This window comes from Haemorhous mexicanus, chromosome Z (genome assembly GCF_027477595.1).
Source record: "Haemorhous mexicanus isolate bHaeMex1 chromosome Z, bHaeMex1.pri, whole genome shotgun sequence".
NCBI lineage: Eukaryota > Metazoa > Chordata > Aves > Passeriformes > Fringillidae > Haemorhous > Haemorhous mexicanus.
The window spans coordinates 76,886,517-76,955,979 of NC_082381.1; the positions used below are offsets into that span (position 1 = coordinate 76,886,517).

The following is a 69,463-nucleotide window of genomic DNA, read 5'->3' on the forward strand; positions in this document are numbered from 1 at the left end:
ACCCATTTATGTAACATTAATAAGATCCTGTGGATTTAAATACATTTTTCTAGATTTTCTAAGATCTAAATTTTATATAATGCCTAATTTATGCAACTTTGCTTTACAAATCACAAGGGTTGAGAACAAGCTTTCACACTGACACATACAGACAGGGAATCATGCAGCACATCAAAGACAGGTTTCAATTAACTGAAAGGAGTAAGACTTGTTTTGTAAGAGTGGTTTTTAAAACTATCTAGATGATTTAAAATCAAGGCACTTTCACCAGAATTTGCAAACACAGCTAAGAAAGTCAACTGTCAAACTCCATTTAACAGGTTAGGAATAATGAGCCAGATCCCAGAAGAGGCTCCCATGTTTGGATGCTAAATATTATTAAGCCCAAAAGTCAAGCACCAGCTGTGGACTCAAAAAACAGCCAAAATATGTAATACAGAAAAACAGAAGGTGCTGCAGCCAGCCAACAGGAAACACTGCCAAGAAGAATGGTCTGAAATTCTCCCTCTCTCATGGACGTAACACCTCTTGAGAGAAAAAGCACACCATAGCCAAGATCCCTTCCTGAAACCAGGAATGTATACGCACATGTACTGTCAACCAGGCCACAGATTCTGGCTATGTTTCATCAAGAGAGAAAGAAGTCACCTCCCACTATTTAAAGAGTAGCCTCACAGTTGGAGAACATGGCTTAGGTATTGGCCCTTCTTGGTCCTGATGGCTGCCAAACAAAATACTCTGTTTATTTATCTAACCTGGGTCGGGGTAATGCGCTCTTTCAAATGAGATAATATTGCCTACCAATGCATTTTCTGCTTGGACAAATTCATGGTCCTGAGGGAAAACATGGCTGCAGATGAGAGGATATACAAAAAAACCACTGAACAACTCAATGAGCCTCTTGTTTTGGAAGAGCTGGAGGGCTGCAGCAGTGGCAAGGCATATGCTTCTAGTCCTAAAATTCACCATCTCCTCCTCAAGTATTCCTACCTGAAGCAAGTCAGACAGTAAATTACTGCTGGAAATTACCCACTCTCAGCCACACATTAGTAGTCATCAGCTGAGAGAGCTGTTAGCTTCACCTGTTAGCGAATACCACTGAAAGCAATCTGAAATAATTGGGCTTACCTCAGAGAGCAGTTTTACATCATTTGAGTCTCAACAGCTCTTACATTTCCCCAACTCAATCACTTCTGAATTGCTGAACATATTACCAATTTAAATCCCTGTGGCAGTCTGAGACTGAAACACACAGATTTGGGCCTCAAGAAGCAAACCCTCAATTAAATAATTAATTAATTATTCAAGTCTATCCTTGATTCCAGGATAAAAGACAAGTTTGAGGTCTTTTGATGGACCAGCATTTGGGTATTGAGGTTATCAATGTGCATTTCCCGGAGATATGACTAGAGCTGTACTAAAATTAGCTATAGATTGAAATTTCAGATTTTAAAACAGCAAGGAAGCTTTTTGCTTTGGATACTCTGTGGACTTTATCTTTAACTGAATTTATAAAAAGAAGTGGTCAGCAAGTCTAAGTCACATGAGAAACTTGGCTGAGAAGTCCAAAGGCTGAAGTACAAATTCTTCTTTCATGTTTCCTTTGTCATACTTCACCTTTTCCAGCTGTCAGCAGTGAAGCTTCACTGAAAATGTACTTTCTAGGGCAGTTCTCCATTATATTTTTCCCCCACCACATATTCCAAAGTGAGAATGCTCCAGTTCATTTCTGTCAGCCTTTTTTTAACAGTAAGACACAAGTTTCCAAGTTCTCTTACATTCAGTCATATATTGTGTGCCTGCAATGTCTGTAGCAGTGCAGGAAAGTGTATGGGAGCAGACAGTTTACCTTATGGCAAATTCCAAGGAAGTATTTAAAGTTCAAATGAAATTCCAGTATTCAAAGTGGGAGGTTAAGGAAAAAAAAAAATGTCCCATATCTGTCAGTGAAAAGTTTAATTATGGACAAGATGACACACACATAGTAAAGCACACAAAGGCAAAAACATCTCTGTGGAAGCGCATTCCAATAAAATCTTAAAAGATTACTTTAATAATAAACCATGCATTCCTGAGCAAGCCATCGCAAGATTAGCTACCAGATTGCTTTGCTGCAAGCAGATTTTTCACAAACTGTTATTGATACCACTTTCGAGGCATTCATGAAAGCCGATGTCTTCCGAAGGTCTCTGCACTTCAGTGGGGTTTTTCGTGCTGCTACCACAGTTCCCACCCAGACTGGAATCCTGGTGATCCTAATGACAGGCTGTGGTTTGGGTAGAGTTAACATCCGGAAAGCTATAGAAAAACTCACTGAGGTGAAGGGCTCCAGCTGCAACTTCAAGATAATTTTAGACCTGCTGAAAAATGGCTTGTGTTTGGGAAGTGCTGAGGCTGATACTGTTTTGTACAAAAAGCAGTTAACTTACACAAAAAAATCCTTATGTGGGGGCTGAGCCTATGCCAGCAGTAGTAAAATTGGACACAAAAAATACAAGAAAAAAGTCATAATCTTGGGAAACAGCACTCCCTCTCTACTACAGCCTCTAAATGGTCACTCCTAAAGTCATAACAGCCATTGTGCATTTTATTTTGGTTTTGCTGTAGAGAAATAATTTTACTTTTCATAAAGTATAAAACATGTCCTCATGTAGTGCAGTATAGACAAAATAACTGAATTCCTGTGGGGCTTTCTGCCTGGATTCCTCCTGCATTCAGAAGGCGAGGCAATTCTATTACATATGTTTAATGCAACATTTCTGAATTTTAGCATTCAGCACAACAATGTGGGACGTCAGGGGAGATGTTCTTAGCCAATTTACAAAAAAAAAACCACAAAAAAAACAGTGCATTCCTTCATTTTTTTTATTTTCCAAGAAAACCATAACTTTTCAAGTCAGTTATTAACCATTTTTCAGTTTTTAAAAAAAAAGTTTTCCTCTGAGGCTGTTAGTGATGTTCCAAGTGCTGGTGCATATTGAAGGACCTCTTGCCATTTCTGTACTAGATGTAATTTCATTGGCCCTCAAAAGGGCCCTTAAACTGCTCACTTCTGACAAATGAAAAGCATTTTCCTTTATTCCAAATTCAATAACAAATTGTATAAATCATATCTGTAATCATCAGTGGGACTAGTTAAGGTATTTTGGTGAAATGTGCCAGGAGTTTGCTTGGGCAAAACACAGCTGATAATCCTACTTATGCCAGCTCCAGGCTGGCCTGTTTCATAGGAGTTGCTTTGTTACTGCACCACGTTTAAAGCAAGCACAATGTCAACCTTCATGTCATCCTGCCTGTGTGTCTCATAAACGATGCTGAGCTAAGTATTATTCTCTAAAATACTTACTGCCCCAGCACCAAGAAGCTCCAGTCCTGCTGGTGGGTGTTTAGCACAAGCTGTTCAAAACAATGTACAGGGCAGCGCCAGCTGTACAAAACCAACATTGTTAAACATGAATCTAACTGTGTCCTGAGGAATTCAGATCTAATCCTGCAAATACCGACGGGTGTGTAGCCAGCAACCTGCTAATTGTAGCAAAATCCTCCCTGCTTCTGCGGCATGCACTTCCTTCTGTGAATACTAGGCCAGGGCGTAAAAAGACGTTTCTCGTGTCCTTTTTGGTTAAAATTAGCACTTCTGAGATGAAAGGCTGATACAGGCAAGTGAGACACAACTATCAGCTCGTACTCACCTCAGGCAATGGGAGGAATAGCACGGTCTCGCTGTTCAGGAAAAATAAGAATACGATGCCATATCTAGAAAAGTGTTGTATCATTTAGTAGCTTTGGATGAGGATGTTTCCCAAATGCATTTTGGGCCTTGACATTCCCAGCAGTAAAATAAGCTTGTGTTAAATATTTCCATCTTTTGAACACTTTGAAATATCTATCAAATGTATTTAACCAGCAGGGAAAAAAAAAAAAAAGTATTGCTCCCTTTTTTTTTCTCTTTTTTCTTTTTTTTTTTTTTAATTGGGTATTGGTGCACACCCAAATGCACAATTTTGAACAGAAAATTAAAAAAAAAAAAATTAAGCTAGGTTAACAGACTTGAAAAGAAAAAAAACCTCATTCTGTTACAAGGACAAAAATATCATTTTTTTATCAGAGGTTCTTTCACACAAGTTGTAAAACAGCTGTACTGCTCTGGGGGGAAAAAAACACCCTGATGGATGTTTGAATAAAGATGAGTGGGAAGTACAAAGGTCAGGTCTCGATGTGACCCAGAAACTGAATTGCACTGACCCAATATTTTGGTTCGGCCGGTCACAGATTAAGGGAGATGGAGGGTAGAGAAGGCGGGACAATCTGTGGGTGCCACTCGAGCCCGTGCCCCCGCAGGGTCCCCCGCGGGGCTCCGTGCCCCCGTGAGAGGCCGGCCGGGCCCCAGCTCCCTCCCGCCCCCGCAGCGGCGGCCGGAGCGGCGGCTCGCAAGGGGTTAAACTTGTGAGCACCGACACGTTGAGGGGGAGTAGCCAAGACCAAGCAGCAAAAACATCACAGCGCATTCCTGGGTAGTCGTCAGCTGCCAGCATCTGATTAAAACCATATCGCTCGCTGTGAGTGGCTAACTAATCTGAAGGCGAGAGTGCAACCGAATATTTAACCGGGGCCCCGGTCCCAGCCAGGCTACCGGCTGCGGTCATCGGATCATGCACGGAGCGGCACGGATCTAGCCTGTAAGGAGCTTTGAGCGCTGGGCTCGGCTCTCGCACAGCCGGGAAGGGGGTGAAGGAGCTGTCACCGGGGAAGGGAGTTTTTTGGGGGGTTTTTGTTTGTTTGTTTTATTTTGGTGGTTTTTTTGGTTTTGTTGTTTTTGTTTTTTTTTTTGCGACGACGTGACATTGGGCGCCTGCGGCGGGGCGCGGGGTACCCCTGTGGGGTGGGCGCTGGCACGGGCGGGCGCTGGAGGGGTGGCGGTGTGCGCCCGGCCGGGGCTCGGCTCCGCCGCTCCCGCAGCCGCGGTGAGGAGCCGCGGGGGCCGCGCTGCGCCGGGAGGCGGCGGCGCCGGGGAGCCCGTCCCGCTGGGCTCTCGGCCCGAGCCGGGCTGCGGGCAGCGTGTCCCGGCTGGGGTGGGGGAGAAGCCGCCCGCATCCTGCTCCCGGCTCCGGCGGGGCGGGCGGCCGGGGGAAACACAGGAGTGAAGCAATATAAACGCGCGGTGTTGGTTTTGTGTGTGGGGAGGATGGGGTTGAAACCATGAAGTAGATTAACTGTGTAAACTCTAAATTTCCTGGGTTTTATAGCCAATTAGTTATAATAAATAACTAATATGAAAGGATCTCTCTAATAGCAGAGATAATGAGAGCACAGGTTAGGATGCTGTGAAGCAGGAGTAGGGTTCTGGTTTTGGATGGAGTGTCCTTGCTGTTTTTGATGGAACACTCCTCTCTCTGCCGGTGAATTTCTGCATGATACTTCAGTCTGGGGTAAACTGGGATAGCTGTAGTTGTTGACATTTTTCTGGAATTAGTCTTCTACTGTGACAGAGAAACTGGCTTCTCAGGTGATGATGTATCAAGTCTAATGTCCATTATATGGTGACACTTGATGGTGGCAGTGCAGTGAGCCATGAGAGAAATGCAGGTGTGGCCAACATAGATCTCCTCAGGTGGACTTCTCTGTAAAGAGGTTTTACCCCTCAATAATGTTGAGACTGATTACTCAAATGCTTTCTTCAAATTCAGTGGTAAGGCTGATGATTTAATTATTTTGATAGTTGGGAATTTTAAAATCGTCTCCTAATTAAGCTAGTTTGCCTTAAAAGGGAACATTTGTTTCTTCAGAAGTCTTTTGTAAGTTTCATAAACAAGGCTGCCCAAAAGTAACCAAATCTGAGAGCATGAAGGCACGCTGAATGCTAAAGAATGGCCACAGGTATGCTCTAGGAAGGTAGCACTTTGTAAACAGACAAAAATTAAAGATGCAGATTCAATTAGAGAAAATTAATTATGAAGGTGTGTCTTCTAGTTTGCTGTGAAGATTTGACAGGCAATGTTAAACTGAAAGGATGACACTGTGTCTGATAGTGACCTCCTAGGCAATTATAATGCTTTGTGTCTGCTTCCATTAGGACCTTCCTGGAGGTGAGTGAGGCTGGATACATGAATTGTAATCCAAAGATAATCTTTCCAGCTGAGCACTCTCCAAGGGGGTCACCCACCACATCTGTTCAAAGAATCACTGCAATTGCATCCAGCACAATGCTTCTTGAGGCACAATCAAAATTCCCTGGCTGGTGTGAGGATGTGGTCACATCTGAAGCAGAAATTTTTATTAGTACTAGATTTGTTTTGGAAGAAGGACAACCAAATGGTAGCAAAGGTGAGGAGGATGAGAATGCTAAATCAATGTCAGGTGAACCATCAGAACAGAGACTTAACTAGCAAACACCATGATTTGGTGCATAGGAAAGCTCAGTATAAAATGGAGTGAATTTTTGTGAAGATAAAGGTGATTGTCTAATCTGCTATATGCCTTCTACAATGCCGCTAAGTATCTCTACACAATCTATTTTATCACTGAGAAGAGCATTACGTGTTAAACTACCTGCAGACTTGCAGACCAGTAGCTGCTATAGATGTACTTCTTATTGCTCAAAACCTCTATTTCTCAAGCAGATAAGCGAAGAAACACTGAGCAGGTGATTATAATGTATGGAAAGGGTAAATTTTTGTCTCTGGGGGAAAGCAAATAAATGTACTTAATGTCACAGAAGGGTGAATCCAATGTGGATGCTCAGAAATCAAAGTTGAAAAGGCACAGCTTGAGATATGATATAAAAGAGCACCAATATACTGCAGTTGTCGGATATTGTTGCCAAACCTGCTAATTTTTCTCTTATCGATGCTCTCCTTTCCTAGTAAACCTCACACTTATAGGAAATTTGTGTGACCAGCTGGGTTAACCCTGGGAATGCTTGTGGAATTTATTCTGCAAGGATAGCAATATGTGACCATTACAGAAGCATGAATTTGCCTGTACAAAGCAATAAATTCCACATCTAGAGAAAGCCAGCTTGATTGGAAACAGGGCTGGTGCAAATTCTGCTTGCTGGCTAGATTATCTCAAATGAAGTGTTGAAGCAGCATGAAGGTAACTTGTAACCTGCAAGGATTTTGGTGAAAAACTTCAGATCTTGCATGCAGACAAAAGGATTGTTTAGAATGAAGGTGATACCACTGGGATCAGGGACTGCTGAGAGATCTTAATGCGCTTCTGCTGTGAAACACAAACTGGAATAAGCCACTACTCGCTACCTCAGCATGGGCTCCACAGAAGAACGACTTGAGGTTGTGTTAAAGAGATCAAATCAAATAAACTATCTGAGGATTGTAACTGAGAAGAAAAACTGGCATTAGAAACCTGATTCTGAGGCTGTGCTTGGGTTCAAGGGTCTCAGGGTTGTAAAGAAGCTGGATGAAGCACAGTGTCAGGCCTAGTCAATAAACCAGAGGTACCAGTTTCAACAGGATTATCTTGTTTATACAAGCTGGGCAGTTGAGTGCTGAACAAGGCATCTTCTCCCTCCCAGGTCTTCTCAGCCCTGGCTGATGGAGACATAGACCATTCTAGTCTCTCCTCATCTGAAAGACTATGCCTTACATATGCTCTGGAGTGCTTGAGGATGAAGTGTCTCAGCTGAAATGCCCTGTAGATCTTTGCCCGTAATTATCTGTGTGATTTTAAAATTAATTTTAAAAGTTTTTAATATAGCTTCATAGCTGGTGCACGTCCCCTTAAATCTAAAAGCTCAGACATTACAGGGCCAGTTAAGGACAAATTATTGGCCTTGGAGCTGAATTTCCTGCTGTTCTGTCAGTTCATGTTGCATCCTTAAGCAATAAGATGAGGATTATCTCTTCAGCAGAAAAAGTAGGTCTAAGAGACAGGGTAATGGACCTTCACCTTGAAAGTCAGGAGGCTTCATGATAATGTCAGCTAGGAAGTTGTGCCTCTAGCAAAATCTATTCAAATCCTGATGCTGATATGCCACACATCTAATAATTTTAGCCCCATGGCTAAAATGCCTATGGATTACACTTTCCTCTTGGAGGGGCAGAAGAAGTTGGGAGCACTAAGGATGCCGTTTTAATATTACAACCTGTTTTTCTACCTTACAGATCTCTTCTGTGCCCTGTGAGAACACGGTCATTTGTGCTTTGAGGCAAGGGACAAAGGTCACTGTATGAGTAAGGACTAGTTTTCTAGTAGCTCAGATCACAGATGTGTCTGCAAACAATGGCTGATGGAAGGTAAACTCTAGATATGGCACTTCTTCTTGTACGCTTCTGAGAGATGGGAGCATCCCTATAATATGCTGTCAAGACTATCACAGAGATGGAAAATTAGAGAGACCCTGGTCAAGATTGCTTTATAGTCTGGATTTATGAATTGTAGTGTAAACTTCCTCTAATATGTGCAATTATAATTACTGGTATGGAAACTTACTGTAGAACAGTCATCTATGAAACTCTATCAGCTGTTCAATAGGATACCTACTGTAAGAACTGTAGTGGAACTCTAAAATTCCTGGTTAATCCTTTCTTACCTCTGGTACAGATCTTTCTGTATTACCTTTTTAGATTTGAGTCTTGTGTAGTTATTCATTGCCTTTCTTGCTGCGTGTAAAAGGGAGGGCTGGGGGCCTTGGTAATAACTAATCCTGAAGGCAAGTGTAACACTTTTATTAAGCAATATGCTTCATAATACTTAACAAGACTGGAACTGCTGTAAAAGAGCCTACAACAAGTAGGCTCTGCAAGCAGAATTTTCATCAGTCTTCTCAGAATACATAATGAACATAATTTGCATCTCCTACAAGAGGCAGTATGGAGTGACTCCTGTGGCAGTAACTGCTGCAACAATTTGTGTATTGAGAGGCACAGTATCTGGGGGGTAGGTGGAGTGCTCTTCAGTTGCTGCTGAGATGAATGTTTAATGATAGGCTTTTGGCTGCTATGGGCTAACTGGGCTGGGTAAGCAAACTGCCGTACTCAACAACATGGCCAGCATTACATGGGTTTAGGCTGTGTGAATGCAAGGATAGTACAGGAAAATCCTACTTATCATACAGATGAACTCGTGAACCACTAGAGAACACACTTAAGAGCAAGCTGTGCAAAACATATGCAATTTCTCTCAGTACAGCTTGCATATACCCAAACGGCAAAGAAGGATAACTGTGCCAGCAGCAGACAGTTAACTGTATGCAGCTGACATAACCTATGATAACAGCTTCAATATGTGTCAAGTTCCTGCTCTGAGAAGGAGGGGTGAAAAGCATGATTGTTGGCAAGAGTCCTTCACTATACTAGCAAGGAAGAAGATCAGAAACAGGCCTTCTAGGCAGGAGGGCTTTAGGAGTACAGTTGGAAATGAAGTGTTTGATTTGTTCAGTTCAAACCCAGTGGCGTCCGAGTAAACACTAGCTGCCTTGAATCACTGTTTTGAATCAATGTTGTTTGGTATAGCCAGTGAATCTCAACAAGGAATATTGGTAAAAGGTTAAGCTGTAGGCACTGCAGCCGTATTGCTTGAGACTCCTCATCCCATGGGCAGGTGATGCTTTCCTTAGCAATAACTACAGCAGCTAGCTGAGCTCTGGCTCAGGTGCTGCTAATTTGTGAGGTTTCAGAACTGGAAACCAGAGAGAGGTATAGAGGAGTGCTCCCATGGCAGGTTGCAAAATACGCTGTCTTTCTTGAAGGCTGATAGTAAGAAAATGGATAATTTAAATATTTAATCTAATTAGTCTCTGTTTCCAAAGTAATAGCTCTCTATCAAGAAAGGTATTCCAGTATGCCCTTTCAGTTTTTTCCTAGGAGAAGAGTTTGGAGTTCAGATGTTGGTATTTCTAGTACTAAAAATGAAGGATTTATTAATTCAGTAAATTAATGATTAGGTCACCATAGCTGATGAACAGAGATTGGAAAGGCTGCTATCAAGCCTTGTTGCAGCGTGCTCTCTTATTCCTGGAACAACTCATAATTTAAGGTGGACTAGCTAGATATCTGGGCCCTACCTTTGGTTACTGAAGTTCCTGGCTGGAAAATAGTTCTATCAAACACTATGACAGTGCTAGTTTCCTTCATATTGTGATTAAGTCTCCAGGGAACCAGATAGCATGAGCTCATTAAATGCTTTTCACTCGTGAATTGGTATTGTTCCATGTGTTCATCAGGTACAGCTAATTTAAACTGGTCATTACTTCTCTTGAGCCCTCTGCTTTAATCTTCCTGCAAAAGATATATTTATATCCATGACAACTGGAAGAAAAATCCAAAATAGAACCACGGCTGTAGCTGGGTTGACAAGTAACTAATTATCTGTTCAGAAAGCATAGTAGAATGATAAAAAAGTACCAATCCAATTGCACCACTTGAACAGTGTGGCCTGTTCCGTTTCAGCTGCTAACTTAGTGATATTCTCTTGGCTATGATTCAAGTGTGTATGAAACACTTTCAGGAACTTGAATTTCTATGTTCTTGCTGAAAACCAAGAGGTTCACAGGAGACTGATGTGATGAGAACAGACTGTTCTGTTCAACTGATGAAATAGCAGCTGGCAAGTTGGCTGAACGGTGAGCTCTCTGTGTGGTTTCACAGGCGTGATCCTGCACCAGCAATAGTACATGCCAACATCTGTAGCTGACACAGCTAATTAGTGCACTAAGATCTTTATCTGCTTTGTAGCTGGTACTAGGGAAGGGAGCAGCACGAGGGAAGTTTTCCCTGATGTGTCTAATGCTGCACTTCTATCCTACTAAGCAGATGAAGGTCACCCCTCCCTGTTTCTCATTACTGGTTGTATACGATGAACACAGCTGGACTATACTCCACACCCTGCAATATACTAAGTGATGTTGCAGTTTATTCCAAGCTGGAGTTGGTGTTGACAGAGGAAGCCCTTGGCATAAGTCTGCCTTTAATACCTCACCAAAGTACCAATCCACCCCTTGGGTAAGAAGGCAAAACATCAAACAGGGCTTGAAAATAAAGTTGCACATTGGAAGTTCCCTAAAGTAAAATCCTGTTATTCTAGAAATACTTGGTCCAACAGGTAAGGGCTTGGTTTAACTAAGTCACTATATCAAGCAAATGATCTCTTGAACACAAATCACATTTCTGCCAACCTACAGCCTAAGCAGGACAGTTCAATAGGATTTTTGAACTGAGTGATGGGTGCATTATTAATCTAAGCCTTACTGAATTGCGGGAATGACAATTAGCTGCACTTGCCAGGCAGTGTAGTTTAATATCCTTTTCATCTGTCTCTCTTACAAGACAAACCATGGGACCTTTGGTTATACTCAGAAGTATAAAAGTATTTAGTCATCTTTCTGACAAGTAATACTGCTCTTGCATTCCAGACATGGCTAAAACTGCAGGTGAATAGTTCCCAAGCTGTCTATGAACTTTCTTCTACTACTTGTCTTCAAGCAGGTATTAGTCACGTGTGTGAGTGCATCAGATATAACCTGCCTGTGGGTAAGACAATTACTTCTCATCAATATTAGCTGCTGTATATGCCAGTTCATAACAGAATAGTTTTATTGTTTTAATAGAGAAAACGGGCTAATGTTAATGCTTGCATCAGAACAAGCATCTGCAATGTTCCATCTAAATCATTGTAATCTCTTGTGTCGTGTTACAGAAAGTTTATTCAACTTGAACTCTTTAGACACTGTCAGATACCAGAGCAGTAGGTGTTCTAGCAATGAAAGAAAACATTTAAGATTATATTTTATTTGACTCCTCAGCATGAGTCATCCTGTTTAAAAAGCAAAAGTCTGATTAGTACTTTTACGGTTTTGATTTATTAATGCATGCCTAGGGCTTCTCAAGGCTACTACCATTGCAGCAGGAGCTAAGCAGAAAATGTGATAATCAGATGGGGAGTTGTTACATGTAAATGTCAGTCAGCCCTACAGGGGCTCACCCAAATGCACTACTGTACTCTGATGTGAGCAGAAGGCTGCCAGTCAAGATGATTTACTGATAACAGACTACTTGGCTTTACAACTTTGACTCTTGCTAGTCACCGTGTGAATTGCTGTTTAGCCATTAGTCTATTTTCTTAGCTTGAAAACAAAAATCTTGAATTCACTAGCACAGCCTTCTAACCAGAAGAACCTGAGTAATCCTTGAAGAACGGTGGGGAGGAAACAACCTGCCCCAGAAGCACGTTCAGCAGTTGAACTGTTGCTGTGCTTCCTGTTACTAGTTCCTCCTAACTATATTTCACTTGGCATTAAAAGCTCCTCTTGTCCTCTTCCAGCCTTACAGATTCTAATTCAAGGTTAATATTTACATGCAATACTTTTTAAGCTGAATCATGTACTTGTAGGGACAAAGAAGGAGCACAGGCTGTGAAGAGGACAAAGTATTGAGCTGCTGAGCAGATGTTTAGCTTATCTACCTCTGACTTTTTGGGTGTCCCTAACCTCTTCTCAGATAATCTCCCATCAACTTTGAGACATTTATATTTGTCTGCTGATGGGGGAAAAGCCTGTCTGTTGGTGAGGAATTCTTTTCGGCCCTTAATTCTATGACAAATTACAGCCATGATGAAGATTCTCAATTCACTTGTGCACAGGACAAAAACATAATCATTAAGGGTATCTACCATGTCGCCAGCCCTTTCTCAGATAAAAGATATCTACAAAAATATCTCTAAGGGAAACTAAATGTTTCTCGAGAAAATTGTTCGGCATGTTCTTCCAAGTCTTGCTAAAAAACAGGTATTTCAGGGATGACTTGTCATTACTGACAGCCCTCTCTGCAGAGAGTTCAGAGAAGACACCAACAGTGCAGTATACCAGAAGTTATGAGACTGACTTTCCTGAGGTAACTGTGTAGAAATGAAGTACAAGTTTTGAATGGAGAGTAGTCTGACTTGAGACAGTTGATAGCAGATTGTACATCAAGGATTGTGTGTTGAGAGCCTGACATGGTGTTTTTCTGAGGAGTCATCAGGATCCATCTGCTCTCCACAGGATAGTCCCTGAAGGAAAGGAGGAAGATACTGATAGTGGTCTCTTTACAAGCCCTGTCTGGAGTAAATTTAAAAGTGGGTGAGAAAAATGTGTATGATACGTATGTGGTGATACAGGCAGAGCTTGGTGCACTTCTGTCAAGGTGGCAGCATCTGTAAATCTGTACTCTTTGGCTTTTTGAAACAGCACATTCAGCACAGCAATGAAGATGGGCCATACAACTGATTAGTGAGTAGTTAAAAGGTGTGCTGATACCAATGGACTCATCTACATGGATGAGATTCAAACTGCTTTAAGCTAAGGGCTGACATAGTTGCTGGGGTAATGATCTTGTTCTTAACTATGCCAGCATATCTGAAGGCTCAGCTGTCCTTTCACCCTTGCACACAAGCACATGCATCTCTAACCTTGCCACACTTGCTGGCTGACTCTTTTGAGATGACCTCAAACTTAAAGTGTAAGAAAACAATTTGTCTTGTTGCCTTCCACTTGCAGCTGGAGTAAGGAAATTCTAAGGGGCTGAGTACTGTGAAGGGAAGCCCCCAAGAAAGAAATTGCAGATTTCAACTTTATTTAAGTTATTTGCATGTTAAGCACACCAACATTTTCCACTAGGATAACACTTAAGTGTGATGAAGTCCTTGCTGAGCTTTAGTTTGAGTGTAAAGCCCAGAAACTGTATTTACTTGTGGTTGAGGCTCTTTTATAGTGAGCAGAATAGATTACTGCTAGCTCAAGCTACATGTTTCTCCCCACCCCAGAAAAATTTTAAGGTGAAGATGGAGACAATTTAGTACTAGACATGTGGCTTAACTCAGGTATCAAGAAGTAGTTATTTAAAATATGAACATGTATTAAGGTTGCCTTTGTCTATCATTGGTTCTTAGTTTCACTGACTCAGTTGTTTCTGAGGTGATTTTCAAAGACACTAAGTTCTCTGAAGGCATGATAAATGACCATCATGTACTGCAAAATCTCACCAGGAAACATGAGTTTTGGTAGATCGCAGATATCAGAGTAGGTCCTGTAAATTAGCCAGAAGGCCCTCACTAACCTAAAATTGCATTGCTAACACTAACAATGAGCTTTCCCATAGTAAGTCAGGGTGTTTGCAAAGGTTCAGCCACACTTGGGTGTATCCCTGCCCATCTTCCTTCACTGTGGGTTTTTTTTGCTATCAAAAAAAATTTGTTCTATAAAAATTTGTGATCTGATTTCCATACAATGGAGGCAGATGGCAGCGATGATCAGAGATGCCTTGAATGCAAAGATGGTTACTGCACGTATAGATAGAGACCAATTTACAGTTGTCAAAGTGAGGTCTTGCTTGTGCATATTTGCTCCTTCCTAAGTTATTTCTTTTTTATTGCCTCTAAATTTTACTTCAACATGTGATGCAAGTTGTATAGCAACACAGCTGGGTGTAGCTCTGCTAATTAGAGGAAGAAGGATCACTGACAGCCAGGATTCAGTGCCTTGAGGTTCTTATTTTTTCTTTCCAAAATGGAGCTAGGCAGAAGTCCTAAAGCTATAACTCAGCTTCTTGAGAGCACATCTTATTTTTCTCTTCTGTGTGTTTTCCTTCTATTCTCTCAACAGTAATCTTCCATACAGGAGTGGGTGTTTAACTAAGGATCCAACCTTAACTCTCCTTTCTTATTTCTGAAGGACTTGATAAACCTAGGGAGGGATTCCTTATGCTTATGTCTAAAAGCTATCTCTACTCAAAACTATACTATCAGGCAAACTAGCTCAGTTACTCTGAAAGAAGAATTCACTTGACTTCATTTTATCTGATTAAAATGTGGATTTCAATAGGCACACACAATCTGTTTTAGCACTGTTGCAAGTATTCTGCAAAATCCCTGTGGGTTTAATAGTTGTCCCCTTGACCCTTTGTCAGAATGGACACACAAGCCACTCTTTCAGTGATAACATTTCCTAAATAACCATGGCTTGCTAAACAAATTCCTCCTCTAACATGTATTTCTACTCAGAACCACTTGAAACTTTCACAGCAACACCTTTCTTCCCTTGCATCAAATGTTCCCCAACTGTGGCCAGATAAGTTGCTTACAGAGGAGAGCAGGTATAGCTGACAGTTCTTTCCCATTTGAGCACCCTTATCTCTGTTGATTTACTTGACCAATGCTAAATGCAATTCACAAACCATCTGGTAAGAAGCTAGGTCTAATTTTGCTTAGATTAGCTAGTTCCCTAAAGGCCTTCCTCCTGGTTAAATGGAAATGGAGGCTTTCAGGGTGAAATTCTCTCTTTAGGACCTAGGAATTTGTGTTCTTCCTGGGTTAAGAGTCAGTTAAGAATTCATAGCCATTCCTCACTTAGTGGCAAGCTGGGTGAGTCAGTCTAGTTAGCAGTAAATTGGAGGAGGAAGGGAAGGCAGGAGTGAGAGCAAAACCCTGAAAGTACATTTCAAGTAATGGGTAAAGCATCAGCTGTTACTAAGGCAAATGAGGAATTGACTATTGAGACTTACAAACTTCTAATGCAAGGGGTTATGCAATGCTTCAGTAGCTCGTATCTACATACAAATTGTGTCTCAAATGCTAGATAAAAGGGATGGCTTGGTCTGGAGCAGCTTGCCTGGATGTAGGGTGAATTAAAAAGGACCCCAATTATTTAATCACTTAAACAATTTCTTGACTTCATTTGTTATCCTAAAATTCAGGGGACTAACTGCAGCCATTGCAAAATCCCAGACAGAAGACTGATAGAATGGTACCAGATATAGATATCCAATTCTTTCTGGCTTGGTTTAGATCTTCATAACTCCATAAAACTGCTCTGAGTACCTCTGTTGGGTAAGAGTGAATGCTTCAGCTGTGTTGGAACAAAACATGGTGACTGTAAATTATTTTTTAATTTGTGTCTCAGAGGCAAAAGGGTCATATGGCATAGAGGTAAGTCCTAAAAGTCCACAGTTTCTTTTCAGTTTGTAGGGTTTTTTAAAATCTTAAGTTTACATGATTACTGTTAAGACAAGCGTGTGGGGGGTTTGGCTTGAGGTGTTTTTACTGGAGCAGTCTGTCTGCAGTCTGAGGAAATTATTTGGTTTTACCTCTTGGGTGGTATAACCTCTGACTTTTGCTGGTTGTAAAAGCATGAACAATATCTACTGGTATCTTCTGGGTGTTTTGATGTCATCCTCATAGGTGCTTGGAACAGATCCTAGCAAATGTTTCTTGCATTCTCTCCTACACTACTTTAGAGATGCTGCTGACAGTGCTGAACAAGAATAGACCAAAATACCTGAGGTTCTTAAAACATAAAAAAAGCTAAAGATTGACAGATTAAAACATGGTGCAAGTACAGCCCATTGATGAAGATCAGTGTGCCCTACTGCTTAGGTATTACTGAGGTGAGAGTTCATCATCTCCTGGCCATGACTTCATGCTCTGTGTAGTCTGAGTCAGACTTGCCATATGATCACTCCTTACACTTTCAGGCTTTGTCAGGCATCAGTGTGCAGTGGAACTCAGTTCGACTAACAGCTCTAATATTTCTTCTTCAAGGTAAAATATTATTTCTGACTTCTAACTGTTGTTGGTTCTTAAGCCTACAGTGAACATAACTGGCCACAGTCCCATCATGTCTACTGAAGCTGAAACTACTGCTACCAACAGCCAGCCTGAACAACAGGCTCCACCAAAGGCACAACCTTCAAAGAAGGAAAAAAAGAAAGGTAAGAAATGCTTACCACATGAACATCTCCTCTATTCTGTGTCCTTAATCTTTTGCATTTGCCTATACAATATCACCCTCCCACTATTGCTGGATAACTCTGAGTTTACCACCTGACCAGAAGAGTGAGTAAATATGCCAGCATAATACACTTAAACAGAAGTTAGGGGTTTAGTTTTAAAAACTTTTTTCTAGCCTTAAGTTCTAAAGCTCTGTGTTCCACTGTTAAGTAATTTGCTGATACTGACAAGTAAGCAAGAGCCCAGAGAAGAGAGATTCTCCTGAGGAGGTGACCAGACCCTGGAGCATCATGGTAGCTGTTAGTCTGAACTTTAACCTGACTCCTCCCTACCCTCCAGAAGGCACATTACAAATACAAATTATGAATACAAATTCTATTGAATACAAATTCTACTGCAGAGAAGCTAGAAAATTCATTCCATGAGAATTATTGTATATCAGATAATAGATTTTTTGATAGATTAGATCCTGTAAATATAATTATATCATATAAAAATACATACCTAGGAACATACTTGAGCAATGTTGAGCATGCAGAGAAGAAAAGCAAGCAGTTCCTAGTAGCAGGAACAGCAGAAATAACAAATTAGCTAAAATCCCAAATGCTTAGAATGAAAGTACCAGGACTCATTGTATGATGGTGCTGATATCAGGTTCTAATATGTGAACTGGGAGGCTCTGTTTTTGTGCAGCAAGAAGAGATCTGCTTGCATCAGAACATGGGGGTAACACCTAAGGGCCTTACTGAACACCCTGTATGGCCATGGGAAGTACCATTTCTGCATGGTGTTTTTTCTTACTTGACTGTTGCTCTTCCACATTTCAGTCTTTTATGTGGTGAACAATTGTTCTGAAGCCCCCAGACATTAAACACTGGGCTCCACTCTTTGAACTGAGGCCACATTCTGAAAGAGTACTGTGACCTTAAAGGAGTACCTGTCTTGCAGTGCACATGGATTGTTAGTCAGCTGTGCTCAAGAGACAGTTCTAACCTGTACTTGGTGTATACTTACATGGTGTATAGTTTTTTTAAAGATGATGAATCTCAACATAGCTGTTTCTATCATAAAAAACAAACAAAAAACAAACAAAAACACAAACAAAAACAAAAAAAACCCCAACGCACCCAAATGTAAAAATAACCTCAAAAAACAAACAGACCTATCAAACCTTTTCTCTGTCTCCAGGGCCAGAAAAAACAGATGAATCTCTCTTGGCTAGATTCAAAGGTGATGGTGTAAAATACAAGGCTAAACTGATTGGCATAGATGATGTTCCTGAGGCAAGAGGAGACAAAATGAGTCAGGATTCAATGATGAAGCTGAAGGTAAGGGCTTGATCTGTCATGTAAGGAACAATCTCTGGTTAACCTTCAAAAATCAGATCAGTCACTTTGGCAAAATTTCAAATACAGTGTATTGGTCACATAGTTACTAATGGCACCATCTATGGATGCCCGTACTGAAACCTCTGGCTCAAAGGACTTTTCTCTGAAAGTCTGGGAACATTCTTTTGGGTCTGTAGGGATCCAGTATGAATGATGGCAGTATGGATCTCATGACAGATTATGAGCTCAGGTTTTGGAGGGGAAGGGGGGACTGCCATGGAATTTAACACTGACCTCAAAGCACAAGTTGGCATCCTGTGTCAATGGTGATACAGTCAAATTAAAAAATAAATTAATCCCTGCAGCAACAAGGACCATTGCTTCTGTAGTGCAGAACACTCACATAATCAGACTGGAAAAGCAGGTAAAGATGCTACTATACAGCAGTTTTGTGGACTAAAATCTGTTTTAAAGCTCCAAAATATTTACAGGGGAAACCATCTAGATCTGTGGTATCACTTTACACCTAAGCATTCAAATGTTACAAAGAGCAAGTTAAAGCTCAATCCAACAGAAGTCTTATCAATACTTTGGCATTCATTCTGTTTAGGGAATGGCAGCAGCAGCCCGTTCCCAGGGTCAACACAAACAGAAGATCTGGGTAAACATCTCCCTCTCTGGTATCAAGATAATAGATGAAAAAACTGGGGTAAGATAAAACTTATTTTCTTAATGTGATTCTCAAAGCTAGTGAGGCACCTAGAACTTAGACCAATATGAATAGATTCTTATTTGGGCACTATACCTCACTTCCACATATAAAAACTGGCTAGTGAAATGTTTGTAATGCTGAGGAGTCCTGTCAGAAAGACAGCTGCATCCTATTGTGATTAATCAAAGGCTGATGAATCTGAGGTTTGGACTGAAGATTTTTCAACAGTCATTCTATCTACAGAGAATAGCAGCTATTATATTTCCAGAGAATTAAACGAATACTTTTTGGTTTTTTCCCCTTTCCAGGTCATAGAGCATGAGCATCCAGTAAACAAAATCTCCTTTATTGCTCGGGATGTGACAGACAATCGTGCCTTTGGCTATATATGTGGTGGAGAAGGCCAGCACCAATTTTTTGCCATAAAAACAGCCCAACAGGTGTGAATCAGACATTTTCTTCCACGTGCTATGGATAATGCTGTTGTGTAAACATTAAACTTGTGATAAGGGTCTAGTGTTTTGCTGGTAATCCTACAAAATTCCTTTGGGGAATACCAGCATGCATGGATAGATTTTATCGAAAGAAAGACAATAGGAATTGACTGTGTCCCCACTGCCTTCTATCTTTTACTGTTTCTTTGTAGTCCAGAATAAAATCACTCAAGTAGTCTTGGTTACTATGATTAACAATGCTTAACTTGTCTATGAAAGTCATTAGTGAGATGAACAGAGCCATTAGCACAGGCTTCCCACTGTGAAAGTACTAATTCTTAAGTAAAATAGCCAGAGCTTCATTCTGAATTAACAGAAATATAGAACTATGTTTGTCTACTTCACATGATGCTTTGGCTTGTGCAGCAGGGAAACCACTTATTCAATTGCAACAATGATTCTGGGGCCTGTAAATGACAGGTCTGGTCCTCCTAGGACCTCCTAATCCTAACTTTTTGGGAGGGATTCTGATCCTTCTGTGATAAGGTCCTCACATGCAGAAATCCTGTGTGCAAGGTTAGTCTCTCTGAGGGGAATCTCAATACTGGATTCTAGAAAAAGCTACTTAAAAATACCACTAAGAATTATGCAGCTTCATAAACGACCTGAAGTTACGTATTTTTTATTTATCAGCTTGTCTTTATAATGATTTTCTAATAATCACTATAACGATTTGATGAGCCCACACTTCAAAGCTAGAAATTTTTTACTCATTCCTGCCTGCCCTCCTGGGGAGCCTGTTGGCAGCTTTGGACCCACTACAGGTTCTCCACTGAGGAGCTCCTTGTTGGAGCATGTTAGTACTTCAGTAACAGCTATAAGGCCTTCTTTTAAGTCTTCTTATTAGTTTGTCAGCATTCTGACCAATAATTGTGTTGATTTCAGTGGAATTGTAGGTTAAGCACAAAAGCCTTTTGTATATACTTTGGAGTCTATTCCTTCATTTCACCACGGGGTGCTGCTTGCCAGCCTCTCAGCCCAGCCAGGCCTAAGACAGCTCTTGACTTGCTGCTGTGTGTTTTTGTCATAAATTTGTAAGTAAGGAAGCAAGTAATTTTTTGTAAGGACTTCTGCAGCTCTAACCTGCTGCAGCTATACTCCTTGTTAAAGCTGATGATTCTTGCAATGGCTCTTCCCACAGCTGCATGTCTACACCCCTTGATTAGGAGAGGATGGTGCTCAGGTGACAGCAGTGAGATCTGTACAAAGGATTCTCTGCTTGTGCCAGTGGTAGTGGCAGAAGATGGGGAGGTGTTCTACTCCAGACACTGACAAGCTGCTGTATGCCTGACACAAGGGCTCCAAAGCAATGTATCTGAACTCACCACCATCTCAACAACAACATTCCTGTGAATGGATGTGCAGGGCATGCTGTGCCTTTCTAATTCACATTAATTCACACTAAACTGTCATCATGTCACAGATCTCATTTAAAGCTGGTTTCTAAAACTTTACACATTTGAGGTGACGATAATCTTACTTTTGCTATTTGTACACTGTTTAAAATAAAAGTAGTATTTTATAGAGAAGCTTTCTCTGTGTTCAGTGCTAGAGTTGGTAGCAATAGACAAATGCAAAATGTTCTTCCTCTCAAGAGACTACCAGAAGGCTTGGATATATTTTGCAGTGCTAGGACTTGCCATGCACTTAAGAAGTATTGCTATCAGCTTCTTAGCAAACACATAGCAGGTCAGCACAAATTCATGTACAGCCACTTCTGTAGAGTTAGCAACAGTTCTACACTACTAGTGTTCCATTCCCCTTGGATTGTGCATAAGCAGAATCTTGTATGAAGACTAAACAGGTCTTTAAACTAGTGCTTTTCCTGTTATCTCAGCCTAAGTCTTGCACCATTTAGGGAAGTTTGGCTTGTTGCACAGATTGCAGCAGTAGAAGTCCAGGTAAAAGTAGTACATGGCCTAATGTCTACAATCTTTTCCAGGCCGAGCCTTTGGTTTCTGATCTTAAGGACCTCTTCCAACTAATTTATAATATGAAGAAGAAGGAAGAAGAAGAAAAGAAAAAGGTGAGTAAAAATATAGAAACTTCATGAGTCTGCATAAAGCTTGTTTCAATTTGGCTGACTTTTGGGCTCTTGTAAGACTTAACACTAAGCTCTGCCTAAATCCAGAAACACTGGAAGCTATTGGTTGGCAGTTGTGCCAGCTCTCTGGCTGCCTAAGTCTGGTGAGCTCCTCCAAAGTGAGAGACTTTTGATATTCTATATACTGTTTAGGTATTAAAAATCTTTTTTCTTTAGAGTGAAGAAGTAAGACTGAGGTAGGTCACTTCCACTCAGCCTCTGTTGATTAGGTATGCTGCTGCACCACATCTAACTTTTACTTTCTTTATGCTGTCAGCATTATGAAGGCAATGTCAGATGCCCAATTACATCAAAATGGAAGTGAAAAGGGTCAGTGGATCTAATACTGAGTAGTATTCTCTCTCATGCTTCCCTTCCCTGTCACTTTCTTTTTAAAGCCCACAAGTTCCTTGCTTAAGGCAAATTTTGAAATTCCAATTATTTCTGACACTGTTTTCCATCTATTACAGAATGATGGTGAAGAACTGCCTGCTGATCAAGCTGACAAAATGAAACCGGTAGGTTAAATTTCAAAGCTTTTTGTTGATGGCATCAAAGAGTTCATAACTGACTGTCCCCATATTGTGTAAGAAATGCAGTGTTTATAGTGTTTACTGTAGATTTTACAGTAAATCTGCATGATGCTTGATTCTTTTTCTTGTGAGAGCTCTAACAAATACCAATACTTTCAATATTTCTGGTTTCAAGGGAGTTGACCAGATGGACTTGTTTGGGGATATGTCAACACCCCCTGATATGAGCAGTCCCACAGTAAGTAGAGTCGAGCTTACTTGCCTTGGCTTTTTCTTTAAAAGCAAATTTAGTCCTAGTACTAAGTACTGGTTTTACTGAGACATCTGCCTAGCAGTCATCACTACTGGGGTAGGGCCATAAAAGTCTCCACTTAACCACTAGATGTCATTCTAGTTCTTCTACTAACATCGTTCCAGCAGCTCTAGCTCAAAACCTGGCCTAATTGCACAAAAGAGAGCATAAGCCTTATCATAGTTCAGTGACCCCAAAAATCCATCATTCTAAATCTGGCACACTGTAAGCCATCAGCAGCACAATGCAGTTGGTGCAGTCAACCCAGCCAGTGACCAAGTCTTACCCTTCTCCTGCGTGCTTGGTGGAGAATTAGCATGTTACCTTCCACTAGCTCTTCAGTGTTATTCTGAAGCTGAGACTGCAACTTGAAATCATACTAAGGCAGTGTGATTTCACAGCTTGTCAGAACTAAGGACTAGAACTCAAGCAGAGTCTTTGACTCAAGTCACTGCCTAGGTGTAATTGGTCACTCTACAGTCACTAAGTTGAAGGACAAGCATCTGATATTTAACTATGAGATCTGAAAACAGATGTTTCAGTATTGGATTTCAGGGACGATATAGCTGTAATTTGACTATAGACAGCAGTGCTTTCCTGTGTGATTTTGAGTATTTACTGGTATTATGTTTTGAATACTAGGATCTCTTCTTTTGCAGCTATTTTCCTTGATCTTTTTCACTGTGCAGCAAAATCTATGTATAACTAACTTCATTTTTCTCTCTGAAAAAATAGGAAGCTAAAGAGATTCTGTTAGTGGATTTTAATTCTGAAATTGAGACCAAACAAACCTTTGCAAAAGAGGATCTCTTCTTGAATGGCATCACAGCCTCTCTTCCACAACCAAAGGCACAGACACCCTTCTTGCCTGAGAGTTCTTTCTCTACCAATCTCAGCTTCTTTCCTACACCTAATCCAGACCCTTTCAGTGATGATCCTTTCACACAGCCAGCCCAATCTGCACCACCTTCATTTGATTCTCTAAAACCTGATCAGAAGAAAAGTCCAGCTACCTTGACATCAGGGGGTAATGGTGATCCAAATGGTGATATTGACTACTTTGATAAACAGTTTGACCAGATTTCTAATAGAACTGGCAAACGAGAAGCACTAACATGCCAGTGGCCACTTGAGAGTAAGTCACCTGCAGCAAGAATTCCCAATGTGATACCAGAGAGAGAAAGGAATGGCTTTCCTGAAGCCCCAACAAACCTGTTTCTGGAAGGTGCTTCCAAAGGAACATCTCTGCAGAATGGAGTAAAACTGGATTCTGAAAGCAATATCCAACTCATGCCACATGAGCCTATAACAATTAGCCCACCACCACAGAGTACCAAGCCAGGAAGAGGAAGGAGATCCGTCAAGGTGAAGAGTGTTCAAATAATTTATGGTGATATGCATGATTTTATTTGGAGAAGCTGGGTGAAGGAAGCTTTTCTTTCTTATTACTGCATAACTGGCTACCCAGCTTCACAATATGTCTGCTTCTGCCTGCCCTGCTCACACTAACCTCTTTGCAGCCAAAGTACCTTCTAAAATCTATGAATGAATGCTTCATAGTAGCTATGGTCACTAAATTCTATACTCTCTTCTTTAATGCTGCCATACTCCTGTAAAGGTCTGGTAAGTATGCTGCTATGCGTATTAACACTTGATATCATGCCAGAATCTGTTATGATAGCAGTATAACCTTTTATGATGGCAGTATGCCCATCAACCTAGGGTCTCATAACAATAAGATACTAGTACTGGCTTACCAAAACTCATGTGGTTTCTCAGTATTTGCATACTGAAGGAAATTTCAATGACTTGCCTTATTAGGCAGTGTGGCCCTGGATCAGCTTCATTTGTCTTGTACTCAAATTATGCAAAACTCCTGGCCTTGCCACAGCCACAGGGGTTTCTGCAGACTAAGCAGTGTAGTTTAAAGGGGTAGGGTGCAGAGGGAAGCTCACTTATATCAAATAATTCAGCCATTTTAAGTACTGCTCTTCTGCTGTAGACTTGTGAATATTACATATTTTATCTATTTAATGCCATGTATCTCCATAGGCATGAACAAGAGGGAGAAACTCTTTATGAAACTCCTATGCTCTAAATGATATATCAAAACTCCCTCCTGTGCTTTAGATGAAAAAAGTCTTCTTTGGACTCTGGACTAGGGAGCCCTGATTGTGCTAGCTCGTGTTCTGCTACGGCATCTCACTTTTTTTTTCTTTCCAGACTGCATCTGATGACTTGTTCAGCTCAGATTTCTTTGTGCCATCTACGGAGAGCCTGAGCTCAGGGGCGCAGGCAGGAGCTTTGCCGACTAACCCACTGGAGCTCTTCAAAATAAGTTCTACCACAGCATCTCCACTGGCTGCTCTAGGTTAGTTTACAAAAGTAAACGTTGTGTTCTACTCCAAGATATCTGCTAACACCAAAACATGGATTCTAGTTTTCCTTTACTTCTTGTGTAGTGCTACACCCTTTAACCCATGTGCTGTTTGCCCTAAACTATTGAGTTCTGCAAATGCTAAACTCTGCATCCTCAACTGAATCAGGATTAAAGCAGTTAACTCTTTTAACTTTGGCAGCAGATTCCTGCTTCAGGTACACAAGGTTCCAGTGAGCCAAGCACAACTTGTGAGGTCAGGGTAACATTGCTGCACAGTGTCTTAATAATCATTTAAACAGAAGCAACTATATGGCAAATCCACCTGTCACTTCCGTGCTAGAACTATGTTCATCCTTCCCTTACAACAGCCTCAATTTTGTCCTTGCAGCACTGAAGTGCAGCCAAGTGAAAAATTAAACCCTTTCTCCCACCCCCTTTCCCCAAATGATTTGATTTGTAAGTGCAAATCAAGTGATTTTTGCAAACAGTACATGAAAATCTTTTGCTGGTACCGTTTATGGAATTGATACACTCCTGCTTGTGGTCTTCAGATATCTGAAGTGCTGTGTAACACAATCTCCCCCCAGGTGGCTTGCCAGCAACTTCATCACCATGGACCCCACAGACACCTTCCTTCACTCAGACTACATCAGTCTTTCATGGGTCAATGATGCCTGCTCAGTCTCCAGGATTTGCTCAGCCACTTGCCTTTGGTACTCAAGCAGTGCCAGGCTGGAACCAGTCTTCATCTTTTGGTCCCACACCCACTCAGCCTTCTGGTCTCTGGTCACAGCCAGCACAAGTTACACCGAGTTCTTGGGCACAGCCAGCTAGTGCTGTGAATCCATTCCAGAGCAGCATGTTCACATCTTCAGCACTCCCAGCTCAGACAGCCTCAGCACTGCCTTCCGTGTCAGCAACGGCGAGCCCACCTCAGCCCCCACCCAGAACTACACTGCAGAAGGAGCTGTCCAAGAAAGAGAGTGATGCGTTCATTGCTCTGGATCCACTTGGAGATAAAGAAATGAAGGATGTCAAGGAAATGTTCAAAGACTTCCAGCTGACGAAGCCACCGGCAGTACCAGCAAGGAGAGGAGAGCAGCAAAGCCTTTCAGGTGCTCCAGCAGTTACTGTAGTAGTAAAGCAGGCATTTCTAAAGACAGTACCTTTCATGATGAAATGGCAGCTAGCAAGCTGTCTGACTGGTTACATTTTGGAGTTAATGGTTACTGAAATAGAAGTTTGAAGGGCTGGCTCAACTAGGAAATTAAAGACTTAGCAGCAGCATGGCTGAACACTGACACCTAGTGCCTAAATTATTTGACTAGAACGAGGTAAACCTAAGTCCGTACTATGATAGAATTTCCATCTGATTTAAGCTTAGTGAGGGACAAGCAGGAGTTAATATTGTGACTCAAAGTCACTCTAAGAAAATTCCAGTTAATTTTTTTCGTGTTTCTAATTAGATGAGCTGTGGTGTTGCTATAGAAGCAGACCTGAGTGGTTGTTTAATCTGTCAAGTAATTATAGCACTATGTCTCTCTTTTTTAGAGCCACCAAAGCCTGTTCCTCGACAAAGTGTGTTGCCAGCTGAAGGACTGTTTGAAAATCAAGATAAAACAGACCCTTTCAGTGCCTCATCTGTAAGTAGTAAAAAAAAAAACAACAAAACAAACAAATAAAAAACAAAACAAACTACAAACAAACAAACACCCTAACACCAAAATGCCCAAATGACATCACTACCACAAAAAAAAAAAGGCCATCAAACCCCTTTTTTTCTCATTAATCTGTGGTGCCCATGTTTGAGCACTAGTTTAGTTCTGGCTCTAGAGGCCATACAACAAAAAACTTTTGCATCTTTGAGGCTAATATGTGATCTAGCAGAGGGTATCTGTGGCAAGAAGGTTAACAAAGGTTAACATTATTCCGCTTGGCTTGGCACCATAACCAGTTTCCCATGGTGCAAAGTTCTGTTCTGCAAAGGACTGGGACACTCTACAAAAGAGTATCACAATGTATCTGCAGAAGTGCTCCACTTTGGGTATATATAACCCTCTTTAGAGCAGACTGTGCCATGTGCATTGTGAAGCTCTCTAGCTGAACAAATAAGAGGTTCCATGTTCAGGACTCTGTAGAGGAGAAAGTGGCTTCACCAGATCACTCGATTTGGGACAGAGCACTTGAAGCCCTCAGTGAAAATTCTGGACCAGTACCAGAGTGCTGACTTATGACTTCTAGCATTTGACTAGAAAATATCCCATCATGACTCCACTGGTTCTAAAGGAGTGTTCAGTAGCAAATGGTTTTCTGAAAAAAAGTCCTTGCCTTGGACTAGCATAAAAGCTAACATGGCTTAGAGCCCCCTTCTTTTGTTGAAGCAGTACAGTAAATGTGTGTTTAGCAGGAGCTATGAAGTATTCTTTTCAGGTGTTTGAACAGGAAATAGCTCATATAACCATGCAGTGTAAATCTGGTGAAAACTGGAAATCCACTAACAGCTTATCTCTCTTTCCTTAGAAGGAATCTCAGAATCCACGTTCTGGTCCTTTTGATGATCAATTTGGCAACCCATTTGCATAGATCAGGTAAGTCTTCCACTAATAGGCTAACCTACTTCATCCTCTGAAATTTATTGAGGAAATGTTTCATGAACACATTTATAAAAACTGCAGTAGCTTCACACTAATGCTCCCTGAAATATGGTAAACAGTGCTTGGAGGAACTTCTGCTAGAGTACTTCTTTCAGACTTGTACATAGCTGCACTCTAAGCCTAGCCAGCTTCAATTTCTTAGAAATAAAGACTTTATTCTTCCACAGATATAAATCCCAAGCCCACAATAGATCTAGATTTCTTTCCCTGAGGAAAATTAATGGCTTTATACATACTGCAGAAATCAGAGGAGTTGACTTTAATACTTTCAGATATCGGTAGGGGAATGTTAGCCTAGAGTGCCCTTTATACAGCATACTGCTTTCTGGAATTTAATCACCTCAACAAGGGCAGTTTTGGACTCTGGGTAAATTGGAATAAAACTAGAATAAGGCTGCTAGACTGCTAGACTCGTACTCTGATTTTTCATCAAAAGCTGTTACAAGTGCTTCTGTTTCTAGAAACTAATGTAATTTGAAATTTGATACCATTGACTGAAGAGCATGACCTACTGATCCAGCAAATCTTCTGCCATACCTTTTAGTCTTCCCCTGAAATACTGTCTAGCTTCTGATAGAAGACAAGTGTTGCTATTTATTGCTTTAGTTTTGTTCTCAATGGCTCTGCTTAAGCAATAAAGCCACAACTCATAACCATTCTAACACTGATTCCTTTCCATCATACTAGGTGTAACCAGAAAAGGACAAATGGAATAACTGGACCTCTTCTCAACATGATTTTTCTGTGTTTCACTTTGCTGTCTGCTCTTCTTGCTGATGTTTCGTGATGTCTGCATTTTAAAATATATCCAGGTGGATTGAAGCATGGACCCTCAAAGAACATGCTGTGAAGACAATAATTCAGGGCAAAGCGAATGGGGATATTGACTCACGCTGAAAACCCAAATTCAAATTGGTGGATGTTACCTTTTACTTTAGTTCTTTGCACTCCACTAGAGGTTGGCAGCACTGAGTAATATATCTTGTACCACTTCCCTTTACGTAGCACTTACTGTCCCAAAATAGAGGAACTTAATGTACCTAGGGGAGAGATGTTGCCTCTGCATAAGGGTGTAGATTTAGTAGTTGAAACTCCACACCTTAAACAACTAGGTCAGTTGCCCACGATGACAGCAGCTGCCAGTTGTAAAGTAGATGCTATGGAGTTCTAATTGGTGACTGGACAGATGACTTGGTCTCCTAACCAGAAAAAGGTAACTATGTCTAGAAGAAAATAATCTAATATTCGTCTATTTAACTAAAAGTAAAAGCATCATTCCACCAAAAATGTGTCATTAAGGGACTGCGGAGTCTCTAACAGCACTGCTGAAGCCCTGAGTAGTAGAGGCCTACACTGTAAGCTGAAAAACTTCTTGCAGAACATTTAGGTAGCTGTGGACACTAACTGTTGTCTTGGTGCTAATATGGCAGTTTTCAGGGAGGGAAAACTACTAGGATTATTTTCCTGTTAAGGTGGCTTGGCAAAATAATAAAACAAGCAGGTTGGGTTCTTGCTTATATCTCTGTGAATCCCTGATGTGCTCAGTTTGATTTGTCATTTTGTGTACTGGGGTATGTTTCCAGCATGCTAGAAAACAAAAACACCAAAATGCTTTCACTCCATGCCCAGGTTCCTGGTGAACAGATGCACCACCTCTGTGCCATTAATGTGAGGTAAAAAAAAAATCATCTCTTGGAAAACTTGCCTTTTCTCAAGAGCCTCTTTACTAACAAGTTTTGGAACCAGTTACAGCTGTCTGTGACATCTACATTCTTGGCCAGTGGTGATGACTGATGTGTCAGAAGTTTTTCTGTTATTGTTAGGTATAAACTTGAAATGTTATTGTTAAATCAAATGCCTAAGCCATTGCTAAACTGGAGAGCTAAGAAAGTCAACTTGAATACCGCCTTAGTACCCAATTCAGCCAGTCATACAATTAGTCTTGTATACAAACTTCTCTTGCACTTTCTGTAATGCAAAAATGTTTTTAAAAATTTAAAAAAAATCATGAATTTAAGTATTTGTTTCAAACTGGAAATGTAGAAACCTATTGATGTTACACTGTTATATAAAACTGTAGTACCTGTTACTTAATGGCATTAAAAAGAAGCAACTCTTCATACCAAATGAACATCAGTGTGGCTGTTGATTCTGTCCTCTGTGACTCAGTCTTGTGGTCTAGTTGACAGCAGAAGTTCAAAGCCTGCTGAGAATCATTCCTCACAGGTTCTGTAGCTGTCTGATGGCAAAGTGTCTCTCTGTAACTTCATCTGTTCAACAAATGCTGTGCCATATTAAAAAATAAAAATCTCAAACTGATTTAGTAAAAACAGTCACTAGAACTTCGTACCTTCGGCTGCTCAGCCTGAGCTTGCTGCTGCTAAAGATGCTTTCTTGCTTCTTTCTGCAGGACTAGGGGAGCTGAGTACTTAAATTGCACTGCACTCAGATGTTTCAGTAATTCAGCTTGTATATTCCAGCTTTGCAGGAGATCTAAACTGATGCTGGGAAATCTCAATTAGAACATCTTGTGTTCAGAAGAAATTCTATAACTCCTTTAACAGAGATGGATTTATTCTTTTTAAATCTATTAGTAAGCTGCTGGTTTAGACTTTTCTTCTTATTTCTAATATTGTTTGATGGTTAAGGGGTTAAAAACAACTCATTGCAAGGATTTGTTATCCAGCTGGAAACATAGGTCTTAAGGGGGTTTACAGAATCACAGTGGGGCTTTTGGGGGTGTTTTCTGGTTTTGTTTGGTTTGGGGGGATTTTGGTTGGTTGGCTTTTTTTGTTTTGTGGCTTTGTTTGTTTTTGGTTTTTTTGCTTTATTTTCTTGACTGCAATGCAGCATATAATTTAGTATTAAAAATAAAAGGACAATTGACTGCCTTAATGCCAATATGAAGGAATATGTTTACCAGCATTTGAGTAAGGATTTAAATGACTGTTGTTCAGATTTTGAAATCGCCATCAGGATGCAGTGAATCCTGCTCACCAGGACCTCCTACAAGCTGGCCAAAGACCCTTGCTGGTCTGCTAGCTAACTTTGAATAGTTGTTTACTCTGAGTCTCTGTCTTAAAGAACCATGAACTGTAATAGCAGTTTTGATGAAACACTACAATATTACAAGTGTCTGTGTCTTGCATTCTTCCCTAACAAATGAGTTTATTGTAACTGGACTCTGAGTCCAGTTACAATAAAGAAGCTGGACTGAGGCTGCAGAAGATGAAGATTTCCTTAAATGAAATAATCAAATTAAGGTTTGATCAGGGGGGAAATTTGCCTGCCTTACTTTACACACTCCCCTCACCCTGCCACAAAAAACAGGGACTAGAGAAAAATAAAACTGCTTCTATTGTATTTTTCAATTACCCATGGTAATTTGGAAAGTGTTTACCTCAGATGATTATTTTAAGATTGTATCCAGATATGTAATTCTTAACAGCTAAACAGAAGGTTTTTATGAGTGACTTGTGACTGTGTCCAACACATGAGGCCTTAGATCTGGATTACAGCAAACCACTGAAAAGAAATGGTCTTCTAAAGAGCTGGCTTGTGGTTTGAATTTTTGTGACAGAGTGAAAGCTAAAAGAGTTTTAGTCTCATTCAAATCTACAAAAAAATATGCTGTTCTTTTATATTGGCTGGGGAAGGAATAAAAGAAGAATCTTGGTACTTTGGTCCTGCAGTACTCCAAATGAGGATTCCAAAGCTGTTATGCACTGAACTTGCTCTTGTAAACAGCTCTGCTTTAGGAACTATTTGTTTTTTACATGAGTCACAGTTACAACAACTTTTTCACTAGGCAGTTAATGGTTCTCTTAATTCAATACATAATGTCTTTCCTATACTGTTGTACAAAATTTGGTTTATTTTTAACCTTGCAAGTGCTTCACAGTATTTCCCCATTCAGGGAAGAAGTGGAATTTTCTGAAAAGTGGACTTTAGAGCACTTACAGTAAGGCAGTTTTGGGCAGTTACTGGCATTCTTCAGTACACACTGGTTTTTGTTTGTTCTCTTGGTAATAAATGACTAAAGGAACAAATAAATAAATTACAAGTTCAGTCACAATAATTCTGCACTGCTCACCTACAAAATGAGAACCATGCATGTTATTCTGCAGCTTATAGCCATACTATGCAATGCAGAGACAGTTGCCTCAATTTGGCAGGAAAGCAGAAGGTAAGTGTTCTTTTTCTTCTGCAGGTGTCTCCACTGTTTCATTTCTCTGATACAGACCATAAACACCCAGTGTGGATATTTCCAATGGTACCTTGCTCAGATATCCTATGAAAAAAACCCTACTTCTTGCTGTATTTTAAGAAGTCAGATAGCAATGATTTATTTGTGTATTTTGGATATATGTGACACAATAAAGATGCCCATTGAAGCAGTTGAAGGCATATTTTTGCAGGCAAGTAAAGCTCAGGTACCTTTTTTCTGTTGCATGCTGTGTGAAAATACCTAATCTCAATCTATTTCTTCCTGAGGCTGAACAATTTCATGCTGACAGTGCTTCTCTTAATATTTAGTCTAGACTAGCTATTTCTAATATTTGGAAATACAGCTTTTGTGTTTTCACTGCAAGTATCACTAGGAGGAGTTAATAATTATAATAATAATTAGTACTGACTCCATGATTGCAGAAGGCTGATCAATTGCTTTATTCTACTATATTATATTTTACTTATTAAGAAGCTTGTAACCCTTACACATAGTCCAACACATCTTTGACCCAATTGGTCAATCCCTCAAAACACCATCCATCATAAGAAAACACCATTTGGTAAACAAATCTCCATAACACCTTCCACACGTGCACAACAACAGGTGCAGCAAGTAGAAATAAGAATTGTTTCTCATTCTTTCCTCTGATCTACACACAGCCTTCCCCAGGAAAACGCCTGGGGAAGTTGTCTGTTGCTCTCTGTCCACAGAGAGCAAAGGCCTAGTCCCTACCAAATAGTCATGTAAAAAAAACCTACAGAGCTGCTCTACCAGAAATTTGTAATTCGCAAGAATGGTAAAAACTTAGTGATTAAAAAATGTGAGCCTTATAATAGATATATGTTGAAGCAAGTCCGGAGGAAGCCACGATGTTATTTAGAAGACTGAAGCACCTCCCCTACAACTACAACTGAGAAAGTTGGGGCTGTTCAGCCTGGAGAAGAGAAGGTTGTGTGGAGACCTTATAGTCCCCAGAACTTCCAGTATCTGAAGGTGCCTACAGAGTACCTGGAGTGATAGGAACTACAGTGATAGGATGAGGAATAATAGGTGCACTCTAAATGAGGGGCAATTATAGTAGATATTAGGAAGGAGTTCTTCACTGTAGGCATGGTGAGACACTGGAACAGGTTGCTCAGGGAGGCTATGGATTACCAACACTGTGAGTGTTCAAAGCCAGGTTGGGTGAGACTTTGAGCAACCTTGGTCTAGTGGGAGGTGTCCCAGCACATGCCAGGAAGGTGGGGACAAAATGATCTTGAAGGTTGCCTCTGCTCTGGATGCAGCCCAGGACAAGTTTGGCTCTCTGTGCTGTGAGTCCCAGTTGAGCACAGGGACACACCCTTTCATGAGATAGGGTTGCTCAGAGCTCCATCCAGTTTGGCTTTAAATGCTTCCATGGATGGGGCATCCACAACTCCTCTGAGCAAGCTGTGCCAATGCCTCACTACCCTCACAACAGGAAACCTCCTCTTAATAACTAAACCTACTCTCTTCTAATCTGTTCCCCTTTATGCAGTCACTCCATGCTCTTGTAAAAAGTTACTCTGCATTTTTCTTGTAGGGTCCCTTCAGATATGGGATGGCTGCAGTGAGTTAACTCCTATGCTGCCTCTTTCCAGGTTGAACAATCCCAATTCTCTCACCCTTTTCTCACAGGATAGGTGCTCCATGCCTCTGATCATCTCAGTGGCTTCCCCTGGACTCTCTGATAGGTCCAAGTCTTTCCTGTTCAGACCCCAGCTCTGGATACAGTGCTCCAGGGGGTTCTCAACAGAGCAGAGCAGTGCAGAGCAGAGGGGCAGAATCCCCTCCTTGCTCTGCTGCCCACGGGGCTCTGGATGCAGCCCAGGACACATTTGGCTCTCTGGGCTGTGAGTGCCATGGCAGGGCATGTGCAGCCTCTCACCCACAGCACCCCAAGTCCTGGGCAGGGCTGCTCTGGGGCTGTCCATGCCCAGCCTGTGCTGATACCAGAGATTGTTCCTACCCAGGTGCAGCACCAGCACTTGGCCTTGTCAAACCTCATCAGATTCCCGAGGGCCACTTCTTGAGCTTGTTCAGGTCCCTCTGGATGGTATCTCATCCTTCAGAAGTGTCAACAGCACCACTCAGCTTGGTGTCATCTGCTAATTAGCAGGGTGCACTCAATACCTTCATCTGTGTCATTAATTAAGTTATCAAATAACACTCATCACTGTATGGGCTCCTAAGGGACACCACTTGTCACTGATGTCCCTGGGACTCCAAGCCATTGTCCACTAACCTCTGGATGTCACCATAAAACCACTTTCTTATCCATCTATCAGTATGGAATTGGATCCATGTCTCTCCAATTCAGAGAGAAGAATGTTGTGAGGGACCATGTCAAAGCCTGTACAGAAGTCCAGATAAATGACATCTGCAGCCCTTCTCTTGTCCACTGACAGAGGCATTCCACCATGGAAGGCCACTAGATTGGGCAACCACTTGCTCCTTATGTTTTGATGGTTATTTTTATTTTGACATGCAGATCCAATTAAAGCACAGGTTTAGCATGCTCAGTTAGAAATGGTCCAGACATATTTGATTATTAGAGAGAATCCATAACAGGCAACATTGGCCAGCAGCTTGGCTCCTCAGCATACCCAAGGCCATGGTGCTGGCAACTACTGTTAGCAAAGTTATGCTCTCATTTGATGGTATCATGTCTTCAAATTCAAGAGAGATATGCCTTATTTCATGGTGAGTGATAATTATCAAATCAAGACTCTTTTTTGAGTCATCCCTTTTGTAACAGATGAAGTCAGCAGCTCTCTCTTCTGAAGTATGACTCAACAACAAATCACCAGAGCAGTGTGGCCTGTGGGTGTTTAGAGTGTACTGTGCAATCCAAGACAAGGTGCCAACTGTTCTGTGTACTGATTGTGAAATGGCTTTTGCTTTCCAAAGAGTACTCTTCTGTCCCTCAAACCTCTCAATAAAGAGTAGCAAAGAAGGTATTTTGATTTCCATGCCCACCTCTGAAGTTTGTGCTCTCAACTGTCACGTTCAGTGATGTTCTTCAGTAGCTGAAATGTTTTTACCTAGTTTCCTATTTAAATTGTGTGACAGCTTCTGTTTCAATGTGGTTTTCCAATAACACTTTTTCTTCAAATTTAAAGTGGAGATGACAAGTTTGCAAATTTTTGCAGTATCTTGATTCTTTTAAACAATGTTGTTGAATATATGTCCCTTTGATTTCCCAGATAATCTTAACAGTGGATGCATTAGTGGTGTTTCAGAGTTTATGAATCATTTGCAATGAGATTTTTCTGATTTTTTTTTGTTTTGTTTTTTGTTTATCTAACCTCAAGTAAATTCAAAACCCTAAAGCTAAATCTGCAGCAAATCATGTGAACCTCATACACTCTGCTGGAGAAGGCCCATGGGTGTGTGCACATCATTCAATGAATTTTCTTTGTAAAGTTGCTAAATTGTGATTATCACAAAATGATAGAATCACTTAGGTTGGAAAAGATCTTTAATTATGTGAAAAATATTGCTACCTGAAGGTCAGTGAGAGACTACCATCACTTCTAGTTTGCAGACAGGTGATGGCAAGGCTTCCATTTGCATTGGAGACTTCAACTCAGTCTTTTCTGCCTGTGATTTTTATTTTAGACTCTAAATAATGCCTTACAACAATCTCTGGGAAAATCTTTAGAATGTGAAGTAGCTTGATTGCTCTTTTAGGCATATGGCTGCTTTCCATGATTAATCCTTACTGCCTGTAAATGGTTTTGGCTCTATTTTTACAGCAATAGTGTAAAAGTTCAGAAATATATTTCAGTGTAAATTTGTCTAACATCAGAATTCTTGGTAATTGCTAGGAATTAGATAACTATCTGCTTCCAGACACCCCAGCAGATGTGTCAATATATCTTATAGGTCTAGCATCTAAGGTTTCTCACTCCTACTGTCTTTAAGGACAGCCTGTCAGTATTCAACCCAAGATGCCAGAATAGATTTTGTTACTCAGAGGTTTGCAGTCTTCCATCATTAAGAAGATGGAAAGGCATCCTGGAGATACAGAAAGGAAAAGCTGATTCACATCCATTCAGCAGAGCAGTAGATTTTCATTTTTTCACACTGTTGATGTTGCTGTCATGCTAAGTAGTGGGAAATACATAGAAAACTGTACAGAAACATTTTTAGAATTACTTGCTTAGTATGGGGTACCTGTAAGATGACCTACTTACAGATGGAAGAGTTGATTTTGAAGAGGCTAGGGAGCTACATCAAATTTCAAATACAATACAACTTTCCAGAATTTCCTGAATATATTGAAAAGTCTAGGTTGAAAGGAACTTCCGGAGTTCTTCTGTTCAAAGCAGTACTTTTGATTAGCTTATCCAGGAGTCCTGACAATAGTGTTGCATATTTCCAAGGAAGGACATTCTACCACTTCCCTGGGTAGCCTATTTCTATGTTTAAAAGCTGTCATAGCAAAATTTTGGGCAAGTCTGTGATCCCTGAGCTGGTTAAGCTTTCAGGTTAATAGCTGAAAAGAGGTAGATTTATTTTCTCAAAAACAACTTAGTACATATGCAAACTTAACACAGAATAATAGCACCAGAAAGTTGGACCAACTGCTATGCCTTTGTTGTCCAAACTGCAGATTTCTTAATCTTATGGAATCAGGTTACATTTGTTTGTACCCCTGCGATATTTGTACAATGTAAGGAGGTCAAAGAGCAGAGGGCAAAGCCCTGCCTGCAGTGAAAACCCATAGGTACCTCACACTGCAGGAGCCGCAGATCTGCCAACCAGCAAGGAAGGTCCCATTGTAGACCAGAGGCAAGAGCCTTAACTTGGAGAGATTCAGAGAGAATTGCTTCACAGAGAATGAATAATCATCATGAAAAGCCAAACTGGAGTAAGTTACTAAAATTAAAAAGGCAAGTCAGACTTCAATGTTCCTTCATTCCTCTGCTATTTACTGAAGATAAGACCACGAGTAAACCAATAGCCTTGGCTTTTAAACTTGATATAAATCAAGTTGATGCTATAATGCGTCAGTTTTTAATATCTACCAGTGGGTGCTTTAAGGAAACTTGATTTCTATTAAGTAATGGCCTCACATGTACTGAGAACTGGAAGTTTGATGATATTTAAAACTGAGCACCAAAATGACAAGTCACTTTCAAAAAAATAGGCCTAACTACAGGAGTATTCAACTTGGCAAGCTGAACATGTCTGTTTTTTCTAGCAAAGTTAGTTACTCCGGTACCAAGTAATACCTTTGTTTATGAGTTTTCTTCAGCTCTGGAAGGCATTTATGCTTTTATCCAGGGTTAAGATCAACACCATCAAAGTCAATTGATGCTAAAATCACCAAGATGTATTGAAGTGCTACATCCATTTGTGATGTGCCAGTCTTTAGCTTCACATATTGGGGAGCACAACCACTGTTTGAAGAGGAGAGTGCAGATGTTTTCTGTGTATTATTGTTTCATTCTCTTCAATAACATGAAGAGCATTCATTCATGCTCCAGATGAGCATTTGAATGCACAAAGATCTAAAAAAAGGGGGAAAACCTGGCTTATTAAGTCTTCAAAGTTGTTTTTAGTGTAATTTTAAACCACCAAAGAATTTAATATTAGGCAGCCGTTGATACATCTAAGTACTGCTATGAAAGTGAAACAGAAATCAGCTTGAAGATGCTCCAAAACATTGGTCTATGGTTTAAATACAAACTCAAGTGATTTTAGTGCACTGCTCAGGACTGTACTGGAATGTTTTGTCTGACAGCTCTTCAGAAAAAGCTTTCCACAGGGGAACAAGGGAATTGAACGCTCCATCTCCAATAGACTGCAAACTGAGCAGCTGGAGCACGTGGGGGCCCTGTGACCCATGCACCAATCAAAGGGTAAGCTGTCCTTGGAAGTCTTTGTTCCAAAGTCACAACCAAATGGATATCTGTCTGCCTGTTGGTTATAAGAAAGTGTCAGATTTCAGTTCTTAATACTGTATGTTCATGATCTGATGAAACCCATAATAATGTCAGATTTTGAAGCCATTGAGTAAGAGAATACTACATCCAGGTGTGAAATACTGCTCAAGTGTTCTAATTCAAAAAGTTTTTTCATAGAAAGTATCTATTTTATTTTTGTCATATGTCTGTTTCTGTTTAAAACTTTATTTTTCAATACATTTTCCCCTTTTTAAATTAAAAAAAAAAAAAACAAACCCAACCAAAAAAAGAAAACAACCAAAAAAACCCCACCACAATTTCTTTTCCACAGCAAATTTTTATTTTCTTAGGGGTGTTCTTTTAGGGCTTTAAAAAAATCAAAAACTTGAAAACATACGAAATATAAATTATTCTTTTTCACACTGGAGAGAGATAAACAAGTGAAATAAGTGAAAATTAGCATATTTACATACTAGCTAAGTACTAATAATCATAATTATTATTTAAATGTTATTTTATTCATTAATTTTGCCTGTGGATTTTCAACAAAAATTTCACCAAAGATGTTTAGTTTTGAAAAGCTCTAAGTTCAGCTGGAAGCCCTAAAGTTCTGGTAGAGTTCTCTTTTCTCTCTGAGCAACATTAATAGTGTTATTTTTCTTTCAAGTTTCGCTCCAGACGTATTGAAAGATTTGGGCAGTTTGGTGGAAAAGCATGCCTGGAGGCCCTAGGAGACACACAGACCTGTAAAACCAGCAAAGCCTGTCCTGAAGAACCAGAACCAGACTGTGGTGCTGATTTTCAGTGCAGTTCAGGTAGGTTTTGTTTTCATGTCATAGCAAGTAAAGCAGTAACTCAGAAACCACATTTTAGTTCTGTGAATAAGTTAGATCAGCCTCATGCTAGCACTTAAAAAGAATCCATGGACAGGTGGGCTCAAAATCGCAATGCCAAAACCACAGCAGCAAAACCACTTAAGAAGGGGTACACTCCTGCCATCTTCCATTTTAATTTGCCCCTAGTTTAAATACTTCTGTAACTTCTACTCCATGGTTAGAAGCTGACCATCCTGACCATATCCCTTCTTCTAGCTTAACTGCTCCACTTGCTACTGGATCACTAGGTTTTACAAAAAATCACCAGGAAAAAAAAAAAAACCTAGGACTGAAGGAATCTTAACAGAATGGATATGGAAGTTTACCAATCTAACTGGCATGATAAATGCTAGTTGGAGACCAACATGCATCTAGATCCAAAATAAGATAAATTTGTAAAGTGATACAAGGCATACGAATATAGAGCTCAAGATTCATGAGAAATCAAAATAAAGTAGGAAAAATTAATAGTAGCAGAAACTAGTCAAAACAAAAGCAGAAAGATGGGAAGTGAATTTGAAGTTCCAAGCCAATTTTTGTATTTTTTTTAACTCAAACACTGAAAAGTGCAAATAAAGCAATTGAAAATTAGAAAGTAAACCTTTAACTACTAATTCACAGAGACTGTGGGGCATTTACAGGTGAGGTTGATGATATCAAAGTGTTGATTTATTATGCTACAACAAATTTACTAATGTCTTTAAATCCTGTAGGAAAAAAAAAAAAACCATGCATTTTTGTAAAACTTGTGATATGTAAACTCAGAAAAGTTACTACTTCCCTGTTTCTTTAGAGCACAAATCAATACAGTTTTGGACATTAAATGTCCATATTACTCAAATAATATAGCCCAAACAGCAACAATTTAAATGATTTAGAAAAAAATTTTTGTTGATGTTGAATAGATATTTCCCTGTATTCTCTTAACACAAATAATAAAACCCCAACCAACCAAATATTTGATCTTTACTTAGAACAGCCTAGGATGCAACAATTTTCTTCAGACGACAGCAGTTCTCCTGCAACTTACTTTTCTCAGTCATCGTACTAACTTACATATAACAGTAGTATGCAGGGTGTTTTCATTTGAAAGTGGCAGAGCATAGGATTTTAATCCCTCCAGACAGCAGTAGAAATATACATAGAGAAAGACCTTAATAAAGAGTAGCTGAGGGTGCCATTTATAGTCCATCTTGATAAAATGCATTCAGGCAATGTTTTATTCCTTGATCAGGTCGATGTATAAAGCGAAGACTTGTGTGCAATGTAGATAATGACTGTGGAGACTATTCTGATGAAGATGACTGTGAATCTGACCCACGGTCACCATGTCGAAACCATGATATCGATGTGTCTGAAGTTGGCAGGACTGCAGGACATGGGTATGTAGTAAAAGGCAGTATTGGGCCTAGTGAAGAGTTTGGGATTGTCTCCAAAGCCAGCTGAAAAAACTGGGGCACAGTAACATTCCCAAAAGTGGAATATGGATCATTTGTATTCAGAAATTATAAGTAGCCTTTGCAAGTACACTTAACTACCATTTTATTTTGTATACTTGTGAGCATAACACATGCAGTGTAAGGTCAGTAAACAGAATCATACATACATGTCACATGAATAAAATTACATTTTATTTCAATGCAAATTTCATACATAGATTTGTTTCTAATGATGTTTCACAACCAATCAGTAATTGTCAATTACTTTGTTAAAACACATGTATAAAAGGGAGAAAATATCTCTTGATTATTTGTATAATGGGATGCCTTACTGCAACAACATTTTATGCACAGCTTTCTTTCAGTATTTCATTGTACACTTCCCGGATCTTTGTTGTTTACAGGAGCACTCATCATTAATCTAAGTTGAAAATGAATCTTTCTGTTCTCAGACCCTGCTGGATTTCTTTCATCTCTAACAAAAAGAAAATGTAACATACTGTTTATTTACAAATAAAGTTAGAAGGCAGCAACCCAAACTGAACAGAAGATAAAAGTATACTACAGCACCAGAGTGTGTTTAATAAAAATTATACATCCTTTTCAATTAATTTCTTACTGTGCAAGAGCAAAAATGCTGGTTTTTTAGCATGGGGAAGTAAACCAAGCATAAAGGCAATTTTAGAAGCTTCTATTACAATCTGTTACTAAAATCTTGCATGAGAAAATGTTCTTTAGAGATGCAGTAATGACACTGGTGACTTTGATGGCTTGCTTTCCACTTTCTACACTCAGAAATGTGCACATACATTTGCCAGATGTAAATATTGGAAATACTGAAGAGATTTAAATGTATGAAACAGGAACAAAAGGGCAAACAAAATAAACAGAATCCTCCAAGGAGTTAATTTTGGAAGTATTTCTTATATATCAGTATATAGATACATAGAGGTATACAGCTGATGCACCTGCCTCCCTGGTTTTGTAATGATTTAGATTTCCTCTCATGCTCCAGGAAATGCTGCCATTCCACTAGGTCACACCCTACAACAAGAGACAGTGCTAGGAGTAGCTGCATACTCCTTCTAAACATTTGATGGATGTTGTACACACTTGACAAACAAGTGCCTACCAGCAAACAAATTAATATAAGTTATTAAAAAATACATATAGCTGTTGAGATGTACATTTTAAATCTACAAGGATTGCTTTCTCACAGATGTATTTGTCAAGAACAAATGTTTTTTCTTACAAATATATTGGTAAGGAAAAATGGTTTTTTACCTCCTTTTATGCCTAAGGTGTTCACCGTGTTTGAGGTTTAATGTCTTTTATTTATTTCTCATATATGATCCTTCAAGAACTTTACAAAATATGTAACTATCTCCAGTACACAGATGAGAGACCACAACAGATGAGACAAGTTGCTTGGATGGAGCAAGTTCCAGTTCCACAGCTATCCAGTTCCACAGTCTCCATCTGTGACACAATACAGCTTTTCCAGTTGGCAGGTCATTTGTGCTGACACACCTTCTTTTGGGTATAACTTCTCTTGTATTTCTCTTGTAGAATCAATGTTTTAGGGATGCAGCCAATGGCCAGCCCATTTGACAATGACTTTTTCAATGGTCTTTGTGAGCGGGTGCGTGATGGGAACACACGGACATACTACCGCAAGCCGTGGAATGTGGCTGCTCTCACTTACAATGTAAGTTTAAATCCTTTGCATGACAGGATGTGTTTAACTGAATGCCACCTCATTGAATATTCTTGGAAGACTCAGCACATCTCTTGAGCCAGACAGCAGCTTTTTAGGCTCAAGCTTGTGCTGAAGTCCAGAGGAAAAGAGGTTATCATTTACTTTGGCAGTTAAGCTCAGTTATGCCAGACAAATTCTCACATCTTTGTGCTGCACCTTTGCACAATAAATGGAACTATCTTTCTGGAATGCTTAAAATACAAGCAGAAGAAATGAACAGATGTACACAAACGATTCCGATACCCAGCTTTTACTAGGCAGAAGACAAAATAAGCTACATTTTCAAGGACATGTAAAAGCCACTGATAAAAAGGCAGACATAATATTACAATATTCTGGTCCTACTGGTTTTTTTTTTTTAACCAGTGATGATTTTTCTGTCCCATTGGGAAAAAAAAAGTTAGGCTTTTAAGTTTCAGAGTGTGACTTTTAGTGAGGTTTGAACACCAAAAATGTTGCTGATTGTTGAAAAAACTGTTAGACACTTTTCAGAAATCAGAGCACAATTTTGCCTTCTTAATTACTGTAAGTAGGAACTTGATAAAACAAATAAAATTTAAACCAGGTCCTTCCCAAAATGAGTAAATCTTATCCAGAGATCTCTGGTTATGTTTGGTTCTGATGTATAACAATTTTCAGTTGCTATAATGTGATGTTCTGCTAAAGTATACTAAAATAACTGGATTAGTTATTGTTTGCTGTAAGAAAAAAAGGCTCAATCATAATTCTGACTTATTTCAGAAGTCAGGAGCTTTCAGCAAATTTTAATTGTGTTTTAGGAAAGAGAGACTATTTTTCCTCACATAGAGTCATAGAATCTCCTGAGCTGGAAGGAACCCAAAAGGATCATTGAGTCTAACCCCTGGCTTTGCACAGGACACCTGAGAGGTGTCCCTTTGCAAGAATCACACCTGGGAGCATTTTCCAAACACTTCTTTGAGCTCTGCCAGGCTGGTGCTGTGATCACTTCCTTGGGGAGCTGTTCCAGGGCCCAACCACCCTCTGGGTGAAGAAACTTTTTTAATATCCAAACTAAACTTCCCGTGACACAACTTCAGGCCATTCCCTCAGGTCCTGTCACGGTCACCAGGGAGTAGAGATCAGTGTCTGCCTCTCCTCTTCACTCACAAGGAAGCTGTAGACAATGTAAAGGGACTGTTGACACACATATATTTCTTTTACAGCATTACATGCTGAGATTTAATAGTCACTAAATTATTGTCACTGCAGCTTTCTGTTCACTTTTGAACCCCTAACTGATCCCAATGAGGCAGTTTGTGGAGGGAGTGCTATTTCCATTTGTTTTGCTTTAAAAGGAAAAAGAGCTGTAAGAAAATGCATTGATATGCTCTGTAAAAAGTACAGCTTTAAAGTGCTACATAGAGTTTTCAACTACTGCCTGTTTTTTTCTCATACAACCTTTTTTCTATCTTTTCTCAGACAAAAGCAGACAAAACTTTGTCATCTGTGTACTACCATGATCGTGTGAAAATGTTACGAGAGGTTTACATAGACAAACAGAAATATTTTAGTGTTGACGCCTCTCTGAAATACACACCTACTGATGGGAGCAACAAAAATGATTCAAAAGGAAACTTCAAATATGACTACAGAAAGAATTATACTTTTAGTTCCATCCTGCAAACCTACACAGAAAGGGTGAGATTAATTCTTCTGAAGGTTTTAATGTAACTATTTTACAAATGGTACAGTTTATGCAGTGTTAGAATTAGGCAATAATAATCTAAGTATTCTAGTCAGCTGCTGCTTTTTTGTTTTATTTTTTTTTAATGAAATACTGGTGACAATAGGGTTAAGATTTCAGACATGGCCAAATAGTAACTCAAAGTATCTTCTTTTTCCCACTGTTTATCTTTGACTAGCAAGCACACTCATCTTCATCAGGGGCTTGGTGTTAGAAAGGATCGAGATGTCTGGTCTCATCCTGATTAAAGAGCAGCTCTGATCTACTGCAATGTGGGCAAATTAGATCAAGTCTTATGATGAAAAATTGCCACTGAGTAGGCCTATACTACATAAACACAAAATAAATTTTAGGAATAATGACCAAAAGGTCAAATCTCCGATATGTGGGTACATCTGTACTAATAAACTAGCCAGGGCTATAGGGAACAGGCACTAGCTCTGGAACAAGATAATCCACAGTTTTACTAACTTGCTGGCATGACTTAAATCAGTGCTAGTTCTCATAAGCAATGTCCATCTGGCACTTCCCCGCAGCATATTTAAAGGGAATGTTCTGGTAGACATTCTGAAGAAAAGCAAGCCCATTTTGGGATTGTGCATAAGCCGTACCTCTACCTGCCCTCTGAAACAGTGGAAAGACTCTACCCTATTTTATTTGATAGTAAAGAAGTAGCCTTTGCATTTAGTGAGGTCCAAATGAAATAGACCACAAAAAGTGATGTTAGACATGCTGTTGTTGAATCCCAGGCAGCAGATAAGCCCCAGGCAGCTACTTCTTCACTTCCCCACCAGCAGGCTTGGGGAGATAATGGGAAGAATAAAAACAAGAGTACTCCTGGGTTGAGATAAAGTTTAACAGGAAAACAAAACCCATGCACACAAACAAGGAATTCTGTCACTGCTTCCCACAGGAAAGCAGGTGTTCAGGCATTTCTAGAAAAGCAGGGCTTTATCACATGTAATTGGATTTGGGAAAACAAATGCCATCTCTCCAAACATCCTCCGTTTTCTCCTTTTTTAACACACTTTATATGCAGAGCCCAATGTCATAAGGTATGGAAAAATCTTTTGGATCAATTTGAGTCACCTGTCCCAGCTGTGTACCCCCCAACCTCCCAAGCACCCCCAACTTCTTGCCAGCACAGCAGTACAAAAAGAAGAAAAGGTCTTGGCTGTGTGTAAGCAATGTTCAGCAATAACAAAAACATCTCTGTGTTATCAAACCTGTGTTCAGCACAAAACCCAAATATGGTCCCATGCTAGCCACTGTGAAGAAAATTAACTTTTTCCTCAGGCAAAATGAGCAGAACAAAACATCATGGCCTAATCCAGCAGCTGTGTGCTAATGGCATTAACTGATCAGGTTACAATTTTCCACACATTATGCCAAGGTCTGTGACTACAATATGCCATCATATACAAGGCATATCACCTCCATAGAGCTGAAGTTCACTCTGTGCAAGGAATACTAGATTTACCTCAACTAATTAATATTTTCAAGTTTGTCAGTCTTAATGTCTAGGACCTATTCTGAGCTCTGGAGGTCCAATAGATATAAGGAAAAGCTAAACTAAATTTTATCACTGATTAGTTGAAATAATACTGCAGACAAAGTTCTGCACAATACAGATAAGCTGCACCCAACATTGCCTTTGTACTGGTATGAGTTTTCCTGCTATGGAAACAAACCATTTAAAGCTCAAACCATGAATCTTCACAGACAAAAAAAATCAAGCTCTATAGCTCAGAGGGTTTTAATGTCTGCTTATGGTCTAGTGATAGGACCTTTGAACTCAAGCTTTTGCTGAGAAATCAGTTCAGAGAATGAATCACAATCTGTCACAAGAAGAGTTCTATCACTGCAAAGTCACGGGGCTGCAGGGTAGCGGAGTGAAAGTCCCTGCATGAGACCTCTCCAGGGCCCACTTGAAAGTTAAAGTCATAATCCTGGAGGTGTCTCGAGGCACCTGGAGAGAAACTGTGTATGCTGGTTGGCAGGAATATTGCACCTACAAAAACTTCCTCACAGTGATTTGGGTACCTGAAGATTTCTGCCAGTCTTAAGCAGCATCTGAGTCAGCAATTTAAGATCCTTTTAATGGTGCAGGATAACATAATGGTTAGGAGCGAGGTCCCTTTTACATGCCTCCTATTGGGCACTACTATTAAAGGAGTCACATAAATACTGCAAATAATAATGGAGTTTGGAAGGCATGTGTTCCCTTAGAGTCTTAAGTGCAACTATTTCACAAGATTTTATTTCATGAGTTATGGGCAGTAGCTAGGTCCTAATTTAGAATATGATATAAAATCATCTGGAGAGTAATTTACAAAAATATCAGTTGTTATATCTAGACTTACAGTGTACATATGGCTCAAATACATAATACGGAGGTTTTTTCCTCATTAATTTTTCTATTATGATGTTGGTTTGGGGTTTTTTCTTTTTAATTGGAACTGTGCTCTTCTTTCTAAAAGGGAGGAGGGTTTTGTTTTTAATTGGAGCTGTGCCCCTCCTTCTGACAATCTGAGAATAACAGGGAAGTGATCCAGAAAGAGAGAGAACTTAGGTCTGCTCTGACTATAAACAAAGAGGAAACTCCATCCAACCTGAGTGGGCAGCTTCTGCAATTTAGCAAGCCATGTAGAACTACTTTTCAATGTTACAAAAATCTGAAAGCCACTTTTTGGAGGCATTGTGCTTCAAGAGACCTGTTGTCAAACAGATCACAAAGGGCTTGCTGAAATAAGGGAAGAGTTCTACAAAATTGGAAGAACTAAAATAACTCTCTTGCTGCTTCCTCAGTTTAGATCAGAGAGCTTTCTTATTTTTATAAAACACATTTGTCCTGTTTCCATAATACTAGATTGAAAGCCATGATGAAAACTGCAGCAGCTTCTTTACAAGTAAAACAGAAAAGATTTTTTGTGCTGTGCTGCCTACCAGAATAGCACTCTCTTCTCTTTTTTCTCCCTGCATTCAGAACCAAACCTTTCTGCATGTAAAAGGACAGATTCAGCTGGGAAGGTTCCAAATTCGGAGTCGTGATGTTCGTCTCACGGATAGTTTCCTTGATGATTTAAAATTTCTGCCTGCTGAATATGACAAGGGGGAGTATTTCAAATTCCTAGAAGATTATGGAACTCACTATGCAGTCTCCGGAACTGTAGGAGGAAAATATGAACTTGTTTACGTGCTGGATAATTATGTTATGTCTCGACTAGGTATGCTTTCTCTTGGCCTTGCTATGACCAAGTTCCCAGACTTTCAAAGACACATGTGATGGTAGATCTGTGTATGTGGAAAAATACTGAGAAAGCAGTAAAAGTGCATGCTGCTTGTGGCACACCAGTGGCATTATAGAATTACATGAGACTACAGAGAAAAGAGTCAACATTTATAACATTCAGAACTATTTGAAGTCTCTGCTTTAAGTCTGTGACTGAGGGGGCCAAAGAAAACTTAAACAAACCTTGTGAACACACTACCAATAACTGCATAATTCACAAGAGATATTATCCAAAGACAAGAAAACCTGCCTAAACCCTAAATGCTATTTGGTAACTTTTTGTGTAACAATCACTCTAAGAGTATGGCGGTGACAAAAAAAACAAGGAATAAATTGAAGTGCTTTCTAGAAACCACATGAAGCATGTGAGTGTGTTGAAATTGATTTCACAGCTTTGAACATTCACACTGGAATATTCCATGCCCTGATTAATATATGAAAGTAGAAATGTAATCTTCCCTCATGTGCAGTTCAGTTATATGTGGGCTTGTGCTGGATTAAAGTGATCACATGGGAATAAAGTAAGAAAAGACAATCCTCACATTGATTTTGGAGATCAGAAAATGAGCACCTGCTGCTTGCACCACCAATATCAATATTACTATCAAATAGTCAGGCTATGAAAAGGGACATGGGACAAATATGTCACTTTCATTTCCCACTATTAGTCTGTTATCACCTCGAGATTGTAGTTCTGGATTTTTTAAGTCCCAATTTTAGGCAAAATTCTTCCTGAATACAGTGCTGAAGTGGCAGATGATACTGGGTTTGGGTTCGATAAGGAGAAGGGAGATGTTGGAAACAGTAGTGGGTAGAGGTTGATCAGAGTTAATGAAAAAAGCATACTTTTAAGAGATCAGTGGCCTTGATTAATTTTATGGAGAAAAGGAGTGGAGAAACATAATTGAGGTTAGAAGAGAGAGATTGAGAGAATTTAGTAATTTAGTATATAAAATGAGTAAATACTGAGCAACTGCAAAAGACAAAATTTCAATATAATAAAAGGAAAAAAATGGTTCCTAAAGGAACCATTTTCATGAACCATTTTCTTGAACCTGCTTTCAACTAGATAAAGAAAAACACAAATCCATTTTTTGGTATTTTCCTAGTCACTGCAGACCTCACCTGCATCTGTTCAGGCATTTCAATTATAGTCATCCTCATATTCATTACACAGACAAAGTAAAAGATAGATGGCAAGAAATGGGCCTGAAAGGTATTCTGTAAGAATAATAATATCTTGTTATTTATGCTTATTCAATCCATCTAATGACCTATTTCTACTTCCAGGAATCACTGTAGAAGATGTGAAAAAATGCCTTGGCTATCACTTAGATGCCAATATTGCATATGAAAACATACAAGCCAATTTTAATGTTGATAGCGGTAAATGTGAACATATTAATGCGATGGACAAATGTAAGTATATCCTTGATTTATGCTATATCTTTTGCTTAAGGAAAGATAATACCAGTTGCTTCCCCTGAATAATCAATATAGTTATTACTGCTAGGGGAAGACAAATCCAGTAGAGCAATACAGGTGAGATTCACGTTCTTCCATGCTCCCAAGTCAAGACAGCCTGAGAATCCATTCCCAGCCTGCACACACATGAACACACCAGCATGGTGCATACATACATACACACACACATCACTGGCCACAAATAAATACAGACAAAATACAGACAGTGCTCAGGCAAACACAAATGGCACAAATGATTTCGTCTTTTTCTCCTCTCCATTTAATCAGGGAGAAGTCTTTCAGGGAAATATCTCAGAATCACAGGAAAATTGTGGGTTGGGAGGGTCCTCTGGAGGCCACCTTGTCCAAGGCAACACACGCCTTCAGCCCCCACAATATTTATATATAATCAGTACAGATAACTTCAGCAGTTAACCTTAAATATCCAATTGAACCAGCAACTGCATTGTTAGCCTCTCTTGTTAGTGACAGAGATATATAGCACCAGGCCCACAGTTCCACTCCCATTGCTGGTGCAGACTCTCTGATGCACACCAAGACACACATACTGTGGACGTCTCTTGGGACTGGCCCTAGGTGCTCAATCCAGCAATTGGTCCTTAGACCCTCTTACCTCCTGTTGCCTTAGACAGAAGCGCACTCATATGAGAAAAGATCTCAGTCAAACCCAGAACTGTGAGGTCTCTCCAGTATTTGGCCTAGAAATCCAATATCCACCTCCTCCACTTGTCTTACTCTGGAGACATAAAAGCATAGAATGGTTTGGGTTGGAAGGGACTTTAGAGATCATCGATTTCCAACACATCAGTGAAAGGGAAAGGGATTCAACACACTAGATCAGGCTGTCCAGAGCCCCATCCAACCTGGCCTTGAACATTTACAGGGACAAGGCACAGTTTCTCTGGGTAATCTGTTCCATTGCTTCACTGCTCTCTCAGTAAAGAAATTCCTTCGATCATCTAATCTAAATCTCTCTTTTAGTTTAAAATCACTCTTCTTTGTTCTTTGTCAGTATCTAACCAAGTAAAAATATTGCCCTCCTCTCTCTTTAAAAGTCCTCTTCAAGTACTTGAAGACTGCAATGAGGTCTCCCCAGAGCCTTCTCTTTTCCAGGCTGAACAATCCCATTTCTCTCAGCCTGTCCTTCATAGGAAATGTCTTCCAGCACTCTGTCCATTTCTGTGGCCTCCTCTGGACTTGCTCCACAGGGTCCACATCTTCCTCGTGTTAGAGATCCCTGAGCTGAATGCAGGTGGGATCTCATGAAAGCACAGCAGAGGGGCACCATCAGTTCCCCTGCCCTGCTGCCCAAGGGGCTCTGGATGCAGCCCAGGACACGTTTGGCTCTCTGGGCTGTGAGTGCCATGGCCGGGGCATGTGCAGCCTCTCATCCACAGCACCCCCAAGTCCTTCTGGGCAGGGCTACTCTCCACAGGTCCTTCTCCCAGCCTGTGCTCAGGCCTGCTATTGCTTGACCCAGGTGTAGCACCTTGCACTTGGACCTGCTGAACTTCATGAGGTTTTTGTGGGCTCACTTCTCAATTTTGTCTGGGTGTCTCAGGATGGCATGCAATCCTTCTGTGGTATTAATGACTCAGTTTTGTGTCATCTGGAAACTTTCTGAGGGTGCACCTGACCCCACTCTATCGCTGATGAAGTTACTGATGAGAATCAGTCCCAAACAGAGCCCTGAGGGACACCACTCCTCACCAGCCTCCACCCAAACATAGAGCCATTGATCACAACCTTCTGGCTGTGCTTATCCAGCCAGTTTCTTGCCCACCAGTAAGTCCACCCTCCAGCTCCATGTGTGTCCAACTGGGATATAAGACAGTCGTGTGGAGCTGTATCAAAGGTCTTATAGAAGACCAGGTAGAAGACATCTGTTGGTCATCCCTTGCTGACTGTTGCTATCACTGCATCATGGAAAGCCACCAGATCTAGGCCACAGCAACAGCTGCTCTGGTACTTGGCTCCCAAGCCACTTATCCTGTATTCATCTGCTAGTGTGGCTTGACACCTGCTGGTCATCAGACCCTGGCATATGTAGGGTAGGTCATGTCTGACCAACCTGGTCTCCTTCTATGACCAGGTGACCCACCTGGTGGATGCAGGAAAGGCTGTGAATGTTGTCTATTTGCACTTCAGCAAGGCCTTTCACACTGTCTCCCACAGCACACTCCTGGGAAAACTGGCAGCCCTTGGCTTGGACAGGAGCACTCTTTGCTGGGTTAGGAACTGGCTGGATGGCCGGCCCCGAGAGTGGTGGTGAACAGTGCTGCATCCAGCTGGGGGCCAGTCACCAGTGGTGTCCCTCAGGGGTCTGTGCTGGGGCCAGTCCTGTTCAATATTTTTCTTGATGACATGGATAAGGGGATTGAGTCCTTCATTAGAAAATTTGCAGATGACCTCAAGCTGGGAGCTTGTGTTGATCTATTGGAAGAAAGGAGGGCTCTGCAGAGAGACTTAGATCAGTTGGATGGATGGGCAGAGTCCAACAGCACGAAGTTTAATAAGTCTAAGTGCTAAGTTCTACATTTTTACCACAAAAGTCCCCTACAACGTTACAAGCTGGGGACAGTGTGGCTGGACAGTGCCCAGGCAGAAAGGGACCTGGGGGTGCTGGTCAACAGCCGGTTGAATATGAGCCAGCAATGTGCCTTGGTGACCAAGAAGGCCAATGGCATCCTGGCTTGCATTAGGAACTGCGTGGCCAGCAGGGGCAGGGAGGTCATTCTTGCACTGTACTCTGTGCTGGTGAGGCTGCTCCTTGAGTGCTGTGTCCAGTTCTGGCCCCTCAGTTTGGGAACGACGTTGAGACGCTTGAGTGTGTCCAGAGGAGGGCAACAAGGCTGGTGAGGAGCTTGGAACACAAGTCCTGTGAGGAATGTTTGAAGGAACTGAGGTTGTTTAGCCTGGAGAAGAGGAGGCCTAGAGGTGACCTTATCACTCTCTACAACCTCCTGAAGAGAGGTTGTGGACAGGTGGGCGTCCATCTCTTCCACCAGGCAGCAGCTGATAGAACAAGAGGAGATAGTCTCAAGCTACGTCAGGGAAGATTTAGGTTGGATATTAGGAAAAAGTTTTTCACTGAAAGAATAATAAAGTACTGGAATGCTCTTCCCAGGGAGGTGCTAGAGTGACCGTCTCTGGATGTGCTTAAAAAAAGACTGGACACGGGACTTGGTGCTATAGTCTAGTTGAGGTGTTAGGGAATAGGTTGGACTCAATGATCTTAGAGGTCTCTTCCAACTTCATTATTGTGTGATTCTATATATTGTCACTTGCTCCAGAGGTTGCCACCACAAACACCAGGTGCCTATCAGCCTTTGTTCAGCTCTGGCTGCTGGCACACAGGGCTTTATACACATGCATGCACACAGAATAGAGTCCCTTCACCCTAGGAAAGGGTTAGAATGGAATTTAATGGTAGGACAAGACAGACTGCAAAGATGAAGGACAATACACAGCAGAGTAGCTCAGAGACCAGTCATTTGTCTATATGCAATCTTTATCTGCCTTTATCCCTTTATTTTCTCAAGTTTGCTCCTCCCAAAGCCACCCTGAACCCCTCTTACGTTTTCAATGGCACTCCTGTAAATATATGCTAAGAATTTAAGTTCATGCAATCACAAAATGCCATTCTTTGCATCCAGAGAGCCTTTCCATTGCCTCATCTTGCTGCTGATTAATCCTCAGCCCCATCCCACAAGTCTAATGGCTCTGCTGGAACAGGCCTGTGAGGACTCAAAGCAGGGGCTCACTTTCTCTGATTACCCTGTTTGTGTTCCCTTGCCTGTCATTGTTGCCCTCAGCTCCTCGTAAGTGTCTGGAGATGGGCTTTTTTCTATTCCATTTCACAAGGAATAAAAATTGCAAAAAGGAAGGATATTTACTACTAAGTGCATAAGAGGGAACTATTTTTAGTGCTCTGCTCTTGTATTTTAATTATGAAGCAAAAGCTCCTACTATTCTAATTCCTGCCCTATTTTGGTTTAGCTCAAGGGATACAGTAGAATTACTCATTATGTTTTGCTAGTCATCAAAGGACTGTGATCTCCAAAATGTGTCTCAGTTTTCCCTATCCTTTTTTTCCTTTCAGATCTAGGGTTTTCTAATTTAATTGCAAAATTAAAGATTTTCTCCCACATAAGAGGTATAAGCAAAGAGATATTGAATTCTGCTACAACCAAGGGTTCTCTCTATAATCATTTTACAAAGAGGGACTGGCTGCACTAGGAGGACAGCTGCTCTTCCAGATGCATGGACATTAAACACCCTTCTTTGCCCTCTTTTTTTTTCTGCAGCAGAAATGAATGATAATGCTGTCATTGATGATGTCCTTTCCTTAGTTGAGGGAGGGAAGATTGATTTTTCAGTTAAAATCAAAGAAATGTTACTACGAGGAGCCAAAGCAGTTGATGTAGAGGATTACATAGAGTGGGCTAAATCTTTGGTTGATGCTCCAGTAGTGATACAGCAACGGGTAAGTACAGCTTCTTCAAAGCTGTGGCTTTTTACAGTTTGAAAGCTTTTGTTCTATGATGGAGGCGAGACTCTGAGTTTATAATGAACTTTCACACATTGCCTTTATCTTAACTGTTTCTTCAGATTTTTATTCCAGTGATGGTTATATCAAAAGGATTCAGAACTTTGGAAGAGTGTGTTATGTATGGGCTTTTTTTCTTCTACAGCCTTCTCCAATACATACACTTGTTCCAGTTAAGATAAGAGATGCATATTTAAAGAAACAAAATTTGGAAAGGGCAATTGAAGACTACATTACTGAATACAGTGTATGCAAATGTGAACCCTGTAAAAATGGAGGCACCCTTGTGCTGGTAGATGGAGTCTGTACATGCCTGTGCTCAAGTTATTTTAAGGGAATTGCTTGTCAAATTCCCAAATCTACATTAGTGAAAGGTGAGTAAATACTTCAAATAAACTAAAATGAGCATATCTGTTGTAACAATATGCTGACAAAAAGAGCCTTCATAAGAACAGAAACATTTCATAGCACTCCTTTATACCTACTGCTGTCAAATCTGTGTGGAAGGTAAGGTAAGTTACTGGGTTCTTTCCATAAAGAGGGTGCTCTAATTTGGACTTTACTGTCCCACATACATTAGTGTGTCTTGGAATGACACAAAGTTCATTTAAGTACACAGGAGTATTGAAGCCCGGTGCAGTAGTGGTAAACCGATTTCAGGCAAAAGCAATCTCACCATGTCCTAAATTATTTTGTCTTCAGTTTTCTGCAAAAGCTTGGTGTCTGCTAGCACATGATCATGTTTCACAATTACTGTGCTAGTTTAATATTAGGTTGGGGAAAAGGGAAAAGAATGCAGTTCCACAGCTGACAACATAAAAAATTTACTGTGCAGTAAATTCCTTCTCTGTGGCCAGGTTTTTAATGCACAGGTGCCCAAAATGGACCTTAGAGCTTGTTTTCTAGAATGACAAAAATGTTGAAAGCCCAAGGTTCTTAAGCACTGCCACTGACAAATGCATTTTAAAATGCCAAATCTTAGTGATGGTTGTGCTCAGGAGGCTGCAATGATCTGCACAATGACCATAACTGAGTTGAATCATGGTCTGCCTTGAAAGAGGTAGATGGCCTAATCCTATATGATGTCTTCATACCAGTTGTGACTGATGGAGGCTGGAGCTGTTGGAGTGCCTGGTCCACCTGCATCAATGGAGAGAGCACTCGAATTCGCCAGTGTAATAATCCTGCACCAGGACCTGATGGCAGACCGTGCCAGGGAGAAAGCATTGAAAAACGGCCCTGTGAAAAAGAGAAATAGTTATGCTCCTCAAAACAGGTAAGCAGCCTCTTTATCCTGTAACTGCAGTTTAGAGAAAATGCCCAGCCAATATTTGGGGCATTTCAGAAATGCAGTTGAATAAGTGATGGGTAAGTTCACTTACATATTTCACTTAAATCTGTTGATCTTTGATCAACCACTGTGTATTGAATTTATGAACAGTTAGATTTGTATTTGAATGTTTTGACAAGTAATGTTATATTACAGAACTTGGGATTAGAATAGAATTCTGGATAAGAATTGACTAAAAATACAGTTCTCAAAAAAAATCAGATTTCATCTCCAGTCAGACTACCCATCAAAAAGCTTATGTTTTAAGGAGAGGGAAAAGACTATTCCAGGAAAGAAAATATTAGGACAGTTTAGGAGACTAAAGCCTTTACTTGATAAATGGAATTCTGAAATGCAATAAAGCTAGTGTTACAGCAGATTTGGAACTTTCATTGAGGGAAGAATATGATACAGATCTGGAAGATCAAAAGAAATATTACAAGGACAGGTATAAGTAGCATAAATTAAATAAACCAGCAAGAGGTGGATTTTAAACAGGCTGAAGACCCATTCTATACACAATGGGCATACCAAAAGTAAGTACACATTTTAAAACCTCAACACAAAAAATTGAAGGTTATTAAAGGTAGATAATCAGGCTCACTCAGGAAGTCTCTCAAGAATCAATTTTTGCAGGATTGGAAACTATTGCAGCTGGACAGTGCCCAGGCAGAAAGGGACCCGGGGATACTGTTCAACAGCCAACTGGATATGGGCCATCAGTGTGCCCTGGTGGCCAAGAAGGCCAGTGGCATCCTGGCCTGTATCAGGAGCAGTGTGACCAGCAGGAGCAGGGAGGTAATTTTCCCCCTGTACTTGGCACTGGTGAGACCAAACCCTGAGTGCTGTGTCCAGTTCTGGCCCCTCAGTTTGGGAAGGGCGTTGAGACGCTCGAGCACGCCCAGAGGGGGCAACAAGGCTGGTGAGGGGCTTGGAACACAAACCCTGTGAGGAATAACTGAGGGAGCTGAGAGTGTTTAGCTTGGAGAAAAGAAGACTCAGGGGTGACCTTATCACCATCTACAACTTCCTGAAAGATGGCTGTAGTCAGGCGGGGGTTGGTCTCTTTCTCCAGGTAGCAACTGACAGAACAAGAGGACACAGTCTTAAGCTGCACCAAGGGAAATATAAGCTGGATGTTAGGAAAAAGATTTTTATGGAAAGAGTGATAAAGTCCTGGAATGGTCTGCCTGGGGAGGTGGTGTTCATCCCTGGATATGTTTAAAAAAAGATTGGATGTGGTGCTCATGGTACCATGGTTTAGTTGAGGCATGGGTTGGACTCGATGATCTTGAAGGTCTCTTCCAACCTAGCGATCCTGCATTCTGGAAACCTATTGCTATGTGTTTCCCTACTCCTGGATATTCCCTAGGTCAGTGTTAAATTTGGGGTATGAAGTTAGCCTTTGCTTGATTCAATGAAGCTGGTGTTATTAAAATAAAAACAAACCTCATAAGCAGCTTAATTTTATTCCTGAACTGTATCATTAACATTTACTTCTTCAGCCATGAGAGCAAACACCACAATGATTATTCATGACATGAACATTTCACCAATGTTTCCTCTGCTATGGCATAGAAAAAAATATTACCCTACTAATTTGGCTTCTTCACAGAATCACACAGAGTCTCAGAATGGATCAGGTTGGAAGGGACCACAGTGGGTCATCTGGTCCAATCTCCCTGCTCAAGCAGGGTCATCCCAGAGCACACGGCACACAGTTGTGTCCAGATGGTTCTTCACTACAATTCTTTTACATTATTGTCATATTTGGGACACAATAAAATCATGACCATAGTGAGTTATGAGAGAACAACTTCCTTTAAATTTTGACCAAATATGTATGTTGTAGCTACTATCTCCTATCACTTCTTCACTATTTTTCATCTTTTTTCAGAAAACATTAATGGATTCCAAACCAGTTCCACGCATCACAGTTTCTGCTGGCCAGCTAGCTACACCAAGACAGCGTAATGGCATGATTTAAAAGTACCTGCAGCTTAAATGATCTGTAATCAAAACAAAGTAATAAACTGTAAACATATTAACAGAGATGTGCTGATACAGTAGCTGTGGTCAACCTTTTATTTGTCTGTTGCTACAATAGAATATGTATATGCCATTTTTGTTAGTCAATGGAGTGTCTCTTTATTAATGTTTTTTCATAATTATTTCTAGCGTGTCTTCAAACTGATTTTCAAGAACTCAAATCCAGCACAATTCTAAGAATAATGCATATAGCATCATTTGCTTGATAGTATATTGTTAGAGAAGAACTTTGAAGAGTCATTATCTTCAGCAAAATGCCCTTGGAGATTCAGCCCTATGTTTTACTTCTAATTCATGGCACAGATCACCAGGATGTTTATGAAGACATGCAGCTTCACTAGAGCTATTATGCTTGCTCCCTGCAATATTTGCAGAATAGTTCATCACTGTGTCTTGACTATGTCAATGAGTTAAAGACTTCATGAGAAATGAGAGGCACATTACAAAGGGATAGAAGAATTGTCTTATTACCATCCAGATTTTTAGCAGAAATTCCAAAACAAGGAAACAAGGCTGATACAATTGTGTTATCACTGAACCTACCTGTCCATCTTCCTCAGTGACTTTTGAACCCAGCCGACAATTACTGGAAAATTTGTTTGGAATGAGGAGGAAGGATAGTTCTCAAAGAGGTATCATTTAAAAAGGCAGCTAACTTGGGAAAACAAAAAGAAATCAGTGTCCCCTTTGAGGAAAAGATAACCATGTTAACTTAGCTCTACTACTAGACATCGAAAGATCCCCTTGGAAGCAAGATATAAGGAACCATTTAATAACAAAGATATATGAGGGCTGAGCAGTTTGGAAACAGTAGATGACATCAGATCAATGAGATTAGTCCCTTGCATAGTGGCAGTCCAGATCTGAAAGAGTCCCCTGGAACATTCTTTACCTTCCTGCTGCCCACCATGAGTGACTCTAAAGACTCTAAAGAGTACCCGAGATTAAACATCACAAAAGAAAGTAGGAGATAAAACAGTTACCCACAAAATCTACTGTGCTACAAAAATTAGATGTAAAAAAGATATTTCACTGGTCCTGCCACCATGAATAGTCCCTTCAGACCACAGAAGTGGCAACAGGTTTCTGCCAAGTTATGTTCACACGTGCACCCAGCATTCCTGCAGTCTTCCTGTAGCATTTCAGAAAGCCTCAAACCTGACAGGCTTTTTACTGTGCACCTGTAATAACGCATCTCTTGGTGAAGATCTGGAGTTACTGTCTCACAGTGGGAGCAGGAGAACTCTCCACCAAGAGCAGAGTTATCAGATATCAGAAAACTTTTAACAGACAGAGCAAACCCTAAAGAGCTGGTCATGAAAACACTCCTACTTTAAAAAAAGTACTAAGAGAACAGGCTTAGGGTAACCTCACATAATCTAAGATTTAATACACAGTGTGAGCAGACATGGTGACCAAGCATCTTTCCAGTACAGTTAGTAATCTGTCTCTGATAAGCAAATTTTTTTCCAGCAGAATTTTCCCTGTCCTTTTATTAAATGTCTTTCCTAAATTGCTTATGTAGCACAAGCAAGCCTTACTGATCTCCTTCCTCTTCTATGCTCTTTGGAAGATCACTTCTGAACATAGATTATAATATAATTCCCACTTTAAATGTAGCTGCAACTTATTTAGACACACTTGATTTTAATCCCATATTTTTTGGTATAAATACTCCTTCTTCCTTGATACTTACAGACCATGTCATAACTTTTCATCTCCACTTTCTTAAGTTACCCAAGGTAAGCTGTTTCAGTGTCTTTTCAGAAGCCAGGAACTCCTACTCACACTGTAAGTCTTCACTTGGTCACTCAACATAATTGACCAGAGCAGCACACAAGACTCTAAACAAGCTCTCATCAGTCCTCTGCAAAAATTCTTTTCCTGCCTCTCCCAAAAATCATTTGCCTAATCTGCACTCAAATTACATGTACTTTCAGCATGTGCATGTCATGTTAGTGACTCATTGTGTCCCTGGCACAAAGCAAAAAAAAAAATTATTTTCTAGCTTTAAGTATATGACTTTGTAAATAAAATTTGGTTGAGTTCTATCACTCTAATACACAAACTCTCCTCTTTCCTGTATAACCACTTGATTTCCCTCAGGATGAGAACGACTTAGTTTAGAGCACCTTCAGATCAGATCAGTATAGGCTCAGCTCTTGAACAAGGTTCCTGATTCAAGTACCTTCTCTTGAACCAGATCCAAGTAATGGATCAGACAGGATCAGTCCCATGACTGATGCCTGCAGAACACTGCGAGTAATCCCAGTTAAACTCAGTAAATCCCTTTCTGCTAAAGTGATGTAGCTTTAACCATTTCCTAGTTTACCTTACACTCTTTAACCATCTCCTAGTTTACCTTACACTCTTTCTGATAGGTCACATCTTCTCCCAATTCCTGTCACTTAAAATTCAGCAAAGGATATCACCTGAAATACTGTGCTGAAATCTAGACAAAAAAAGTAAATTGCATTACCTTTGCCTTAAATGCCAGCTAAACTTTGCAAAACAGGTATTAATTTATTCAAACATAATCCCCCATTAGTGAAATCTACATTAGATGTAGCTACAGATATCTGATTTTTCTCATTCAAATAATTTTTTCAAAGCTCAAGAAAATAAGCATGTAGCTGCCCTGGTAATTTCCTGGTTTTAGGAAAATAGGTAATGTCTTTGCTAATTGCCCTTTTAAGTATCTGTAGTTGTATTTGCTATTATCTATATAACAGGTTGTATTGATATATTCCATTGAAAGTTGAATAGAAAGCAAATGGTTTGGGACTTACAGCTTACAGCAATACAGCAATCTTTTCAGTGCTGTAGCACTGGGATTTTAGGGAAATCCTGATTTCCCCTCAGAATGCAGTTTAAATCTTGCTTCTGACACAGATACAGTACTTTCTGTTATTTTACAATCACATTTATTTATCCCCATTAATTCATACTGAGAAGATTGCTTACTGAAAACTCAACTGACTTTTATTTAGAAGTTAGGCATCAGCAACATATAACACTACCCTCTTTCCTGTATTAGCCAGTACTTCACACCCCTTCGTCCTTCTTTAACCCCTTTTCATTAAGCTCTTTCTTTTTAGTTTTTGTTTTTTAGCTTGATCTAGTTCACTGAAGTTTATGGCCATTTGTCCTTCTTCCTTTCATTTTTGTGCACAGGAAGTCTGCAGCACTACAGAACTTTAATGCCCTGTCAGTCCAGGACAATCCTATTTTTCTGCTTGTATCATCTCTGAAGAGCTCAATAATTAAAGGCTAATTGATATAGTTCAGCTTATTAGAAAATTCCTTCAGATATTGAACATTCATGGAAGTCTAGGTCAGGAGGAAACAGGCATTTACAGTGAAGCCTAAATATATGTAAATTCAGGAACCCTGAGTATGAAAAACAAAACCAAAATACATTTGCCTTTTTAATTCAGTCAAAGTTTACTGAAAAGAATAACCATATAACTTTATCATCAGCATAGACCCGCTTTTCATGAAAATCTTGGAAGTAATTAAATTAATGAATAAAACCTATTTATCTTTCACAGTGGTGCAATGTAACCCAAACAAATACTGATTACAATTCTTCTAGGTCTCTGATACTGTGCAAAACAAGAATATTGCTGATATCTTTTCACGTGAAGGCTAAATAAACCACAGGCACTCTCTAAAGAAGCATTCGCAGTGAAGGAAGAAGAACATCTTTTACTCCTTCTAGTACCGTGCATACTCCTCAGCAGAACTGTGGAGACAGAAAAACTGAAACTATGGTAAGTACTAATTTTACAGTATAGTATTAATTTACTTTTACTTAATGGATGCATTAGCAGTAAAACTGCTGTGGATAGGCCTGTAGAACTTCAAATTTATTTCTAAAGTTTTCAGATCCTTGAATCTAGGTTTCTTCTTTTGAGGGCATGAGGAAACTTTTTTATTTTTTAGGTCCTTAATCATCTCAACTGGTTTCTATTTGATTTACTGATTTCGGCATTCAAAATTAAGGAAAATAACTTCTTTCAAGGCTAAATTGACAAATTAGTTTGTGTATCCAGAGGAATTCTGCAGTCAAGTGGCAATGTAACACTAACAAAAAATGGGAAGGGGTCACACCTTATAACTAGATTTAAAAAAAAAAAAATTCTACTATCTTATTCTGCTTCAGCAGGACTTTGTAACTAAAAGGATAAGGGAATTTATCTGTATATCTTCAGTATAGTTGGAGGGGGACTGTGGTGTGGTGTTGTTTGTTGTAAAGCCAGACAAGCAGCAGGTGGATTGCCTGCAGCGCCCCAGGACAGCTCCGCTGGGTGCGTGCATAGTGCCCTCTGCTGGCACAGGGGACGCGCTACACTCAGAGCCTCACAAACACCAGCGCCCCAGTTATTGCCTCTGGTGTCCTGCCCGCCTCAGAGCCTCACCGTATTGCTGTGGAAAACCATTGGCAAGCCACGCCTACTGCTACATCCACCAGATCATTTACACTAAAATCAGATAATATTTCAGCCTATTGAAGGGATGCTGAATGAATTGAAACCTTCCCCATCCCTGTACTTTGCAACTTGGACAAAAAACACATTTGCAGACACGCTTAGAATGCAGAACAATACCCTTCATATGCTCTTTATTTGTTAAAGTTTTCCATATTTGTGATGAAAGGGGGGGAGGGAGGAGGAGGGAAAGCTAATATAGGAAAATGTGTTAGGTATGTAAATTAGGCAAAGATAAAACAAATGCATAAACAAATGTAAATATGAAGCTGATACAGAACATATCATGTGACTTTTTTAACATCTCCAGATAGCATAATGCAGATAACACAAGAATATTTAAAGGTGCACTTTTACTCTTTCTGTGACAGGAACAGTTTTAGTGTTTATCAGTAAATTATCTACACCTGAATCAGCATTCTAGGATTAAGAACCTGCTGGGATTTGTGAGTTCATTTCAACAGAAAGTCATCTTTTTAGATATTTTTTCTTACAAACGATTCATACTGGCTTTTTTCATAGTTAAGAAAAAAAAAAGAATAAAAATAGTTCTTCAGCAAAGTTCAGGAGTCTTTGCAGGAAGAATATGAAATCAACAAAAAGAGCACCCACCTTCAGGCACAACCCTCTATGTAAAAGGTGAAGTACACAGAAAATTAGGAATGGAAAAATTACACAGAAATGTATAAGAACAAAGCCACACATATGTTCCAGCACTGAAATTGTGAACAATGGTCTCTCTAACTTGCAATATCCTCACTGGAAGACATTGAAAAGTAATGAAAATTATTTATTACACCTTTAAAAATGGGACATGTAAGAAATTTGCCAAATTCAATCCATACTTATAAACAAAATTATTTAATAATTTTTGGGAATTTACATTTTCATAGAATGAAATGGGGCTCAGAGGATCTTGTGCATCTTGTATTTGCAGCTACAGCTGAGTGTTCCTTTCACTTCTGCTAACACATCTCTAATAGCTTTTCTTCCCATTAGACACTTGTTTAGCTAAGTTTTAGAGAAGTGCCACAACCTCTGTAATACCACGATTCTTCTCTAAACCCCTGAAGGCATCTGCATTTTGATTCTGAATGTGAGTCTTAGGGAGATATGTGTTCTTATGTCTTAGAAGAAGAAAATCTTTCAGAAATCATGTCTCCAGGCTCTCACTTATTTTCTAAAAAGGCTCTCAGAACATCAATTTATGTACAACCATTGATCTTCTCCATCTCTTAGTAGAAAAACAAGAAGGATGGGATTTCATAAGCTAAAGCTATAACTGGACAATTAACTTCAATATGCAAATGAGCCCAAACTTATAAAAGTGTCAGACCCTGTGACTGGTCATGCATTTTGTGACATTTTTGGGTTAACCTTGGGTGTAGCCCTGGCTGGGCTCTTGTACTGCCCAAGGTGTATCCATTGAGGCCTTTTAATAAATACCTACTTTATTCTTTGGTTTTGTCTTGTCTCTATTCTAGGTCAGCCTTCACAAAGCATCACTCTGCCTCTTAGGCAAGGCAGCAGGCAGGCACTGAGCAAATAAAACAGCAGCACCTGTAGGTGATCAGGGAGCTAGGATACATGACAGACTAGAAGCTAAGAGAAGTAGGCAAAGCACAGGCTTTATTGATGCTTTCAAATGTCTAGTGGAAGTGTGTCATACTCATCTCAGAGATGTACACAGAGTGAGAGGCAAAAAAGGCAGTGGAAACAACACCAAAAAAAAAAAAAAAAAAACCAACAACCCAAAACCAAAACAAAAACAAAAAAAACCCCAACCCAAAAAAACCAGAAAAACAAAAACAAAAACAAAAACAAACAAAAAAAAAGAAACAACACCCCACAACAAAAACAACAACAACAAAACAAAACCAAAAAAATCTAAAATCCCAATTCCTTTTCTCGTTGGTTTGGTTTAGTTGTTGTTGGGGTTCTGAGGGTTTGCTTCTTTGGGTTTTTTTCCTTTTATTTTTCTTTTAACAGTGATGGAAATCAAATGCTGATACAATTAAGAGGGTCAGCAGATTTTCCACCCTTGCTCTCTCCCCACCTAAATGCTGGTTAAGATTTGTCACAGGAGATGTTCCTCCGTTAGAGGTCACCGTTGTGCCAGCAACCGGGAAAGGCGCCACGTTAACTACAGGCACGTGATGTTTGTACCGAGAGAGCACAGCATGTGAGGGCTCCCTTCTGTGCATGGCCGAAAGGTGGGACCATCTGACCGCAGGGCAGGTCTGTGGTGGAGACGGGGACACACAGCCCACCTACTCTCATTTCACAGAGAAGAAAGTCTTGGAAAATGACAGGAGAGTAGGACAGGAAAGAAGAAACGTTCTTTTTGAAAGAAACTCTTAGTATACCAGCAAGGCTTCAGAATATGGGGTTTGTGTACACTCTCTGTCTAAGCTGACTTTACCAAAAGGACTACTCTTAGCAGAGATGGAAAATTATCCTGGTTTTCTGCTGTGATTGCCAGTGGCACAGGTGAATGCCTTCTCATTTAAACTAACTTTTCTTTTGTTTATGGATTTATATCAGAGGCTAACCAGTTACTTTAAAGCCAGAAATCAGCTGGCTTTTTTTTAATCAGATTACCAGCTTTGTAATCAACCTGCCGCCGCCTGCTAAAGATAAGGCATCTGGAATAGCCAAAGTTTTTTAAAAGCCTGAAGGATAGGGACATAGAAAGGATGTGAGACATTAAGCAAATACTAAGCAGAAGGACTTAGGAAATTTTTCCAGAATCATTCTTTTTAAAGATGTTTTGGTTAAACTATGTTTGCATTTTTAAACGTTATTGTCTTCAATTAAAACTATTTCTGAAGTTACTTTGTGTTTTGAAATGTTTATGATGTGGAAGTATTCTCTTTCTTGTTTTTTTTTTAGGCCACATCATTGTCTTCTTTTTTCAAGCTTTCCCTTTCCATCCTCTTGCTTTAGAATAATAAAATAATTGCAATATAGCATACATGGTAACTAAAAAATTTAAATTTCAGTCCAGCTGAGAAGACTCTACAAGTTTTAGATGTAGTTCTAAGAGATAAGACTAATTATCTCTTAGAACTAAGAGATAATTAAGTGATATGACTGGGAAAGCATACAAAAGCAGAGTGGTGAAATGTTCCTGGCAACTGTGAATTTAACTTGAGCTATAACTTTCTGTTTCAGGTGCGTTCAAATTTAGCCTCACTTGTGACAAGTAACTTCTTGAGAGCATATAAAGTACAGAAAGATGTAAATCAGCATTCATTAGGACTCACTTTTTTCTAAACTTTGCTAGGGTTTGTTTGACTAATTGAGATTGACCATGAAAATCCAGGAGATTTTGTTTGTTAAGCAAATATCTTATAAAAGCAAAAGCAGCATTACCCCCCTAATATGAATAGGGGAATAGCTAACAGATGTAGGTCTGATCTTCCACTTTTTGAAATGACAAGACTGAAGAGCTGTTGTTAAGAAATCATCAGATACTAATAGAGATTAATTGCTCTCATCTGAAACCTCTCACTCAGAGGTTTAAGGAGGATACCTTAAAGGATATAATTTAAGGCCCTTTATTACCCACTTCGCAAAGAAAGCCTAAGATACCTGAGCTAGGTGATACCTGAAGAAGCACAGATGTCAGCTCCAAGTCTTCTTTGCCCCATTAAGGTGGTGCAGAAAGCACCACCTTAATGGGGCAAAGAAGACTTGGAGCTGACAAACAGCTCAGAACAGCACCTTGCCAGCAGCTTGGATGATTTTTAGGAAATAGGAGTTTCTGTTTTGCTCCTTTGCACTAATAGCAGGTGAGACTTGAAAAGCTGATGTGTGTTTAATATAGGAGAGGGCAAGAAAGGAGGTTATTAAATTTGTGTATGAAAGAGTGGGGTGTCCCTGTCTCCCTGTCTCCTTCCCTCCCACAGAGTTTACACAACTCCTGGTGAGGTATTTGCATGGGTTCTCTGCACACCTTTTTGCCTCCCAGGAGGAGGCAGGGAGGGACATGTTGAAGGGGAAGGGAAGTCAGAAGTGTTTTGCTAAAGCTGTCCCTGTTGCTTTCCCACTTCCTCCTGCTTTCGGCAGCTGGGGGGGAAGCCAGACCAGCTGATAAGCCCCTGCGTAGCCGTTCACATGAGAGTATAGAGAGTGGAAGCTGAAGCAACTTCTTCCCTGAGAAAGTTTCCCTTCCCCTCTGACGTCCCAGTGTGCACTTCCCGCAGCTCGCCCTCGCTCCTTTCTCCCCTCCCCAGCGCAGCTCTGCGATCGCCGCCTCCGCGCTCTCAGGCCAGCACGGGCTCCATCCAGCCCCGCGTCCCTCCGGGACAGCCTGAGCCCGGCCAGGGAGGCACAGAGCCGGGGCTCCGTGAGCGGATGGTGCGGGAAGGCAGGGCACAGGCACAGCCATTTCTGAGGGGCACGGAGGAGGGGGACTGAGGGAGCTTAACTTCACCAGGACGAACACTCCCCAGCTGCCAGAGGTCCTCTCCCCACATAAGCTGCTCGTGTGCAGCTCCCAGCCCTGCTCTGCTCCTCCATCCACACCAGTTTCTTCTGATTTCCTCGCATACACAGCTTCTAACAACTTCCCAGCCAGCGAGTCTGTTTGCCTGCCAGTGTCTAGCTTGCCTTACCGAGATGGCCACCACGTTCCCCCCCACATCCCCCTTGCCTCAGACTAGGAGGCTTTGGTTACTGCAAACTCAGCCGTCACAGCTACACTCACATCACCTTCAATTTAGCTCATTAAGTTTAGCTCATTAAAATTAAACCGCTGGTGAGCAGTGGCGGCCCTCAGTGAGGTAGAGCTGTGGGGTGTGTGTGGCAGTGGTGCGGCGGCACACGCTCTGTGAGCCCCCTCAGCCCCTGTTTCACGGGGCTGGGCCTGCATTCTTGGCGGCTCTTCATGCCATAGTGAACTCGATGCCTTCCAGAGGGTTTCCCTGTGGAAGGTTTAGCAAAAGCCTGGTGCTCCCATTTGGTCTGTCTGTTTTCTGCTGCGGCACTGCTTTCAATTCCCCCTGAGCTCCTGCTGCTGAACCCAGGCAGACAGAACACAGGAGTGCTGTTGAGAGCAGAACCCACACAGCTTGCAGGGCAAAAAGCCCCATTCAAATGCCGCCTCACCTGAGCCCCCCGTGTGGGTGAGCTCGGCAGCGAAAGGGGCAGAGAGGAACCCGTGACACGGCAGTGGGCACTGGGGATCAGCACAGGGACAGGCATAGAAGGGGGGGCAGTGCAGGTGAATCCCTTGGTCGACCATGACAGCCTGAATATGAGCTTTGTATTGAAATAAAAATTTTTTGGGATTTGAGCTCTCCTCAAGACACAAAAAGGAGAGACTGTGGGCTTTTTGCAAGAAAGATTTTTTTTTTTTTTTTGGACAGCAAGTGCTTTGCATCCGCTTCACCTGTCCTGAGGAAGGACTGTGATTTATTACAGTACATATACTCCAGCAGAAAACCAGGATCCTAACACACACTTGATTGTGATGCCTTGGAATGCAGTGGGGTTTCCTTCATGACAGAAGTGTGCCCCTCACAAAGCAGTCCAGGCAAGGCACTGCCAGTGTCCTTTGACTTCTTTCTTGAGTTTGTCAATCCTGCCTGTCTCTAGTATAGAAAAATAGTGGAAACAGATTTCTGCACTCCCTGTTCAGGCAAGTATAAATATATTAATAATAAGAAATGTTTATAATATTATAAATATTGAATAGCAAGAATTTAAAAGAGCCCCAGCACTGACATGAGGATCTTCCAGGGAATCCTGCATGTCAGTATTCCCCAAACAGCATCTGGAAAGCCAGATTGTTCCCATAAGCATGACACTGCATGTAGACACAAGGAAATGCTGTTCATTTGCTTATGACTAAACTTCTGTCAGAAATGCTAAAACTGCCTTCAATTGAGAAAGCGATGGAAATGCAGCAGAACATTTTTGAGGAAGTCTAGCTCTGTCTGCAGACACAAAGATAACATAGACTTACCCTACCAAAAATGTTAGTTCTCAGAGAGTGCTGCAGCAATTGCAAGCAGAAGCTCCTGCCAGCATTCAGGAATATCAAGTTTATTCTGAAAATCGGGTAATTTCCAAAGTGATGCTGTGAGTGGATCACTGCCATGGCAAGATGGCACTTCACCCCAGAATTCTGACACTGGGTAGTGGGCCGGCATTGTGAAGCAGGACTGCTGACTCTTTGCCTTGCCCCCGATGAGGTTCATGTACTCAAAATGTTACCCCAGAAGCAGCACAAAACCAGGTAGTTTGAAACTTTCAGTAAAAGTATGTACAAAGATTATTGATAAATATGTTATTTCTTCTCATGTGCCAAGTCTGTCCCCATGTCATCGAAAACTGGGAAATAAACTCTCCAACAAACTTGTTAGTTAAGAAAAACAACATTACTTTATTAGTAACAGGGTGCATGGGGAATTCTCCTTAAATCATGCATGCTCAGTAACCTAACAGACCAGATTCTATTCCCGAAACTGATACACATTCATCAAATTTCCTGAATACATGTATATATACTAATTATTTCAATTCAGTTGTTTGGATACGGTTGTGGGTCTTGTGATGAAACTTTTCTCCTTGAGACTGTCAGGTCATAATGTACTTCTCTTATCATTCTTAGCTCTGACACACAATCCTTGTTCTCAAAACCAAGATATCAGCTAGTACATATTAATCACTGATAGAAATAAACAAGGAAGAATTAGCTGGCACAAGACTTATTAGTCACAGATGTAGGGAGTTAACACAAAGCCACATTAATCTCTGGTATTTGCACTAAGCTCTGTATGGTACAAAACTAAGCATTAACCATGAATACAGGGACCACACACTAATGTGCTAAAGTTAAAAGAATTTTCCAGCATCTTCCCTCACTGCTGCATAGACTACTTTTTACAGAAATATAACCTGTTCAGTAAAAACTAGGAGGCAAAAGCCATGTGAGCGAGAGGAGGAGAAGGCAGGAAGCAAAGTTTCAGTGAAAAACCCTGCTAGTGTTGACTTTCTCTTGGTCTGTGGTCCACATATTTGCATGTGTTGTATATTAGAGAGCATCACTATTCTGGCTTAGGAAGGAGTTTTTCAAACTGCTTTAATGATATTAATGCAGCTGTCCAAAGGTGTTCTTCCACATACTGCCCCAGTATGGGGCAGTGTATATAGTGGGAGACAGTCCTGTCTCCCGCTATATATACATGGTTTAAAGATTAGCTGCCCCAAGCAGTCATTTTTGCCTTTTTCTTCTCCCACCCTCCCCCACAACTAACTCTGTTACACAGTCTCTCCTTATTTGGGATCATATAATACACTTACAGTTAGTGAAATAGGTTAAAACAATGTCAAAAGATAAAGAAATTTTTTTGTATCATGTCCCTTCAGCTTACAGCAAATTGAACAATTGTATTGACACAGCTGTGGAGGTAACAAAATCCTAACTATGGTATTCCTTGTGACCATTGAATTGGAAAGCAAAAGGTGTTCAGTTGGAAGTGCCTGATTTTTCAAACCACTTTGGAGCAAAGAACATCAGTAGATTAAAGAAATATATCTCTAAAAGATGAGCTAACATTTACAGCAGAGACTCACAGAATCATTAGGGCTGGAAGGGAACTCTGTCAATTCCAGTCCAACCCTCCTGATGAGGTTACACAGGAACGTGTCCAGGTGGGTTTTGAATATCTCCAGAGAGCGAGACTCCATGACTGCCCTGGGTAGGTGTTCCAGTGAACTGAAAGAAGCTCCTGCTCACATTGAGGTGGAACTGCTTGTGGACACTGCTCCTTGTCCTGGCTCTCAGTACCACTGAAAAGAGCCTGACACTGAAGGGCATCCACCTATGAGAAATTTTTATTCATTAATAAAATCCCCTCTTAGTCTTTTCTTCTCCAGACTGAATACACCCAGCTCCCACAGTCTCTCCTCATAAGTGGGATGCTCCAGATCCTAAATCATCTTTCTGATCTTTGATGAAGCCTCTCCATTATTTTGTTTTCTTTCGTGTACTGAGTAGCCCAGAAATGGATGCAGCACTCCAGATGTGGCCTCAGCAGAGCCACGTATAGGGGGGAGGATTACCTCCCTTGGCCTGCTGGCCACACTCTTCCAACCTGCTGGCAAAGGTTGTGGTTCTTTTTCTTCCCTTTCTTCTTTCCTTAATTTTTTGACAAACATAATTCCTACATAGCCACTTTTCCCAAAGTTACATGGAAACATCCAAATAAATTATCTGATTAAAAAAAATAAAGTTGCAGTCATAACATTTCCACATAGGAGCAGTAAGACACCACTGGTGTGCTGGAATTTAGATGCTGGGTTTGGTCTATACAGATAATGTAATGGCATGTGTATACATGAGAAGGCATTACCATTATTAGCATTCCTTGTCTTCCTTGAATATGAACTAGTGATTTTGTTGCTGCTGCTGCTGCTGTTGTTTTTGTGAAAAGTGAAAAAGGCAAAATAACTTCACGCTGCTTTCAGGTCCTGTTACTTAATTTATTCAGATTCTTTCTTCACCTAAAAATAGCTAATTTCCCTATATCACTCACAAATAACCTTCACAGAAATAAGTGGGAAAAAAACAGAGGGATTTCAGGAAGCTCTTGCCACCTGCAAATGTAAAATGAGGCACATGGTGGATATTGCAGATAGGCAAGTTTCACAGAAATTCACAGCTTAAACTTATTTTCATTGTGTTGCAATCTACATTCTGATGAGCATTCTGTCAGTTAGGCATGTACTTATTTATGTGTATTGGATGAAAGAGAAGACAACAGGAACTGTCTAGCATTCAGAGCTCTGAAGATAAGCTAGTTCTTTGATCATTGCATGATTTGTCTAGAGCTGATACTGTGAGCAAACGTTTGCAGTGGTGTTTACCCACATGAAATGACTTTATTGCTACAGTTACCATCTTAAAACAGTCATGAAGGCTGCCAAATAACATCAGTAAGTCAAAAATTCTAATCTGCCATAGTTTTAATAATAAATGCATTATCATCTGTGATAATTGTTTATATTCACAAATAAATACTATTTTATAAATAACATACAGTGTTTAGCTGAATGAATAGCATACAGAACAGCATTTCTCCCACTACAAAAAACCATTGTTATGTTAGAAAAACATC

The 69,463-nt window shown here is 40.4% G+C and overlaps 2 protein-coding genes across 5 annotated transcripts; both read left to right on the top strand.

The window, feature by feature from the left end:
• The first annotated feature begins 4,482 nt into the window (after positions 1-4,482).
• DAB2 (DAB adaptor protein 2) lies at positions 4,483-29,525 on the top strand. Of its 2 annotated transcripts, none has more exons than XM_059873548.1 (14): positions 4,483-4,679; positions 16,574-16,700; positions 17,908-18,047; positions 18,658-18,756; positions 19,068-19,199; positions 21,196-21,279; positions 21,807-21,854; positions 22,045-22,107; positions 22,897-23,526; positions 24,385-24,532; positions 25,129-25,656; positions 26,093-26,184; positions 27,065-27,129; positions 27,883-29,525. In XM_059873548.1, exons 2-13 carry the CDS (start codon positions 16,607-16,609, stop codon positions 27,122-27,124), a joined length of 2,118 nt encoding a protein of 705 aa, XP_059729531.1. In that variant the 5' UTR covers positions 4,483-4,679; positions 16,574-16,606; the 3' UTR covers positions 27,125-27,129; positions 27,883-29,525. The 2 variants fall into 2 exon arrangements, with proteins under 2 accessions (XP_059729531.1, XP_059729530.1); XM_059873547.1 differs by having other exon boundaries at positions 4,484-4,679; positions 27,062-27,129; positions 27,883-29,326.
• Positions 29,526-31,260: 1,735 nt separating this feature from the next.
• On the top strand, positions 31,261-53,742 carry C9 (complement C9). Of its 3 annotated transcripts, none has more exons than XM_059873549.1 (11): positions 31,261-31,381; positions 37,200-37,317; positions 38,030-38,177; positions 39,472-39,619; positions 41,246-41,384; positions 42,876-43,094; positions 46,127-46,367; positions 47,723-47,851; positions 52,225-52,403; positions 52,612-52,840; positions 53,564-53,742. In XM_059873549.1, the coding sequence occupies exons 1-11, from the start codon at positions 31,296-31,298 to the stop codon at positions 53,722-53,724; spliced, it is 1,797 nt and encodes a 598-aa protein (XP_059729532.1). In that variant the 5' UTR covers positions 31,261-31,295; the 3' UTR covers positions 53,725-53,742. The 3 variants fall into 3 exon arrangements, with proteins under 3 accessions (XP_059729532.1, XP_059729533.1, XP_059729534.1); XM_059873550.1 differs by having other exon boundaries at positions 31,262-31,381; positions 37,224-37,317; XM_059873551.1 differs by lacking the exon at positions 42,876-43,094 and having other exon boundaries at positions 31,264-31,381.
• Positions 53,743-69,463: the final 15,721 nt, after the last annotated feature.

Coding starts and splice junctions, on each gene's coding strand:
- DAB2 (XM_059873547.1), top strand. CDS start 16,607: ATGTCTACTGAAGCTGAAACTACTGCTACCAACAGCCAGCCTGAACAA. Junction 16,701..17,907: donor AAAGAAGGAAAAAAAGAAAG/GTAAGAAATGCT, acceptor CTCTGTCTCCAG/GGCCAGAAAAAACAGATGAA. Junction 22,108..22,896: donor CTGATATGAGCAGTCCCACA/GTAAGTAGAGTC, acceptor CTGAAAAAATAG/GAAGCTAAAGAGATTCTGTT.
- C9 (XM_059873549.1), top strand. CDS start 31,296: ATGAGAACCATGCATGTTATTCTGCAGCTTATAGCCATACTATGCAAT. Junction 39,620..41,245: donor GGCAGGACTGCAGGACATGG/GTATGTAGTAAA, acceptor TTTCTCTTGTAG/AATCAATGTTTTAGGGATGC. Junction 41,385..42,875: donor TGGCTGCTCTCACTTACAAT/GTAAGTTTAAAT, acceptor ATCTTTTCTCAG/ACAAAAGCAGACAAAACTTT.